General features: G+C 44.5%; 1 protein-coding gene across 1 annotated transcript; it reads right to left on the reverse strand.

The window, feature by feature from the left end:
* Positions 1-1,215: 1,215 nt before the first annotated feature.
* Positions 1,216-57,406, reverse strand: UBAP1 (ubiquitin associated protein 1). The gene is made up of 8 exons (XM_024217086.3): positions 57,303-57,406; positions 27,215-27,255; positions 19,162-19,286; positions 14,121-15,035; positions 8,796-8,831; positions 8,019-8,219; positions 4,465-4,566; positions 1,216-2,460 (listed from the first exon to the last, which is right to left on the reverse strand). Exons 2-8 carry the CDS (start codon positions 27,246-27,248, stop codon positions 2,320-2,322), a joined length of 1,554 nt encoding a protein of 517 aa, XP_024072854.1. The 5' UTR covers positions 27,249-27,255; positions 57,303-57,406; the 3' UTR covers positions 1,216-2,319.
* Between the last annotated feature and the right edge of the window lie 1,780 nt (positions 57,407-59,186).

Here is a 59,186-nt window from a genome sequence, read left to right on the forward strand (position 1 = left end):
TTCCCACTCTCTACCAGCAGGGGGAGACAGCCAGGGCCCTGTGAATTTCTGGGCTGTAGAATCGGTTTCTTGCCTCAGAGTTGTGCTTCAAAGAGGGTTTTTTGTTTTTTAAAGTTACTGTTTCTAGCCCTCACAGTTGGGTTGCTTCCACGCCTCACGTTTTCACTGTTCTCTGCCTCAGACAGTATCTCTGGAGGCTGCAAACTACCCCATTAATTTAAACGGGTTAACTCTGAAATCTAAAGATGTCAATTGAAGTGTGTCACATTGATCATTTTGCTGCTGATTGTTTTAGTGAAAAAAAATCCCCCAGATGTGCTTATCCCAGTCCCAAACTTCCTGAGGTGAGGAATAAGTACTAGCTATTGCACTGACTGTATTAAGTTGTATATATATAAGCCACTAATCTTCCCCCCACCCTTTCCTTAAGGTAAAAATGATGGTGCCAGAGAATTTCCACCCTGTTGCACCAGGTACTACAGAATTCAGAGACCCTGCTCCATAATTTAGGACCAGCTGGCCGGGGAAAACATTGCTTGGGGTCTTCCATGACAATTTTTGTTTAACAACCTGAAGCAGGCTAGCTCTGTATATGCCCACTGGTAAGTGTCTCAATAGCTTCTCTCACAAGCTGGAAAGTGATATTGAAACTGCTGTGCGAGTTAGCATGAAGCAGCTAACAGCTCCAGGGTAAATTGGCGCCACGGCAGGTAGTGTGTGCTTGGATACTCGAACAAGTGCTGACATATTTGCTCTCCAACAAGACTTGTTGTTTTTTTTTAAATGTGCTGACACAGAACGGTGAATCTGTATAAAAGGAGGTTTGGTTAAAGTAGGCTATGCTTCTCTGGCAATGCATTTAATGCCCATTCTGAGGGGGGTTCCTTCCTGGGCAGAGATTTTTCATGGGGAAAAATTCAACTTTCAGAAGTAAGGAGCAAATAACACAGACAAGTGAGAGTCTCTGTAACAGCGACATTTTAAAAACTGTTCTGATAGTTCCTTGTGAGTTGTGTCCAGCTCTGTCCAACAGACACAATACAAGCCTGGAGCATTTGGGTGTGGCAGGAACTGCCTGGGTTTGGAGGACCTACTAGGTGGGACTGATTATGATGACATCCCTCCTCCCAATTGTAACAGGAGTTCACCTCCTCTACTGAAACCAGAGCACAAGAGATAGAAACGGGACACTGGGAATTCCATTTTAGGGTTTTATTAGTAGTTTTCTACAGAATCAAAATATTTAGCAAATTAAAGATTCAATCAAGAAACTGCTTATATTTTATGTATTTAGATCTTTAACAATGTACAACATAATACACTTTGAACTATCAAAACCAAACGAAAAAAACGGATGTCTATTACTAGATGTTATTGAATACGTAAGTAAAGCAGTGTGGAAAAAAATGGAACTAATGCAGTGAGTATATCGTTTGTATTTAAAGAAAGTGCTTGAAAGATAAACCCCCTGCTTCACACTGAATATCATTTAAAACAGACCATCAACTGATTTCCTAGGAGGGCATTTGTTTAAATAACCTATAAACCTGGAGGAGAGAGATTGCAGCGGCCCAGCTCTGACCTCTTCGGTTCAAGCCACTGGCTGTGAGTCCAGCTAGAGTTCAGAGCTTACCTGTTGTGAAAAAAACTCTGTTTACACACCACTCAAGCACTGGACACCTACGCCTGGCAGAAGTGTGTGGCAGAAGGGCCAAAAACAAGAGGGAAAGGAACAGCTTCTCTCTTTATGCATAGTGACAGGTTAGAAACCAGTGTTCCACTAAGTTACAGACTAATTTTCAACCCAATAAAAATAAAGATCCATTGCACTAAACGTCAACTTCGGTGACTCTGAACTGTGATACAGTCCGTGTTTCAGGAGAAGCTGACCCCATGAAAGCAGCTTCGAAGAACCAGAGCATTCTTCTTTCAAAACCAACTTTGCATTCCTCTGTCCAAGTCCAGTGCAATAGTGAGAAAAAAAATACTTCCAGCTTTGTCTATGTACAATTCCAGTCGAGGTCGGGCAGTCTAAACTCTTCGTGGCCAAACCAGAAAAGGGAACCTAGGAAAGGGCACTTTCAAAATTTAATTTAAGAAAGGAAGTTAACTCCTCTCAATGGGAAGAGCGCGCTGGAGTGACGCACGCAGATGGGCTCGGTCAGTCGCATTCTCCAATGTACACGACACGCAGGGCTTCTTCCCAAAGAGAGAGCACATCACACTCTTCGGCTGTGAAGATGGCAGAGGTCTGGTTACACGGGCAGGCTGCCTTCCCCTGGAGGCGCTCTCCATTCTACTCCAAGAACCCCAGCGTCTTCAGCTGGCTCCTGCACGGGCCATTAGATCTTCCAAAGCATTGTCCTGGTCATTGTGATGTAATAATAAGACCTCCTTAATGTCTTTCAGTTCAAAGCCCATTTCTTTAAATTTACTCATGAGCTGGAGAAGTTCTGTTGTCTAGAAGAGAGAGACACATTCAGTGTTTGAGAAGGGGAAGGTTCAGCTTTGATTCAGGGGATGCTGACAGGGGGCTGGGAAGGCAATGCAGGGCTGGTCTCTTGCCACTGGCCAGAATGGGGGCTGCTCAGTTAATGGCCAAAACTCCCAGATGCCCTAGACAAACCAGTTCAACCGCACTGGTTTAAAGGACGCACACTTAGTGGCATGGCGGCCATTCGGCTGTCCTCGTTATCCACCTTCAAAACCCTCCTTTGCCTTTGTAATCCCTACAATGGTTCGATGGCTGGTGTCAGAGACCACTCACTGCCCAGCATGCTGACCTACACTGCCTCATGGTTTCCTTGTACTCCCCCGTCAGTCTCGACTCACACTTAAGACTGCTGGCTCTTTCAGACAGTCCTGTGTTCATACAAGATCTAGCACAAGGGGGGCCTGATCTAGGATGAGGGCTCCCAGGCACTATGGTGATACTATTACTACTAAAGAAACCAGCAGGCAATGAAGCTTGGGCTGCAGTGCGTCTGTTATGCCTCATTAGCTTCTGTTGCGTGAATTAACCATTCTAGGCTAAAGACCATCATTGGGGCCTACATAGTCTCCATCGAGAGTTGGAGATCAGTCCCCAACATGCTCTTCACTGAGGCCACCCAGCAGCCTGCTGGTTTCGTGGGCCTTTCCCAAGGATTGGACAGAACCAGTCTGAACCCTGCATTGGCCACGTAGGCCAAAGCCTGCCCTTTCCGTTTCTGCTGCATCCATTTGAAGTCGTGGCCATGCTCGTTGGAAGCTAAAGGCTCCTGGGGCTGAGTCTGGGACCTGTACAACTGCCCTTGCTATCACATGGCTCTTCAGAGCTTACCGGACATTGGTGGGATCAACCCAGTGTCCAGCAGACAGGTGTCCGCCAACGGCACCACCAGAACTGGGAGCCCCGAGTCTCAGCAGAGACACCCAGGGCTGACAGAAGGAAGAGACACCTGAATCGTGAATTCACAGAAAGCGGTTTCATTTGCAACTCACGTCCCTAACAAGTCCCCTGGCTTCCTCCTCTCCCACCAAACTTACGTAAGCTTTTCCCAAAGTGGGTGTCACCTAAGGACTGGCTATTTCCTGGGTTTGGGTGAGGCTGCTTCTGTTGCCAGGTTTACAGGAGGGGCTGGGTGCAGATTCCTTCCTGCAGCCAAGTCCACGCCACTCCACCTCTGCCATGCCAGGAGCTGCCCCTCGTGCTTGCCTGACCCTCCTTCCCATCCTGAGCCCAGGAAAGAGCAGGGGAGTCGGCATGTACCAGCAGCACAAGCTAAAGAGGGAGCGCGGGCACTGAAGGAGCAGCGACTATGTGGAACAGACGGGTGGGGCGAGGCTGGCTGCCTAGTCTTGCTGTCAAAGCCGTAAGTCAGGAGACGGCTTGTTTTAAAGAGGAAATGGTACAGTAAAGGGGGCACAGGGCACAAGCTGAGGGCACAGCCTCACCCTTGAAGTGCTCAGGACACGAGCCCCAGGACCTCAGTGCAGTGTTTGGAGAGTGAATGCAATGATCCTTAGCGTCCGGGAGATTAAACACCAACCCTTCCTACAGTCAGCTTCCCAGCCTCACAGGAGCCAAGTCTCTGGCATTAAAACAAAATCGGAGTTTAAAATAAATTTACTGCTGCTGAAATCAGTCCTTTGTGACATCGGCTGCAGCAAGCAGTTGGTGCCACAAACGGATGCAGGACTTCAAGCAAGGCAGCTGGAGCAGATGAGATCTCAAGGCAGGTCTCCTGTTTTCATGCAAATGTTGCAGTAGCAAAAATACTGAAAGTGGCTGATATTCGGAAGCGGAGGAAACAATTCTGTAATCGGAGCGGAACCGCTCCCAAATAAGCAGTTTCTCAATGGCCGAACAGGCATTCGCTCGACTTCCACGGCGAGAGATGCTCTCTGAAAGTCCGTGAAATAACCCTGCCGCCGCAACACAGCAAAGCACCTCCCCTTGGCATGTAACCAGCACAGCCTCACCTTCTCCTCTGAACACTGGTACATTTCCAGAGCTGCTTCGACAAGGAGAGGATCGAAGCCCTTCTCACAGAGCCGGCTGTGTGCAAACAGATAATCAAGAACCTGTGGGGGGAAAGTAAGATAGGAGAGTAACTCACCACTGGCCCCACAGCCCATTGACAGGGCTTCACTAACTGCTTAGAGAAAGTCCTTCTTGTCGCGACTAACAGGTTCTCAGCACGGGAACTTGTTCAGAGAAGCTGAACTAAACTCTTTTGGCCTTTCATTCTCTCCCTCCGTGAGCTTTGGTTTTCACTCTTTCAGCCAGAAGCAGTCTATAAATTAAAGGCTGGCCATTCTTTCGCCTTTTAATGCTGATAAAATCTCTGCCATCAAGTCATTTTTTCAGAATGGTGAAATTTTGGAACAGCCTCCCGAGGGAAACGGTGGGGGTGAAAGACCTCTCTGGCTTCAAGATTAGGCTAGATAAGTTTATGGAGGGAATGGTTTGATGGGATTACGTGATTCTAATCAATTAGGCAATAACGGCCATCGCTGGTAAAATGAGGGTCTGGCTAGAGATTCTTGCCTGTATGCTCGGGGTTCGCCATATTTGGGGTCGGGAAGGAATTTTCCTCCAGGGTAGATTGGCAGTGGCCCTGGAGGTTTTTCGCCTTCCTCCGCAGCATAGGGCAGGGGTCGCAAGCTGGAAGATTCTCTGCGACTTGAAGTCTTTAGATCACGATCTCAGGACTTCAACAGCAGAGTTAAGGGAAAGTGGGGGGGTCAGTTTTTGTGGCCTGCATCATGCGGGGGGTCAGACTAGATGACCATATTGGTCCCTTCTGACCTTAAAGTCTATGAGTCTATGAGTAAGTGGCTAGTACTCCTACACAGCAACCATTTTTAACACCCTGCTGAGCGTTCAGTGATCAAGATGAAAAGTCTTTTGAACCCTGGTTTCCCCACAGACTTCAGGGAGCTGATCCAATCTGAAAGCTGTCGCACCTTTTGAGATCAGTTCAGCTTACTGGATGCTCTCCTGAGATAAGAGCCAAATTCACGGTCCATTTTGGTCAATTTCACGGGCAGAGGATTTTAAAAATAGTAAATGTCATGATTTCAGCTATTTAAATCTGAAATGTCAGGGTATTGTAACTGTAGGGGGTCCTGACCTAATAGGGAGCTGTGGGGGAGGTTATTGTAGAGAGGAGGGGGATCATGGTACTGCTACTCTTACTTCTCTGCTGCTGGTGGTGGTGGCGCTGCCTTCCGAGCTGGGCAGCCGGAGGGCGGCGGCTGCTGGCTGTAAGCCCAGCTCTGAAGACAGAACCACTGCCAGCAGCAGCACAGAAGTAAGGATGGCCTGGTCTGGTATCACTTGATAACCTCTCTGTTCATTCCCTTTGGGGCACCTGCCATTGGCCACTGTCAGAGGACAGGATCCTGGGCTTGATGGACCTTTGGTCTGACCCAGTACAGCCGGTCTTATGTTCTTGCCACCCTTACTTCTGTGCTGCTGCCGGCAGAGCTGGGCCCTCAGTCAGCAGCTGCCGCTCTCCAGCCACCCAGCTCTGAAGTTGGACTTTTCATAACTTGGCACCTTAGGCAGAGTCTCCAGAAGTCACACACACCAAGACTGCCAGCTCTATGTTGCTCCTCTAGACTAGTGACTCTCAACATGTCCAGACGACTGTACCCGATTCAGGAGTCTGATCTGTCTCGCGTACCCCCAAGTTTCACCTCACTTAAAAACCACTTGCATACAAAAATCAGACACAAAAATACAAAGTGTCACAGCACATTATTACTGGGAAATTGCTGACTCTCTCATTTTTACCATAGAATTATAAAATAAATCAATTGGAATAGAAATGCTGTACTTATATACTTCAGTAGATAGAGCAGTAGAAACAAGTCATTGTATGAAATGTTAATTGGTACTGACTTCGCTAGTGCTTTTTATGTAGCCTGTTGTAAAACTAGGCAAATATCTGTACGCGTTGCTGGACCCCCTGGAAAATTCGTGCGTGCCCCTGGTTGAGAACCATTGCTCTAGAGTACAAAGAGGCTTTACGTTTGCTATTGGCTGGAAAGAAGATGAATCACTCAAGCAGCCAATAGGAAGTATCCTTTCTACCAACTGCAAGCACTAAAGAGGCACTAAACCCATCCCCCTCTGTGCTCTTGGTGGCCAGGGAGACGCTCTGAAGAGGGCGCAGAGCAACTGTAAGAAGAAGGAAAATCTGGCAGCATTCTTCCCCTATTTGTTTGGGTAGAAACATTTTCTGGGTCTGAAACAGATCCAACAGACTCGTAACTGCCACTTCACTATGCAATAAAGTGAGCTCTGTGACCTGACCTTTCTGAGGCCATCTGCACCACATGCTGCAGTGACTGAAGAATGCCACACTCTCCAACGAGCCAGCTGCTGCATCACTGCTAAAGCCAGCATGTGTCATTTGTACCTCATCAAACCCTTTGGGGCCAAGACTAGGTTCCCTCTAAGCTGCGTGGCCGCCTAACAGCCTATTAAGGGCCATGCAGGTGCTCAGGGCTGCAGCAGGGAGAGATGCCTCTCCCCGTTGGCTCCAGCCCAGACCCGGACCTGCTGCGGCCGGGGGAAAAGGTGCCTATAATGCGGCCCCACCCCAGCCCTGGCCCTGCCGCGCCTACCCCGCGGCCCCACCCCAGCCCCAGCACGGACCTGCCATAGCCGGGGGAGAGGTGCTTATCCCGCGGCCCCAGCCCCAGAGCTCCTGAGGTGGGGAGAGGCACCTATCCCCCACATCCCAGATGCTGCTGTGGGGAGAGAGAGCTGCGGGGGGTGGAGGGAGAGAAGTACTCTCTCCCCACTGTAGCCCCAGGGCAGCCTGCACCCCAAACCCCTCATCCCCAGCCCCACCCCTGAGCCCGCACCCCCCTGCACCCTAACCCTCTGCCCCAGCCCTGCCACATGAATTTTGTTATGTGCCCCAATATGGAGGTGAGGTGTCACACATCACCTCCATATTGGTGCACATAACAAAATTCATTCCGCACATGGGTGGGAAAAATTAGAGGGAACACTGGGCCAACATCTCCCAAATAGTGAGCCTGCAAAAAAGCCTTCAGGCACCTGTAACTGCAGTTGGCCCAGTTGTGTGGCTTTCACCACCGTTGTATCTGAACAAGGCGAAGGTCCATGCTGAAATTCCTCACCTGAAGTCTAGATCTCCAAGCCCAGCCTCTCTCCCCCCAAAAGAGGAAAGGCCACGTGTGGTTGAAGTTCCCCGATTTCAGAACAGTGGGCAGGAAGCATTTCTAGGCTGGTGCTGACCTAAGGAATGTCTCACGTCTGAAGCTGCCACTGGCGGCAGCCAACGGACGCGCTTTCCTTGTAGCCAGTTCACCTGGTACTAGTGACACCCACACTTCACCTCCAAAATTCATTCCTCGTTAATCTGCAAATTATGGAAAACTCCAGACCTCCATTAGGTCTTAAGTGTTTTGGTTTTTGTAAGGCCATGGGGTTCACACTACTGACAGAGATGGCTGCACCTTTGGCGCTCCCACTCCTTTGCAAGAGGTTTTACCTGTTCTATATTCTGTCCTTTCTTCTTCATGGCTGTCATGACGTCTTCGTAAGAGTATCCCATGTTGACGACTGTTTCCACACACTGCCTCTCACTGAGGGACAGGGCCTGCAGCACGTCTGAGTACGTGGGGCCGCTGGACCATTTCGTACAGCTGGTATTACTGGGCACTTTAGACACTGTGAAGTTTTGGTGCGTTACCTAGGAATAGGAAGCCAAGCAGAAATGAGTGGTGATACCTCTCTATCCCAGCACCAGGCCTTCTCCCTCCCTGGCCAGTGTAGGACTACTCCTTACAGGACTCTGAAGGAGTTATCTGATCTCGTTTGAAATTAATGAAGCAGGGCTTCCCACACTTCCTTTGGGAGACCAATCACTGTTGGGATGAAACTGAGCAGTGGTGTACGAAAACATTCCCTCCACTCCCAATGATCTCTTCTAGGTTCACCCTAGGCAGTTCCTCACTTGATATCCCCTTCTACTTCTACGTACTAGAACTACGTTTGCTAATTTAGCCGAGCTCTGTCATCATCAGATGACAGCCAGCTAGAGAGATTAGGTAACAAAAAGAGAGCATTTATGGAATAAGCAGAAGCAACGCCTGGCCCTAAGAAGGTACAGATGACCACACCCAGGTGCTGACCACTTTATTAACTGCCAGTACACTCATAGGAGCCATTCATTGCTTCTTTCACACAAAAGAGCATTACCAATGTATGGGTAATTTAAGAATATACTATGCAACATACTAATTTATGTAGGTATTTGGGGACTTACCATAGGGAACTCTGATTCCTTGTAGTCTGGCTGTACCTGTAAAAACAACAGATTAATGAGAAGCTTGAAGAGATGTCTACTATACTGGCAAGCAAAGTGCTTACTGAGAGGGGGGCCTGGAAGGACAGAGCCAGCAAAGATGGGTAGAGGAGCAACAATTGCCATACTGGGTCGGACCAATGGTCCATCTAGTACACACCTGTCACTGACAACAAAACGTAAGACCTCCTGTAGTGGAGAATTACGGAATAGCCTGCCCGTAAAAGAGGTTTCTTCCCAACCTGTCAGTCAGCAGATGGCCCCAAAGAGGAAAGATTTATAGAACCTTCTCGGAATAATTCTAAAACATTTTAATCTAATGTAATTGTGGATGCTAATTATCCATGTAATTGTCCAATAGATTGCTGAAGCCTACTAAACTCTTGACCCGAGTGATGGCTTGCAGCAGAGTTCCACCAGCTGATTTTGTGCTATGTAAAAGTATTTCCCTTTATCAGTTTAAGGCTGTTGCCGATAGATTTCACTGAATGTCCCTCCGAGTTTGTATTATGAAAGAAAGTAAAAGGACACCCAGCAATTTACCTCCTCTCACCCATTCAGCACTTTGTGTCTCTTTCATCCCCCCCTTACTGGTCTTCTCAGACTAAACTAGCCCATTATTTCTACTCTCTAGGCCTCTAACTACTTCTGTGGCCCATTTTGGTATCCCTTTGGCTATATTCTTTTCTGAGGTGTCTACAACTGGCTGCAGTATTCTAGATGAGAGCATAACATTGATATTTACATGACAAAATTGCAGTATTTTCAACCTATCCCATTCTTGATACAGCCAAACAAGGCCTGCTTTTTTCACTACCCTTTCACCGATCGACACACACTTTGTCTAGAAGCTGGGGGGTGGGAAGGGCTCACTGTTAACCTTTTGCCGTGTTGAAAATTGGCCATTTATTCCTACTCTGTTTTGTCTCTGAGCCAGTTTCTAATCCTCCCATCCCAGGCTCCAGAAAGCAGCTTTGGGTTCTCCCGTGACTGTTTAAAATGCCCAATGGATCTTGGGTTTGCCTGTTATCTAGATTAAAATTCTAAATTCAGGAGCATTCGTGTATCAAATACTGGAACCTGATCAGCTGCGTGTCTCTATCCCAGTGAAAGATTTGCTCCCCTTTCACATGCACAGTAGAAAGGTGTTGCTTACCCACTACTAAATCAGCACAGGCCCCCATCCAGCTAGCTGGAACTCGGGCCAACTCAGATTTATTCCAGGCTGGACCAACTTTGCCCAACCATGGGCCATGTTGGAAACTCGCCAGGAGCCTGAGGGCCCCATCTATTTGAACAGAAAGGTGCAGGCTGCACCTATCCATGGAGAGAAGCCTTCAGACTACACATCCCAGCATGCAATGCTTCATCACAATACAATAGCTCAAAAGTTGGTTGCCAGAACTTTACAGGCCTGAAGTATGAAGTGAGCACGCTCTCAAAACTCACCAGCACCATTTTCAACCTTACAAAAACGTAAGTTGCCTATTTACATGTTTTTCTTGTGGGTGTGGGAGCAGGACATGGATTGTAACTGGAGCTAAGAGGAAGTCACCATTGGAGTTCCCTCTTCAGAAAGCTTTCTCCCCACAGCTTCCTCTGACCACATGGCTAAGAGCCATTTGGAGAAATGTAAGTACAGAGATTTCAAGCAGAGATTTGCTTGGTGAGGGAAAGCGTTGTATACTAGCAGGCTGCATTCTCCATAGCTGAAACCACTGATGATCCTGGCCTGCATCTGGCCCACACGCCAGCCAGATCTGGCTTACATAAAAGCATTTAAATAAGAAAGCCAATGAGCAGCACCCAACTCATGGAGGTAGTTTCATTTCACTTCACTTGTTCCAAATCAGCTATTCCAGCCTCAGAAGCCCCAAGAGAATGTGACTTTACAGTTATTCATAGTTGATATCACTTCAGTGCTGGCAGGACAGTAAGTGGGTTCTCTTCTGGGAGCAGATGCTTGTTAGAGAAGGCTCATGTATTTGGATACTGATTTGTCCCAGAATGTCTGATTTCTGTGGGGCAACAGTAGGTCAAGTTAATTAATGGTACATCCCAGAGCTGCTTAATCTTCGGGCGAGGCAGGAGACATGAGAAGAGGACAGTTGCTCCTCATCATCCCCCTCCCCAAAAATATTCCCAACCAAAGGAGGAAACTAAAACTCCAGAGGAAACTAGTGAGAAAGGAACAAGTGAACTCTTTGCTTTGCAAAGTGAAAACCATTCACCATGCTCACCAACCTGCACTTCTATAAACCACATGCCTGTGTTTAATGTACATACAGGATTGTGGCTCAGCACCTGCCCTGTGCATGCTTTGACAATACCGCACAGTCCAGAAACCACAACAAAGATCAGATAGGAAGTCCACTGAAAGTGTCGAGTAACATCAAAAATTCAGTATATAATTATACCAATAGCCCAACTGTCAATACCCACATCCTAAGCAGCCCCAGCACGCATCACAAAATGAAGCCTGCACTTCATTTGTCAACACTACACCCAGATCCATTTAATTTCAATCCATTTGTCCTCATAAGCAGTTTTTCTATTTGTCTTCTTGCCTACTTTGTGTAAAATGAATTGTGAAGATCACCAATTGTCAGACACTGTATGACATCCAGCAGGGCAGAGGCCAAGAAGTTCAGCATCTAAAGATTTAAACTCAGAAGAGGAAAAGGAAGCCACATTTACAACAAAAGGCAACTTGTGTAGTTTCAGGTAAGTCCCAGTTTAAAATGACTAGTACTCTTATGCAACCACCATAAAAATCTAGTCTCTATCGGCAGTTATTAAACCATTAACAAGTAACTCAAATCCAAACCACTAAAGTCTATCTCGACTACAGGAAAAGAAGTTGTGATGGGACACCAAGACACACGTGGATGATCCTGACGCTTCCCAAATGGGGCAGACAGACAGGAAGAGGCTCTGTGTGGACATTTTACCCCAGATGTCAAGAGCTGCTCTTAATAGACGAAACCTTCAAAATTACCTCAGACGACCCCTGGCTTTCATCCATACAACCATGATCTTCTGATGCTCAGGACCATAAAACTCAACAAGAGCAGATTTCCCAAGTCCTTAGGACCATAACATGGGAATCCAAAAAACCCTCAAGCTTATTGTTAAGACTGCTAGGAATTCGAGACAGGAGAGCCCAGTTACGTCAGCGTACCTATTTCTTAGCTCTAAAACATTGTTCCCAACAGCATTTTTCCCTACAACTTTGTCCAGTCTAGCATTAAGTGTCTCAACTAAGGAGACATCCATCCCCTTCCTTGGGAAACCGATCTCAAGTGTGGGAAGCTTTCCTTGCTATTCAGTCTAATTGTTGAGCAATTTCCTTCATGTCAGTCCACAAGTCCTTATCCTCCCTGAAGCATCCTAAAGAGTGCCTGCCTCCTTGGGGCTTGCAAGGGTTCCTCTAGTGTAGATGGGCCCAGCGACGGTCACATCTCACCAACTCTAGCTGCTCAGCAGAGCTATTATTTAGATTTTCATCTTTCTCTTCTCAAGCTCTTTAGAGCCACAGGATATTCTGCTTGAGACATGTGTGAAGATAAAGCTATCACAGCCACACGATTTGATGAATGATGCGCTCTAATAAGAAACAACATTCAGAGCAATGACTGCTCACTGATGGGTTGGACGTATTTTCTTTTCCTGCTGCTTTCTGGATTAACCGTGTTTGCCTCTGCACAATGCTATTTTTATTGCTAAAGGTAAAACTCATCACTTTTGCTCTGCTCCAACGGGTTTCCGTATTAGCATTATGTGTGCATACACCTGCCAACTTATCGATGGACTTTGGTTTCAAGGCTGTATGTACTGACTGTGGTAGAATGATCACCAAAAGGCAAGTATTCCTCACGGGCTCTCTACCCCTTTGTTTGGGTGTGTGCTAGGTCATTTGCTTTCTGAACTCCAGTGTCATGTAGCAATCTACAATGCCTTTGAGTGGAGAATGTATACCAGTGTTACCACGGCACCATGATGTAATGTTTTATATGGAACACGAGGGGTCTCCCCGCACCCTACCTTCAAACCCTTCCCTGCAATAAGCTAGGGTTGAGATTTTCAGAGCCAACTTTGGGTCTGATGGTCCAATTTCCATTCATTTTAAAGGGAACTGGATGTTCAAATCCCTTTGGTTCTTTGAGAAAGTTCAGCCTATGTTTTGAAGGGAAAAGGAACAGATGGAGTAAGCAAAGTTTGCTTCTTCCCTTCAAGCTGTGCTGGACTGAAATGGTCTCTGATCTCTAGGCCAGAGCCAAATGTTTAGAAGCATTTACTAGTCATGACAAAGTAATTCTAGAACTCAGAGCACAGGAAACATCTAACTTATTCCAAGCACTTTTTCAGACCGTTTTTATTACTGTACAGCAGCCGATTTTACAGTCCTGGTGGTTTGAGACTGATCTGTAGAACTGTCAAAAGGACCTCAGAGCAGCAAGGCACTTTTGGCCCAGGTTCAGGCCTGAGAAAAGCAGGTACCAGGTTTCAGACAAGTGTCATTTTCACTCAAATAAAAGCCCCCTTATGCATTTGGCGGGGATGCTGGAGGGAAGAGAATTAAAAGGAGAGGCTGCCAGTGCACACATTTATTGTACAGGTCAGAACTGAAGCACACAGCTCTACAAGGGAAGTGGGGATACTTGCACTACCACTGTCTGTAGCAAGGCTACGTCAGCCTCTTGAGCTATAAGCCGTATCACTTTTTGCAGCTTGATAAAGTCATCTAAAAGTGTCCTGCGTGGAGATGCCAAGTCTCACTACTGACCGTCCTCGGACGTTCCTAACACAAGCATTTCAACGGAATGTTTGCATAAAGCATTTGATTAAATCCATCATGGTAGTTTAGAAATGAATGTCTCAGTTTGGGGTGAACAGCCAGAATGTATGAAAATATAGCAGTGAAAAAATCTTACCAGAGCCTTAAACCCAACGTGTCCAAGATCTCTTACCACGAATACCTCTAGCAACTTGCCAGGAGCCAGAGAACACCTCATGGCCTAAAGTGAATTAGATTACAGCTGTCTACATCCAAACCAGTGACATGTGATCCTCTGAGACTAACTCCCAGCATCCAATGTTTCATCTTTAGCTGATCAGTTTTCCATTTAGATCAAGATGGAGCAATACATGAGAGGACACGTATTGTCTGCAGCCCACATCCGAGTATTAAATCAAAGGAAGCTACAGGATACATTTTAGAAATATGAGTCACATTCACCTTCCCCTTGAACACCCCAAACCTATTTTAACCTGTTTAATCCTTACCTTCGTTGCTGTGTTTTGAGATGATTGTTCTTCTGTACAAGGTGTTGACATAGATAGGGAAGGCAGCCTGGATGAAGAGGATAATGTTGACGTCTCCATTCCACTGTCCACATTTAAAGCAGAAAGTCCAACAACATGGTGTCCGTTGAGTTCGCTAGCCTTACTCGGAGAGCAGGCCTGTAAAGAGCTGAGGAAAGTGCCGTTGTGGAGACAGGTAGCGCTGTGGAAAGTGCTTGTGAGCTTTGACATTTTTTGATCGCTCTCATCTGAGTCGAGTTTGGGAAAGGAGAGAGATTTGATATTGCTCACTGATGTGATGGGTGAGAGGGACACTTTGGAAGACAGGGACATCTTTTCACAGTTTTCCAACTGTGGTAAAGTGATAAAGCCATTGGGTTTGTGAAGGGGCTTGAAGTCCAAGGTAGCCCTTTCTACGGATGCCAGAGCTTCCTGATCTTGTAACACAGACTTCGGCCCTATTTTGGGCAAGTTATTCTCCAACGGTTGGGTGACAATTGGCCCAGTCGTACCAACATGAATTTCAAGAATATTTTTCAGTTCTTCTTTTTCATCAATAGTTTTTAGCTCCAGATTGTCAAATGGGTCTTCTTCACATTCAAAATCTGCTGGGTTGAAGTCTGCCTTTGGGTAAGGTGGACTAAGGACCTTTTGCTTTATGGCACTGCTGTTGGCTGGGGTGGGAGTAAGAATGTTATTGTGCTGTAGACTAGCGAGAATAGGGTTAATGGGGAGCGGCACAGCCTCTGAGAAGCCCATTTTGCTGTTGTCGTCTGAAGCAGCCCTGGAATTAGCTATTGCTTGCGCAGCCTTTCGCTCGGCTTCTCTCTGAGCTGCTTGGATTTTTTTGATGTCTTCCGCCCACTCAATAGTTCTCTTTTCCAAGGAGAAGTCATACTGTAAGGAGAAAAGAGATTCAAGGGTAAGGAGCATAGTCCACTACTTTATGACGGCAACATCATCCCATACGTAGCAAGGAACGTGGAGTAACAACTTAGGTATATTACCCAAAGGGGGTGGGGATGATTTCTCTTAACTAATATCTCTGTTGTTCACCTACAGATAAGTAGAAGATATTCTTGGTGCCTCTAGAACAGGGGTTCTCAAACTTCACTGCACCATGACTCCTTTCTGACAACAAAAATTCCTACATGACCCCAGGACGGGGGACCAAAGCCTGAGCCCGCCCTGCGAAGGGGGGCCAGAGCCAAAGCCCAGACCCCACCACCCCAGGTCGGGGGCCAAAGCCATAGCCCAAGGGCTTCAGACCCAAGTGGGGAGTCTGTAATCCTGAGCCCAACCACAAGGGCTGAAGTCCTCAGGCTTAGGCTTCGGCCCCGGGCAGTGGGGCTTTGGCCCTGGGGCTCGGGCCCTAGCAAGTCTAACACCAGCCCTGGCAACCCCATTAAAAAGGGGTCTCGATCCACTTTGGGGTCCCAATCCTCAGTTTGAGAACCGTTGCTCTAGAACAGGGGTCGGCAACCTTTCAGAAGTGCTGTGCCGAGTCTTCATTTATTCACTCTAATTTAAGGTTTCGTGCGCCTGTAATACATTTTAACATTTTTAGAAGGTCTCTTTCTATAAGTCTATAATATATAACTAAACTATTGTTGTATGTAAAATAAAGAAGGTTTTTAAAATGTTTAAGAAGCTTCATTTAAAATTAAATTAAAATGCAGAGCCCCCCGGACCAGTGGCCAGGACCCGGGCAGTGTGAGTGCCACTGAAAATCAGCTCACGTGCCGCCTTCGGCACGCGTGCCATAGGTTGCCTACCCCTGCTCTAGAAGCTAACCTTGGCTATATGCCAATGGATCTATTATATTCCTCCTTTCCACATGGTTTTGCTTAAAAAACTGTTACATAGATTAACACAATACCACAGCATCTATCTCCCACAGAAGAGAGCATGCGTAGAGTAGAAATCAAGCACACTACTCAACGGTAGACCTCTACTATGATCTAGCTTCAGGATTTGCTGATAGGCTGCAAATTTCCCTATTGATGAACAAGCCACACAAGAATAGAGTAGATTCTAGATTACTGCATCACTGGAAAGATCATGGAATTTTTTACCTCTCTTCAGAAGAGGTTAAAGTCCAAATCAGAGTTTAGTACCCAACAGAAAGAAGAGGTACTAACCTAAGTACTGCTCGTGCTACCAAGTCAAGAACCCAGCAAAGGAGTCATAAAACTGAGATATTAACCTCTAGCTTAGAAGCAGATCTGTGTCGCTATTACCAGCATGACAGGGCCCCCTGAGCTTTTTCACATTTTAATATGAGCTCTTCCAAGGAAGTGCAAGCACAAGGATCAACTCTTACATAACCCGCTGTGGCCGAATGTCCCTCCCTGTATTCACACACCACATACCACTGTAATAATCTTTCTGCAAGGCATACCTTGTGAGGTATCATCTGAAAAGTAATAAACTTGCTGGTCAATATCATGCTGAAATGTACGTAGTAACATGATCTGCAAAGTTATGAACCCAAGCTGAAATGAGGATGGAGATGTGTTTACCAGGCAAGTCTGGGGAGGGGGCAAACCTGTTTCTCAAAGACAAAAGACAAGCTGACACCTCTAGCCAGGTGTCAAAATTGACTGGCAATCGCCAGTCAAGTGGCCATTCTTTGGCAGTGAAGGGGGGCAGGAACAGATTGAGAATCCATGCCTCCACCCTCATGGCTGGAAGGAACTTTAACTGGGATAACCCTCAGGAAAATGCATTTCAAAGGGTGACTGGACTATAAATTGAGGGACAAAAACACCCCAGACTCTCTCCCCCCCCACCCTATTCCACCCAGGAAGATAAAGGAACCAGCCTTTGGACTTTGTGTGAGATCCTGACTTGAAAGTTCGATCAGTAATATTGCTGGAAACTTGTGGTAAGGATTTTATCTTGAACCAAGCCTAGTTTGTTAAGTTCACTTACTAAAAAGCATTTTTCTCTGCTTCTCGTGTAGCCATTTCTGACTTTAATGCCTTATACTTGTACTCACTTAAAATTGCTCTTTGGAATTAAATAAACTTGTTTTACTCAATCAAAACCAATCCAGTCTTGTGTTTCAAGTGAATTGTTTGGTAACTCCAATTAAAGTAGCAAACTGTTGTACACTGACCCCTTGCAGTGTCAATGGACCGCTAATATCCCAACTGTCCAGGAAAGGGCTGGGTAGTGCAGAACACGCGTTTCTGGGGGAAATCTGGGACTGGGAGTGTCTTGGGGTCACCCTGCAGGTCGTAACCAAGGCTGCTGGAAGCCAGAGTGGGGCTGGTGTGTACCTGACAGGCTGCTGGGGTCAGAGTTGGTGGACCAGGGCCGTGGCTATACGCAGACACTCAGCATGTGACCTGCATGCTGTTTGTGAGAGGCCCAGGTTGGGAGCTACAGCAGCACCCAAGGCTGCAGGATGGGTTGTGACAAAACCCCTCACTGGTCTGGGCTGCACCCCAGAATGTAAGACGTGCCCACAGCCAGTTTGCAGGACAAGAGAATTTACAGTTGCACAAGTGACAGAACAGTCCACAGCCAGAATTACTTAACGTGCTAATGCTTTATAAAAGAGCAAACAGTGGTATGTTCCGAGAATGCAGGCTTAGCCTGTGGATATTCAGTGCAAAGGGCAGACACTTCACAAAGAGGCCTTGGTCCTTACGCCGCGCTACAACGCTTGACATGCTGAAAGCAGACAAGCAAGCTGGACTGTCTTCCGCTGCAGAGAGTCAAAGGAAGCAGTGCGCCACGATACATGAGCAGCACCTTGACTTCACTGCAGCAGTCACGTCAAATGTGTGTGTCACTGGCTTGGAGGGGAAGGAAAAGGAGAGTTAGCGCTACGTCCCAGGCTAGCCATTTAGTGTTAACATAGACCTCGAACACATCAGATCAACTCCTTGGAGAAAGTAAACTATGAAATCAAAAGACTTAACTATGGATTTGATTGGCTCTGTGGTCATGACCCAAAATCCATATTCCAGGGAACTCTGTGGAAACATCACATGGCACAAAGAACACCAAGCCACTTTATTGAGACCTGCCATTCTCTCTGCAGAAGGATTGGCAGTAAACAGGACCCCGGTTCCTAATTTAAACGTCAATTAAATTAGCGCGGTTGGATTCCTAGTACCAATTTTCAAACGAGAAGCATGCAAGGATTTTTTTTAAAAGTTCGTCTGTTTAATCCGTCGATTTCAAACTAATCAAAAAATTAAGGCAACTTAAGACCACGTGCCTAGAAAAGAGTGGAGAGATTTATCTGCCAAGTGACATAACTTGGCCACAGGGCTGGGTAAACAAATTGTCACAGAGAAGTACAAAGGAAAGCAAGGGCTAGAAGTGTAGCGCTCCACCCAATAAAAAGCAGGACAGGGGAAGTCAGAAGCCAGATAACATCATAAATATGCACCAAAGATTTTGTGCTACTTTTTACACAATTATACAAAAAAAATTAAATGTATTTGGCAGGAAAAAAAAAATATCCACTAACTCCAGACAACAAGGATTTTGTTAAAGTGCTATAGCGCCTATATTTGAATTTTCCACTCTTGTTCAAACAAAAAAATCCAGACTTGTAAGTGAAAACTGCCGAAGTGTAGGATAGTCAGGGATAGAAGGAGCAGAGTTAAGGTTGTGGTTGGAATCTGGACTCTGGATTTCCCGACTTTCCCACTAAAAAGTTCCATTTAAGTATATGTTTACAACTTGAACTGTATCAAAGCTCTGCTTCAGAATTTCCTGGGCTTTTATTCCTTTTTGATAAATTATGACAGGTAAAGCATCTGTGATCAGCACTGTAAAACTTGCAATTATAGCAGGAACATAAAAATTGCCATATCTGTCTGTGCAGCCTAGTATCCTGTGTAGGACAGTGACTGGAACCAGAACTTTCAGAACAGGGTGCAGGAAACCCCATAAATGGGCAATTGTAGAACAACCAGGATAAGACCTAAATCTGGATATTTTAAATTTATGACAAAAATTAACAACAAAGGGAATAAACAAACAAAAAACACCCACTTACCTGGACTTCTCTGACAAGCTGGGGAAAGTCAGGCAAGCAGAAACCCATGGGTAAGCCAACCTTGGCTGGTGTTTTGAATTTGTCTCCGATCTTAAATGGAACATCATCAAGGTAACTGAAAGGCCCTAAGATCAAAAGTAAAAGTTACATCAGAGACTCAAATGTATTATGCATTCCTGTTAGCTTTCAAATATGGAAATGTGAATCTATTTTATCTTTGCTAACCTACCTGCACAAAAATGAAAACAGCATTGAGCTGAGGGAATGCTTGAGTTTGCTGCCCCACTTTTATCCAAAATATTTTGTTCAACCTTTTAGCCATTTGAAAATTGTGTAGATTTGGTATCAGATTTCTGGACAGATCATCAAGTAAGTTTCCCTGCACTAGTTGCCTTTAGCTCTTTGTACATGTAGTGGGGTGATCACCTGCTCCTGCCCAGAAGGGCTTAAAACAGCCCTGGGGCAGGGGAAAAACTGGGCTGATTGGCAGAGCAGCGGTAGCTGGGGCCACATGCCCCAAATGGAGCACAGCTGGCCCTTATAAAAGGGCTGTGAGCCAGGGGCTGAAGGAGTCTCTCTCCAGGCTGGGATAGAGTGGGGCCTGGCTGCCTGCAAAAAGGGTACTGGGAGTGGAGCAGGGCTGGGGAGAGCCAGAGGAGCTCCGGACTGGCAACTCCCCGGGCTGCAGGGCCTGGTCCAAGGCCCACAGAGGTACTGGGAGGCAGAGGAAGGCAGCAGGTCTGAACCCCCTTGCTGATGAGTGGCTTTTACACTGCAGTCTGCCCCAGGGAGCAGGGGCTTGGTGATGACTGGCAGTAGCCCAGACTGAGGCAAGGTGGGGATTAGAGGGTTGGGGGTTTCCCAGAGAGGGGAGACCCATAGAGACTGGTGGGGGTATTGCCGGGGGCAGCTCCTGGGTAAAGGGGCACTGGGGTCCGGGAGGAACACAGGGACCAGCTACAAGCAGGACACCGGCCTGCAGAGGGCGCCCAGGCTGGAAAAGAGCTAATTCCCGGAGACGACCAGCAGGAGGCACCGCAGGGGTGAGTCTCGCACGTTTACAGTACACCTAAAAGTTATGTTGACATAGTTGTTATGACACCATAACCAGTGGTATGAAAATCACACTCCTGACCAATACAGCTAGCCAACAAAACCCGTGTAGATACTGCTATGTTGACACAGCTAACGTTTGCGCAAGGGGTGTTCCTACACTAACAGAAAAACTTCTGTTGGTGTTAGTTGTGTCTACACTAGGGGACTGTGCTGGTATAGCCTCTGCAGAGCAGACAAACCTTTAAAGATGTGTCTACACACAGATCCTTATTTCCAGTTGAACATGCGTGATATTTTGATATCCCTCTATAAAATAAAAACCTTCACTGCGAGTCATTATTTCAAGTTATTCAAGAAAGAGATTTAAAAAACAGCCTCAGGGTGAGGGTGGCTGTGGTTAGATAAAACTCAATTTGTGGCTGAAGGAAGGGGTGGGAGCAAATCTTGTCTAAAAACATGTCCAGAGTTAGGTCTGCATAGTGATGCTCTTAAAACAAAAAGTACAATAGCCTAGAAGAACCACACTGAACCTCTTACACACAAGTCACTTCTCCTTAGTGAGAGTCTACAGTGACTCAACTTTGGTACAGAAGCTGGGATCCCTAAACTATTCTAATTTCACTTCCTTGATCAGTCAGCTGGTATACTGTGACCTCTGCTTATCACGCTCATCACACACGTCTCACTGTTACTGTGTCCCCCTTGTCCCCCCACAATCTGTCAGTTTTATCCATCTGTTATCTAGTCTTGTACTTAGATGGTCCCTGCCCCAGACAGTCTAGAATCCAGGTGTTCTACGTTTGTACAGTGCTCAGCGTAGTTGGGCTACCAGAATACAAGTAATAAACACCAACAACCATCCGCAGTTTTATGACCGCACCCCCAGCTGGGAGAATAAAAGGAGTTCCAAAAGCCAATCTGAATGGCACTTTGTTTGAAAGGGATATTAACCCCACTCCTATACCAGTATTCAATGATCAGTTCATCTGTACGTTCACTGTTGGGGTTGGAATATTATAGAAGATGCAGCTACAGAGTACGGCCACCACCTTACAGGAGAGGCTGAGCTGAGTAACTAACCTCTTTTCACAGCTTGAGCAATCCCAAAGATTACCAATATGTCATCTCCCTCTGACCAAATTTCAAACTTAAATGGCCATTCATAAATACCTCCTGTGCTCCTCTATTACTGAATCATCTACAAGAATGCAGCCAGGCGCTTTAATGAAGGACAGGTTTTCAAAAACAGGAAACACCCTATCACCTGGGGGCTGAAGACTTTCAGCGGGCCCAAGCAATGACAGCATTGCAGTATGTAGCATATCAGCCTGCTCTCAGATCCGTGCTAGAGAGATAGTGTCCTTTCAGCTTTGAATCCCTGGGACTGACTATTCTAGAGCCGATCTTGTTTCTCACCATGACCGTGAACTGTAGAAGTCTCTCAGAGAATTTAACAGTATTTTTATGCATTGCGCCTGCAGCAGAGATAGCAACATACTCCGTGACTGCTGAACAGCACTGCAATTTCAGTGTTTGGAGGGGACCACGGCCATTACTGCAACAAGGCATCTAGCTTAAGGATTTGTGTATTTAAACTGGCAAACTAACAACTCCGAAGTGTTACGTTTATGCAGAGATAGTGACTAGATGCCAATCAATAGGAATGGGAATCACAACCCATCTGAACTGGACTAGACTCCCTTTGATTGTATGGGAGAGACAGGGTGGGTGAGGTGATATCTTTTATTGGACCAACTTCTGTTGGTGAGAGAGACAAGCTTTCAAGCTTACACAGAGCTCTTCTTGAGGTCTGGGAAACATAAGCCTGGTCTACATTACAGAGTTAGGTTGAGGTAAGGCAGCTTACAGTGAGTGACCTAACTAAGTGTCTACACTAAAACTCAGCTCCCACTGATGCAAGTTATCCACTACACCGATAATCACTCCACCCCCACGAGAGGCGTAGCGCTTAGGCTGATGTAGTTAGGTCAACGCAGTGTCAGTGTAGTCACTGCGTTGCTGACAGCGACTGCTGCTGCCTTTCAGAAACCATCCCACAATGCCCCACGCTGACAGTGCAATTGGTGCAAGCGCTCCTGGTGAGGACGTGCACCGCCAACACAAGCGTGGACAATTTAATTACTGTGCTGGCTGTATGTTGATGTAACTTAGGTCAACTTAATTTTGTAGTGTAGACTTGCCTGTACTCAGCGTCACAGCTAAATAAAATACAAGGTGGAACAGATTGTTTAGCATAAGTAGTTAACACATATTTCAAGGGACCATTCAAGGTGAAGTGACCTCCAATCACAGGGGGGAAAGGGAAGGGGAGGAGAGGCAGTGGGTGGGGGTGGGAATGGGACGAGGGAGGGAGGTTGTTGTTAGTGGGTTATCGATTGTTCTAATAAGCCATAAATCCGGTATCTCTGTTCAGTCCATGAGTTTTAGTATCTAGCAAAGTTATAAATTTAAGTTCCTAGGGTCATTTTTTGAAAGCGTTGTGCAGGTTTCCTCGACGCTGATGACTGATGGATCACTCTATATCTGATCTCGCTGTAAAAAGTGTTCACCCACAAGCGACAGGGTGTTTTTGTCTTATTTTCTTGTGAGAGTTCATTCGAGAGCGGAGTGATTGTCTGGTTTCACCTGCATAGCTGCAATTGGGGCATTGCATGCGCTGCCTGTGCCATAGGCACCGACTCTGTGGGTGCTCTAGGGCTCGAGCACCCACGGAAAAAAATTAGCAGGTGCTTAGCATCCACTGACAGCCAATTCCCCCCTCCCCCCAGCACCTCATGTCCGTTGGTGGCCCTGCCAATCAACTCCTCCTCCTCCCTCCCAGCGCCTCCTGCCTGCCACGGATCAGCTGTTCCAAAGAGTGCAGGAGCTTCTGGGGGGAGGGGGAAAGAGCAGGGACGGAGTGCGCTTGAGGGAGGGGACGGAGCGGGGACAGGCAGAAGCGGGATGGGGTGGAATGGGGGCGGGGCCTGGGCAGAGTGGGGGCAGGAAGAGATGGGATGAGGTGGGGGCTTGGCGGAAGAGGTGGAGTGGGGGTGGGGCCTGAGCGGGGGTTGAGCACCCCCGGGCAAAGAAAAAAGCCAGCGGCTGTAGCCTGTGCTACACCACACGTTGTGACAGGCATGAGCAGGAGTGTGACTACTGCTCTCTGCCTTGGTCTTATCTGAACACCAGGTAGGCAGAGATTAAAAGTTACATGGCATTAAAAATAATCATGAGCTAAAGACATCACATACAGCACTAAGGCAAAGGGACGGTACAGTCAAAGACTGGCTGTTCTACTCAGGAACTAGCTTGTTGCTACGTGTGATACGTTACAAATATTACTGGGAAATGATTTTTAGTTTCTTCCCAGTATACTGATTTTCTGACTCTGTGACCACCACTGTAACCTGGTATTTCCCGAAGGTCTGCCATAGACATGGGAAATGTATTCTCTCTCTCGGGGTATCCTTTCCAGGACATTTCATGATGGGTTTATAGATTTCCTTTTGTGGAGGAGAAAGGAGAGAAAGGTGTATTTCATTTGTTTTACCTGGGTCAGGGATTTTCCTTTGTATCAGAATATGGTTAGAGTCCTGCCCAGAAGGTGATTTAAGCCAATGGCTTTTTTGCAGAGGGCTGAACATGCCAATTCCCCAGAAATGATTTTAAAAAGCAGACTCTTCAAAGCAGGGAACAAGAAGAAATTGCATTTTGATACGGACGTAGGCACGGCTGTTGCTCAGTGTTCATCCACAGCAGCACGCACACATGAGTGTGTTACAACTCACAGTAAGTAACAGGATGATATTTAATACGTGGCTACTTGGAATTTGGACTCACTTTAAGCCATTATTATAGCAGCCCCAGGAAGTTCAGAAAAACATGCACCCACCGGCTTTATTCAAACCAGCCTTTCTGCCTCGGCCAAGACCAACAAAAGAGCCACTATCCCTGTGTATCGCTGTTTATATAAACATACGACTGACCCCATATGCCTTAGGTGCATCGCCAGGAAACACTGGCCTCCAAGCTGCCAGACTGATTAGTGAACATGTAAAGAGGTCACCACTGATGTGGGGAATTGGTTCAAAACAGTAAGAAGGTAACTTTAGCGGTCACACTGGGTGGAGGGGATAAAATGGGGTCCAGCCAGGGTTACCCCTCGCCCAGCACTCCCTGGAACCAGAACTGTGCAGTGAAGACCCCCATATACACACACACACACACACACACACACACACTCTGGGCACTAGGATCCAGGTGGTGTCTCCTCTCCCCATCATGTAGCCTTGGGGGAAAACGTGCAGAGAACAGCCAGCCAGAGACTCCAGCTGGTAGGAACAGGCAGCCACCGCAGGGACCTAGGGATAGTCCAGTCAAAACTGCAGAATGTTCTCCGACTGTCTCTGGCCGATCGACTGTTTTCTCCAACCCTCCCTCGCTATCACAGTGTCTTCACCTCAGCTTCACTCCTGCCTGTCCCTCCTCGCCCCCTTCCCTTTTCCTTCCATTTAGCTGATCCCCTCCTTGCCGCCATCACATTGTTCATCCTGCTTGCATGTTACACCCTTTCCCCCATCATATGTCGGTCTTGTCTATTTAGATTGTTAGGTCTTCCGAGAAGGGACTGCCTGGTACTCTACACAGCGCCTGGCACGATGGGGCCCCATTCTAAGTTGGCCCTTCGCACTACCCTTATAAACACGAGGAATAATTGGAGTAGTTTTCGGACATCACCTGAGGAAGTGGCAGCAGCAACTTTCCACCTGTGTGGCAACAATTAGCACTGCGTGAGCAAAACATCACACACTGCCCTTGGGAAACTTCACTTCACCCTTTCAACACACCTGCAGAAAGCTACATTTCCAGGCACTGCCATCCACTCGGCTTGCAAGTCTCTAGCGTCTAGCTCTTCAAACACCACAGTGCACTGAGCTGTGTGCTCAGAGAAACGCGCTGGAGCATTCTCTTTCTGAAGGATGAATTCAGAAGGTGGCTTTCTCCAAGCTCCAGTTATAACCCAGGCCCCATTCCCACACACCTTTCGTAATAGCCTCATGTAAATTCCCATGAACAGTGAGCAGGGCGAGTGTGTTCATTTGAAGTGTCAACTCTGTACAGTTCCAGAAGCCTGCTGTACATGCTAAGCTGCAACTGCTTGCTGGGCTAGATGTTTTGTAGTAAGCTGCAATTATAGGGACAGTATCACCTATTGGTTCTTCTGGACACTGGGAGGTGATTGAAAAGAATTTTCCCCACTAATTCCCCAAGAGATGACAAAACAAAAGTTGTGCCCATCCCTCCCCAGCGAGTTTAAGTCAGCACAGCAATAAACTTAGTGTTAGAATTGCCAATATCAGCAGAAACACAGAGGGCCTCACAACAGGGTATTTCAGTTAACTACTGATGTTGCAGAGCCATTTCTTTTGTTCTTGTTATTTTGAATACAAGGGGCGTTCCCCACCAGGTTGTAACAATTAGAGCCCAGGACTGTAAAACCTATGACTCCAAATGCAATATTATTTCTGCATTGCACACATACTTAGATAATTTTTTCACATCTTAGCTCGCAGTCAACAGTAATCAGCAATTAAACAGCACACGGTCCAGCTAACTTTGCTCCTGAACTCTGACAAGACATATTAAAAATTAAATACCATTTCTTACCTATTCACACCTTTGATTAAAGACAATTTTACAGTCTAGTTTCAGTATTTATTATGTTTTCATTTTGCATTTCCTAGGCTAGTCAGTCTGACTTGTTTATAGTCCTTTCCCTGCTAATGTCACTTTCTGGGCATTAATTCATGTCCCTTTATACTAGGACAACGAGAAAGCGTAAAGGTCAAATTAATGGTGCAGATGTTTCCAAGCCTTCATCTCCCCCATGGTGGAGTGCTCTAGTGTCATCTTGCTCACCTGAAACGCTATCTGGAAAGAGAAGGGACTCTGCACTCTATGAAAAGGAAGAAGTCTGCATGGACAATCGCTTTAACTTAGGCTGGTACTGGTAATTTCACATGCAATTCTTGATAACACATAAAATTGCAATATTTGAGTTTCCCACCCTCCCATTCCACAACTTTAGGCCCGACTCCAGCAAACACACGCTTAGCTTTACACAAATGGACTTCAGTGAGATTACTCGTGTGTAAAATTAAGCACATGCTTAAATGTGTGCAGGATCAGGACCTTACAGAAAATGCATTTCTTCTCCTCCTCCACTTACCGGAATGTAAGTTACTTAAATGGATTTAGTTCAAACTTTATTTGAAATAAATTCATCACAGGGCAGACACCAAAAGCATGAGCAGTTTCAGTCATAAGGAGACTTTATGGAAGTTATAAATGAGGAAAAACAATTTAAAATTAAAGTGAAGTTGCAACCTTCACCATACAGAGTTTGCTTCTGCAAACGCTATTCCACTGGCCTACTATTGGTTTAATTTCACACACACGTGCATACACCAAGCTAGGGATTTTCTCGTTTCATGTTTGAAGTGTTCTTAATGCCATGAGTGAAAGATACCAGACTGAAGTCCTCTGTTTAGAGAGAGAACAGGCATAGGCAACAGCAGTGTAAGTTTCCTCATCACGGCCCCACCAATGCCCTGTCCAGGCCTGATATGGAAGGACCAGCTCTAGCAGAGACAAAGCAGACTAATCTCCATTGAGCACTCAAGCCATGGCCTCTGTGCTGACGGCCAGTTAATGCCAACAGTGGAGGTTTCTGAAGTGCACACGTCCACTGAAAACCTAGATTGAGACCAAGCTCATTTCACACAGGTCAATCAACAGCCAACAGAAAATGGCTACTTTGGGTCAGTAGCACGATGGTGAAAGGCTCTAGAGTCTCCTATTAATCCCAAGAGCCACCCAATCCCGTTATATTATTAGATGAAATAAAAATCTATATTAGTGGCAACACGATGTTTTACAGGGAGTTTCCTCACATTAATCTCTTTCCAATACAAAAATACTGCACTTCACTTACCGTGAAAGTCGGATCCCGACTTCTTAGAAGCCATTTAGAATCTGAAAAACAGTTTAGAAGCATTAATAATCTTTCACATATGTTAAACAGTATAATACTATGAGCTTCTGTTTTGCCTCCCACCCAAGGATCTCAGGACGCTTTGCAAACATTTGTTCAAATTTAGCCTAATGCCCCTGAGCCGTGAGTAAGCAAACCCATTTTACAGTCTGCGAAACAGACCCGGATTGTTAAGTATTTATTTAGCGTGTGCATAGTCGTCTAGCCAAGCGATGGCATCTTCAGTGGCGTGATGCAGTTCTTCTAGCCACTGCTGAACCTAGTCATCGACAACGTGTGTCATCATCTGTGTTGTGCTGCAGCTGCACAAAGGGCTGTCACGAAGGCCCCAGCGATACTGGTTGGCTGCAGAGACCTTGCCCGGTCCAGAACCTGTTCAACAGGGACCACTGGCGACGGGGCAGGTCAAAACGAGGCAGGAAAATTGTTAAGTAACGTGCCCAAAGTCACACAATCGGGGCACGGTCAGGAAGAACCTAGGTACCCTGACTCTGTGTTTGAAGCACAAGAGCCTCCTTCCTCTCCAGCTGGTATTAAGATACTAAACATGTTTACCCTACATGGGGGGAAAAACAAAACCAAAGCAGATTTAGCTCATTTGTGTCCAAAACCCTATTTTCACTGATACACTTAGAAAGTACGAGCCCCTTTCAGGAACCCAGTCAGGAGATGCAGAAGCCAGCAGTGAAACTGACCTTTGCCCATGTGTACTTCCCACTACCTAGAAGGCAGAAAACTACATAGTGTAGATTCCATAAACATCATGTATTATTTGGCATCTTAGGACATTTTAACAGACAAACTCTCTTTAGTAAATGTTAAGAAAACCTCTGCAGAAGTTGGGACACAGGTCAAAGTGAATACAATGTGCCTAAGATATGCACAGATCTACTAGCAGTCCCTGGACTATACCACCTGTGGACAAGCACAATAGAGGCTGTAACTCACTAAACAAGCACAACATGCATCTGTTTTCTCTCATTGTTAAGTTTACAGCGTCAAGGTTATTAGACCCAGAGGCCTTTGGCCGTGGTTTCATCAGGAAGGTCTTTATTTTGATGATTGCAGAGGGAAGGAAAGGGAAGGAGTCTGCTCTGGGGACTGGAGGAAGAGGATGGATTCAGAACTCCCAGATTTTATTAGCTTTGCCAATGACTTGTTCTCTGACCAGATTTATATCTTAACGCTGGCGGCCAAGAAAGGCCACTTTCAGCACAGCAGCAGGCAGCTCAGCAACACCCATCCTCATTAAAAGCTTTGTTTCTCAAATGCAGCTGGCAGTTTACCTAGAACACTTCCTGCCCTGATAACTCCGAGCGCTAAAAAGTCTGAACGAGTGCCCAGCTAGCGCTGTCTAGGAAAAGTAGATGGTGGTTTTAAACAAGATAATCGCGCTCATATTTCAATGAATATGATTTCAAACAGCACTTAACATCTAATGTAGACAGGATTTGGATCCTAGAGTTTCATATTATGCATGAATCAAGATCAGCACGCATTCTTCATTAACATAGTCTGGCCCCGCCTACACAAGTAGCAAAGAAATCTCACCCTGATTAGGGCAGACCTATTGTTGACACCTACTTAACACAGGCCATCTTCCTAGAGGAGAATGAGTCTAATCGATTGCATCATTAGGAAGCTCCCCCTAAAATGTTCCTTTTCTTAATTTAATCCTACTATTCCTGGTCAGACCACATTTATGGCACCCAAGGATTCTTCTCCTTCCTTAATGCCGACACCCTTCAAATCTATGCACAGTAACATTCTCCCTCTGCCTCCCCCGCCCCCATCACCCCAAAATGGCATTGATTGACCAAGCTCACTCTTACTCGGTCTTTCTTCAAACCAATCTCCTTGGATTCCCTCCAATACGTCTACCTCCTATCAATGAGAGGACCACATTTGAACAGAGCATTTTAGGTGTAACATCACCTGAACCAGAGAAAGGAAAAGAACCACCTACCCTGATCCACCAGTAACGCACATGAAAACAATGACAGGTTTCTGGTGGGGTTTTGGGGGAGGGGAACAGAAAGCATTGCCTACTAGTCCATTGAGTAAGTCTCCTAGCTTGCACCCCCCCCCCCCAAAAAAAAAGCTACAATTGCGCTGCAGTGTCCCTTGCCATTGAAAGTAACAAGACAGCTGTGCATTGTTTATTGCAAATCCAATGTAGTGAATGTTCTAAGTGTAACTTTAGCACCTCTCTTCCTGCTATTACACTTTCCCTCCAAACTTCACTCCACTTTCTCTTGCCTTTCATTCCTCTACTAAGTCCTGGTGCAGCTCTTCCTGTCTTTCCTTCTCCTCCCCTCCCCTCCCCCCATACCATCCCCTCACACCCAGGCCTTGGAAGTTGTTAATAAATACCCAGGACACAGGACTAAATCTAGTAGCCAAAGTGATGTAATATAGGTACCACTCCCATCCCACTCCTGGCACTGTCCAGGGGACGTACCCAGGTAAGAAACCAATCTACCCCAACCTACTGCCCCGGACCAGGTTCACGATTACCAACTTTCATAGCCACATTCAGCTTAGATGAGTTTGATCGCCCACAAACTCCTCTCTTTGCTGAATGGAAGAAAGAACATGCCAGTCTCTCTGCACCCCAGCCTACAGACACCTCAACTGCCCACAAGCAAGTTAGGAGTTTCTACAACTTTACCTTCCACCGGCTGCTACTCTTCCCCCCGCCCCCCAACCTCCTTTTTGGGTCTTCCTCCTCTGTGAATAGCTCCAGGGGTGTCCTCTGCTACTATTACTAAGAGCTTTGACAGTCAGCAGCTGAACTACAATCTATTTCATTGCAAGCCAGAGGGCTCTGAGCAGCAGTTTTGAGCATGCTCCAGCCTGCCAAGTACTGAGTTTGAGCCATCTGCAGACTCAGGAAGATGGCAGTGCCTCAGTTTACATTCAATTCTCATTTGGAATGTTTCCTTTGCAGTTATAAGGGCTAGAAATGTAATGCACACCCTGGGAAAGTTTCCTACTCACCATGGGCAAAGGATTCTTCAAGATCTATCTTTAATACTGCTCTATAGTCCTGTATCCCCCATTCCTTCGTGATTCCATATGCAAGAGCTTTTGTGAAAGAGCAGTGCCCTTTATGACTCTCTGGGATCTGTCCAAGGGGAAAGGACTGGGGTGATTTTAGCACCCTAGTAGCCTCACCTGCCAGGTCTTGTATGCAGGTCACCAGTATACCATCACTGACAGTGATAAAGGCAGAGAGATCCAGTAGTGACTGCATGAATGTGAGACTTTATTCTGTGCTCTTAAGGTCCCCCATCACCACCCCCAGATCTGTCTGTGCGCCATGTCCCAACATGAAACTGTAGTAGTAGGATTTTATGTTTGTATTTTGTATGATTTAGAATGAAGGATAAAGAATAAGGAGATAATAATGTAGCTTGTATTAAATGTACTGGTGTAGGATTTGACCATATCCTGCCAGCTACCCTTTTGGAATAGCAGAAAGGAATGGCCTAATGGGTCATTTGGTAAAGATCCATCAGCCGGAATCTGTGTCTGGGCTGATTTCAAGGCAGTAACAGACATTTTAAGATCATTACTTTGTTGTAGGTTTAGCATTTTAAAATAAGTAAAAGAATGCCCCGATTGTTTTCTTGTGCATCGCACAATGTTCTGTGTAAGTTTAAATAAATAAATAAATACACACACACCTATCTCATAGAACTGGAAGGGACCCTGAAAGGTCATTGAGTCCAGCCGCCTGCCTTCGCTAGCAGGACCAAGTACTGATTTTGCCCCAGATCCCCAAGTGGCCCCCTCAAGGATTGAACTCACAACCCTGGGTTTAGCAGGCCAATGCTCAAACCACTGAGCTATCCCTCCTCCCATTTTTAATTCTGTTGTGTGTGTGAATGAGGAATGTATGTGTAACGAGATAACTGTGAAGGCCATCGCTGAGCCAGATGTACGAGGGAGGAACTGGAGACAGAGGCAAGGGTGCCAGGAGGCTGCAACACACCCCTATTGAAATGTCAGAGGAGGGCAGATTGATGACTCTAAAGATGAGACAGGCACCTATCAATGGGGACTAGATAGCAGTGGTAAAGAATGAGAAGGACAATGTAAGAAAACAAGCAGTCAAACAACAATTGATTACAGCATGACAGTGCAAAACTCATTGGTCCGAATGAAGGAAAATCACTATATAAACAGGGTGCCTTGCCATGAAACTTTGGGTTCGTCTTGGCCACTAGATTGATCCGGTCTGGTAACGCACGCCGGACAGACTGTGTGTGTCTGTGTGTCTGTGTGTGTGGCGTATTGCCTTTTCCCCTGAAAAAAGGCACATGTGCTTCTTATAAGCATAACAAAACAACTGTCCAGAGTCTAGCAAGCCTTCCCAGAGCACCATGGGCTGATTTTAGGCTGTGAGCAATGACTCATGTGAGGTAACTCGGAATCTATTTTTAACTCAACCATGTGTCATTCTGCTGATGCTTTCTGTAATACACCTCTAGGCTTGTTTATTTCACAATTGCTCTTAATTTCTGTACAATTTCCAAAAAACACTAAACCAAACACTACTGGCTTTGGAGATAGGGGATACCCCTGAAGAGGGAACAAAGAAAGTACTTCAGCTTCTCAAGGGATGCAGATCGCAGGCACTAAGTCTGCAGCCCAAATAATGCAACGAAAGGCGGTCAAGGTCCAAGCAACCTATGGATTACCTGGCCCAGTTGCACTGTTTAACTGCCAGTGTAAATGGGACTTAAAGCAGCCCCAATTCAACAAAGAAAGGAATGAAATAGTAGATCACACACTATATTAAAGAGACTATACCTTTTAGACACTAAGGGCTTGTCTACATTACCGGCCAGATCAACGGGCAGCAATCGATCCAACGGGGGTCGATTTATTGTGTCTAGTATAGACGCGATAAATCGACCGCCGATTGCTCTAGCGTTGACTCCAGTACTCCACCTCAACGAGAAGCGCAAGGGGAATCGACGGGAGAGCGTCTCCCGTCAACACACCGCAGTGAAGACACCGTAAGTAGATCTAAGTACGTCGACTTCAGCTACGTTTTTCATGCAGCTGAAGTTGTGTAACTTAGATTGATCATCCCCTGGAGTGTAGACCGGCCCTCAATCATAGGGCTGGGCAATAACTGAAGATATAATTAACATACAATGACTAAGCAAAGGAAGATTTGGGGAAAGTCAACTTGATATTTATTACAAGAAAAAGCAACATGAGTTCACATGTAGGTAGAGACCCTATTTGATTCCATTGTCCCCACCCTTCATATGTCACTAGCCTTGGATTGTAAGATCTTTGGGACAGGCCCTGCGTGTACCTCTAATTTCAGCACCTAGCCCAACGAGGTCTAACTCAAAACAAGGACCTTTGGACACTACCATGGGTTATTACAAATCCTACATTCCTTACTATGATCATGTCTCTATTTACCGGCTAACGCTGGAGAACGGTCAGAAACAAAGTTTTAAAAGATACCTTAAATGGGAGGAGAGAAAAAACATTTTCAAACTTCAGTGCACAAAGGGGAGGGATTGCTCTGTGACGCCAACAGGAATTATCTAGAGTAAACTCACACCCTACACTACTGGCTGCATATCAGAGTACCAGAAGCAGCTTAATCTTTCCTGCTGCAGCAGAAAGACAGATTGCAAAGGTTTGGCTCTGAAACGGAAGAGATTGTAGATTATTATATCACTATAATCCTTATGAACCCGCTCAGACTGTGCAAAGCCCAGGCTACGCGTAACTGTTATACACAGGAATCAGCACTGGCTAAGCACTGCCAGTGAATAGGACACTGAACTTGGTCCAGGAACACCAAAGGCTAGTTGGATACATCTTACAAAATAAAGATGTGAATGCCCAGCACAAAAAGACTTCTACGGTACTAACAGGTATCAACCAGGAATCGCAGTCATGCCAAAAGACTACAATTTAGGCTGTCTTTACTGCCCCAAAAGGTATGTTTTTCCCATGGGATAATTAATGCACGTTACCCATCTCACTGTAAAATCCTAATAGACACACGGCAGGCTGCAGTGTGCTGCGTGCTGTGAGGGAGCTCAGGGAGGTTAAACTGATAAGAAAGATAGTAGATAATGTTTTCACTACTATGCTCATCTCTTCCCACCCAAGCTCCTCTAGCGATCTCACAGTAAATAATGTTTTCACCCCTCAGCTCATACTACAATGCCTCGCCTCCACTGGGCTTTTACAGCAGTATAGTTACCCTACAGTAAACACACACCTGGTTTGCTTTTGGGGCTTGTCTACACTTGAAAGATCATTCGGATTAAGGTAGGGTGTGAATTTGAATTTGCAAGCCCTTAGCCGGGCATACAGCAAACACTGGAATAGCAGGAAAATGCAGGACAGGGAACTTATTGCACTGGGGGGCTTGGCTGTTTGTGGATTAGCATGCACATTACAGGCTCCTTTTCGAAAGAGGTTTCATTCTGAAAACCTCCCTCTTCCACCATTCTGCAATCGGATTGTGGCAGAGGGCAATTTCCTACAATGTCCTGGACAAACCTTATTGAATTACATTAAACTTTATCCAATTAAATGTAGTATCTTTTGGGTCCATTATATTCAAACTACAATTATGTGTTATCGTAGGATCATATGTAACTTTTCCAGGAAACTGACTAACGTGAACCTTGGAAAAATGTTAGAAACTTCAAAGAACAGTTTGGGACAATAAGTGTTTAGTGGGTTTCCTAGGAGGTACTTGGGAGGCCTTTTGAAGCTAAGCCCTGGGAAGAAAACAAACCTCATTGTCTACTGACTACCTGCTCCTGAAAACTCAAGCTCAAAGACCCCTGCACTATATAAAAGGAGGGACTAAACTTTTCATGAGTGTGCTAGTTCTGAGCCGAGATTGTTGTGAACTTCTGACCATAGAAGAGACCCTTTTGTGGGGTCTGAAGGACTGATCACCAGTCAGAGCCCTTGCTGGAGTTGGGGTGATCTCTGGCAAGTTTGTTAGCATGCATATAGGTTCTTTCACTGTGTTTTAATATGTTTTCTCTGTAATGTTTTTACCCTAAAAATAAATAAGCTCGCCTAGAAACAGCTGTGTGGTAGCTTAACTGTGGGCAGTTACATTGTTAGCCTCTGAACAGAAAGCAAGCAGGTCTGTCTAGGCTAGTGGTTCCTCAACTTTAACAACCCGTGAACCCCTGTCACTAAAATATCAAGTCTCACGAACCCCATCCTAAAAATGAATATTTCCAGGGATTTTCTCCTTTACCGGAGTTTAAATTATAAAAGCGGTGAGCTTGGAAATATAAAATTTGTTTTTATGACATGCTTATTACACACTATTTATTATTAATTACAGTATTTTTATTACATTATGAAAACGGCAACACTCTTCCAAGATCTCACTTTCATAGCTTGTATCACTTTGAATAAGCCGGTTATAAGACAAGGCTCCTATGTTTCATCAAGGAGTATCAGATGTGAAACAGCATGAAGGTATTTAAGAAGCCAACTCAAAGAGTTCCTCCTACACAAGCATTCAGGTCTTGAGCAGTCCGGGCAAACAACGCACGTTACAACAAAGCTTAAACTTGGTCATAATAATTTTAAAAACAATACAAGCTGCCTATTTAATTTTAAAAACAGCAAAAAAATATCCACCTCCCTTTCCATTTCTTACAAGGAGTCTTGAAGTTTAAATCTCCTCACTGTGATAGAGATGCTTGCTTTGATCTGCTAAGCCCTTGGAAGTCCAGGGGCTCCAGGGTACTGGCCCCATTCTGCCCTGGGTCCCTAGGGAGAGCTCTGGCCGCCATTATGGAATTTTTTCCCCCGAGAACCCCCTGTAACATTTCGTGAACCCCCAGGGGTTCTCAAACCCTAGTTTAGAAACCACTGGTCTAGGCAGTCTTGTCTTTTGCTACGGATTACACAGTGAGGGCAGAGAATTGCTCAGCCTGGAGATACCCCGATCAGAAGTGAGGAGATAGAAGTCTAGAATGGGTGCCCTTGCTGGATCACAGAGGGGAAATATGGGTGCGCTTGCCCTGAACTGTGATCCTCTCTGACACTCTGTACACGGACTATGTGTGTGTGTGCTGGTTCTCCTCTACCAGGGTGGGCTTTGGGTGGCTGCAGCTAGTTTGTCACGCCTCATTTTTTAAGATTTGTTTTTTAAGTTAAAGAAGCTCTCTCCATACTCTGCCATCTTTATAGCTGTAGACATTAACACTGTCCCCAACCCTGCAATGAGCTTCACATAGGCAGACCCTGCAACCGCAGGAGCAGTCTAATGAGGGACTAACTTTTATTAGTTATTGAGTGTCCACCTGCCCGGAGCTCACTGCAGGAGCTGAGCCCTTATTAGCTTTTCCTCATTAGGGAAGTACGGTTCCTCTCTATGCCACTTTCAGCTTAGCTATCACTAGTAGCTCATTCACCAAGTTCTCTCTGCAAGCAAGTAAACATGCCAAACCAAAGGCTTTCTGAAATAAGTACTGGGAAGTCTGCTTTCGAGGCGCTTCCTCCAGGATCACGCCAAGGTTGGAAAGGAGAGTGCTGCACAGCCACAGAGGCAAAGACATTAGCAGCCCCTTCTGCTAACTTTAGGCTTCATTAGGTCCACTCCCTCTCAGACAGAGGGTCAGATGGCACAGAAGGGGCCAGGCAGATGGGTGGAAGGTGTGGCCAAGGGACACTGTGGGACATTCTCACCAGTGGGTTAGAAGGGCATTAGACAGACTACTGCTAAAGTTACGGGGGGGAGTTTACTCTTCATTTGCATTGTATTTTGTATTGCACTGTATTTTCCCGAGTTTATGACTGTGTTCCCTGTCCCCAATAAAGGATCCCTTATTTGTACACAGTCTGAGTGTTTGGGAGTGGGGGAGTTCTACCCATTAAGGGCACCAGGGAGGAAGTATTTACTTTTCTCGGGTATCAGAGTGGGCTTTAGCCAGTTTAGTTATATGTCAAGAGGCACCTAGATCTATTTTTGCTGCCATTCACCACCTGGCAGAAGGGTTACAGATGTCTAGACTCCAGACCACAGGAGCCCTTTGAAGCGACTCTCCCGCTAAGATTCAGATGCCTAAGAAAATATTTCTTGCCTCATTTCTTTTGATGCAATCAACAAACTTTCAGGCGTGATTGGCATCCACCACACTCGGTTCAGAGCCAGCTCCTCTGATTTCCAAACAATAAGGAGACTTAGAACAAAGTCCTTGATCCTGCAATTTCCAGTGTGTGTTAGGCCTACTACACACACACGCAGGTCCACTAAAGTCAATAGATTCAGCAGCCTTCCCACACACTGGAAATTGCCAATCAAGGCCTCAATTATATAAAGGGTTAATTGTTTGTCATTTATATTGCATCAATTAACTACTTGGTCCTGCCTCAGCACAGGGGGCTGGATTTGATGACCTATCAAGTCCTGCACTTCTATGATTCTATAAGTGATTTGATTCAAATATGCAATTTCTGATGTAAATGCCACAGAAGGTATTTTAGTAGCAGTAGCAGCCAAAGACCATAATGGGCATCAGAGCTCTGCTGTGCTAGGCTATGAACACACACAAATGTAGGTACAAACCCTGCCTTGAAGATCTTACAACCTACAAATTTTAAATTGAAATCTTACTCCTGGTAAGTGTTAAAGCTTTGTTACAGGATTCAAATATTAATTTGGAAGTCTAAAGCATAGTAAAACCAAGGCTGGCCAGAGAAATAACCAATGTACAAAGCACAGACTCAATTACCAGTCTGTAGTCACTTCTGCTTCCATGCAGGTGACATTTCCCAAAAGTCTGCAGCATGAATCCAGCCTTGTACTTCTAATGTAACTCTGCAGACACCAACTGCATTCACATAACTGCTGTCAGTATTCCCCTTTCATGAAAGGAGATTTCACGGAACTACCCTCCATAATGTTTTTGATATCTAATGTCATTCGAAAACTGGATTTATGTCAAGTTACAACCACATCCCCCCGAGCAGGAGCAGCTGCTTTTTCACCAAGCTTGGCAGAAAGGGAGGTCTGAAGCAGACCCACTCTAATCACTTCAAGTGCCACTGCAAGCTTTGAAATCTGTAAGACAAAAGCCAAGACATTCCCTGTTTCAGGACTGAGAAATATGCACTAGCCCCCATTTCAGTTCAACTAAATGTACAGAGTTTGAAAGTCCCTCTGTGAAATTAAAACAGCATGCCCACTAGCTAAGGATTTAACAAGAAGCCCCACAATGTGATGTGACTCAACTAAGGGAGAACACTGTACTAACAGCACAATCTGATGAAAGCCACACTGCCAGTGCAGAGAGTTTATACTGAAGGATCCACGTAACACATAGCATGTGACTGTCTAAATCACAGGATTTGAAAGAAGTCTGGATGGAGAAACCTTAACCAGTTGCATTAAGGGCAACACAGTTTGCAGACCCAAAATTCATCTCAAATAATTTTTTTTGAGGGGGGGCAGGGATTGAGGGCTAGGGGGGCTGGAACAAAGAGTTGTTAAGAGCTTCCCTAAAATAAAACCAGAGCAGGAAGGAGAGAGAAAATGCAAAATTAAAAAAAACGCAAACCCCAAAACAAAAACAAAAAAACATATTAAGGAAACAGTTCTATGTCTACCAGGGGTTACTGGGTGGTGTGGAAACATGATTTAATGATCTCAATAATATTCACTAAAAGCTCCTCGTGCCAATATTACTGTAGTGCAGTGGCTCTCAAACTTTTTTTTACTGGTGACCCCTTTCACATAGCAAGCCTCCGAGTGCGACCCCCCCTTATAAATTAAAAACACTTTTTTATATATTTAACAGCATTATAAATGCTGGAGGCAAAGTGGGGTTTGGGGTGGGGCTCGCAACCCCCCCATGTAATACCCTCGTGACCCCCTGAGGGGTTCCGACCCCCAATTTGAGAACCCCTGCTGTATAGCATGTCACTAGCAGTGGCAAAGATTCAGCAACTGCACCATTTAGAGAGATCAATTTCTTTTCAACACTCCCCATCTTTTTATTCTAAAGAAAGTGTATGAAGCATGTTATGATATTGCCTCTTTGTGCCTCCTGCTAAACCAACACCATACATCAATGGGAGCTAAACCTGAAAGCAGACCAAAAGAAAGTATAAATACAAAGGCTTGTAAGAATAGTTATTAAAGACACCGGATTTAAGAGCACATCTCATAAGTGGTGGTGGTTCTGGACTTTCAAGACCCTTCTTAGTGGGAAACAGGGCAGCCAAACAACGGTTTTCCTTTATAACCCCAGTACAACCAAGACACTTTTGACCTTGACGTCCCAAATCAAAGTACACTACGTTTCCCATTCAATTAATCTATCTTTATGTAATGGAAAGAAAATAAGGACTGATGAGGTAGTAGGTGAGTAACTGGTTAATGGTTTTTCCATTGTTGAACAATCCATCAACTATATGAGTCAGGGCAGTACTACTCAGACCTCAGTGGCTCACCCAAAAGAGCCACAGCGTGTGAATCAGGGTGGATAAAAACCAAGGATTTAAAAAAAAAGAAAAAAATGGATTTTTTTTTTATTTAAAATCAGATTTTTTTGATAAAATGCTTTTTGAGGAAAAAAGTCTCTAAAAATAATGTATCTTAATTAAAACTATAGCTCAAAGATATCATCATGGAATAGGGATTATAAAGTCTAATTCTATAGTATGAGACAATATATTCATGCAATGTTTAAGAAAAGTTTTGTAAATGACTTCCAATACTTCATGGATTAGGGACCCAATCTTATGGAGTTCCAGGGGCTTCTGTATAGATTATTTTGGTTAATCTTTCTATCTACCCAATGGGACTCAGTCTAGAAAATACCATCAGAGATGCTTAGTTTTGCAGTTCTCAAACTGTGGATTTGTGTCACCAGAGGTAACATGTTTGTTAACAGCAAAAATGTTTTTAAATAAATAAATAATATGTAGAGGTGAGAAACAACAGACCTCAACCCTATTGTCCCTCTGCACATTTGCATACACAGAGTCAATCCCTTACCTCTCTCTAAAACTGCGAAGTTTCAAAAAGTTCAATAAATAGAAGATTGTTGGGGGTGGATAGATCAGGACAAGGAGAAGAAGTCTGGAGATAAATGTGAGAAGCGAGGGACATATGCTTGTTTTGTTAAAATATGATATGTTTGCTGTTGAAGAAAAAAAATCCAGAATACATAACGTTGTTGTTTTAGTTAAATAAAACAATTGAAATGTCTGCCTGGTGATGTTCTCCTCCTAATACAGCATGGCAAGAAAATCCTCCAAATATTAATAATTAACCTGCTGAATTGGAGATATTTAGGAAGTCATTGGGAGGTGAACTATCTGCTTCAATTACCTTTGGTAAATGAAATAACCAAACAATCATTCATTTTTTGATATAGCTGTAAAACTAATCTGAAAAGTTTTCAAAATAAATCACTTTAAAAATGTCTAGTGTGTACCTTCTAAAAATGAAACCTACATCTATCTCTGAGTTGTGAAGAATATGTATTAAGGTTATAACAACCAACAAGAATGCACTTCTATGTAGAAATCCATGATTAAATCGAGGCTTCCTGACAAGTGATTTAAATCATGAATTAAATCAAATCCACCCTGGTGTGAATTTACTGCTTGCACACACACATGTACACTATTCTCATAGCAAGATGACTGACCAAGTATTATTTTATCAACTACAACTGGTTAATAACATGGTAACATATGGGCGAGAGCTGTGGCGGAGGCAGGCCCATGCATACCTTCTCTTCAGCTTGAGGCCATCTTTGGAGACATGACAGTGAAAATTGCATGAAGAACGAGACAGCAAAAACAGTGGGACAGTGAAGCAGCGCACGAGCAGAAAAAGCAGCCTGTTTAAAACAAGGCCATTACAACAAAAAACGGAATTTAATTTAATTAAATATTAATTCCTGGAGACTTCAGGCCAATCCTGGAGGGTTGGCAACCTTAGGTTGGGGAGAGGGTGAGCTGCTAAGTCTCATGAAGACAAGTGGATGGTGACTGTCCTAAGGGTGGAGTATTGCATACACTTCCTGGGAGGGATCTGATTTGATATATGGAAAGGGGAAAATCTTCTGTTCTCTTCTTTATTTTTCCCAACCCCTCCTTTCTTCCTGAAAGGACTGGATTTGCCTCCCCTTGGTGCAGTGCTTCCCATAGGCTTCATGAAACTCTGCCAGCAAGGTGGCTGTCAGGCAAACTTCTCACCAGAAATTGGGGACACAGAGAAACTTGGAGGGAGTGGATTTGCTGATGGCTTCTTCAGTAGCACCAGAGATAACATCCTCACATAAGATATATGGAGTAGTCGAGCCATGCTGGACTTTCAAACCCTCAACAAATCAGAGAGGGCACAGTGCAGCAGTCAGAGCATAGGGCTGAGAGGAGGTGCAAGTTCTATTACCGCTTCTGCCACTGACCCTATATTGCACAGGGCAAGTCATTTACAGTTAATCTAAAAGGGGGGAGGAAAATGGGCTTATGCCTTTTCTGGCTTCTTTAGTGGGCTTTATGGCCACCACAAGAATGTTTCCCTGAATGCGTTTTACATGACAAATGCAAGCCTTATCTACTCTGTTCTTCCCAGAACACTCTATAGACAACCAGGGAGCTAGCCGATTTATAGCATAATATATCAAGCAAGTGAAATCTGATTGAGAAGGGAAGTGATATGTATTCAGGCTGTTTACACTTTATTTGGCATCTATTCAATTCATACATTCTATAAACAGCTGGAAGAGAAGATCCACCATCATTACCTCTTAAATTAAGGGCTGGGAAAAGCTCACAATACATCTCTGGGACCTCTAAGCCCTCTAGCAAAGCCAGGGAAGATAAGACTTGAAATCCCTGATATTTCTGAAGTAAAACAATCATTTCTGAAGAGCTTTCCAGGCCTACCTTGTTCTAGAAAAGGAAAGGGGAAAACATGCACTTTTGTCCCTTTTGCAAGTTATGTTTAACTTCTATTTTGACCATCTGTAAAATGCGGACAATACCAATTCCAAATAGCTCAGAGATCCTCAGATGAAGAGCTCTAAATGTCTATCATCAAATGATTTCATTTATTGGTTTAGCTGTAGTTGGTCTCATGACAGAACCTTACCACTGAGGAAGAGAACCAGGAAGTTTTGAGAGTGTCTTCCTGAATCGGGCCTGGCTCTAGGCAGCATTATTAGCTTCTCCCCTTAACACATTAAAATTTAACCTAAAATTTAATTATTTTTAAAAAGGAAAGCACTATCTAGCTTTCTCTGGTCTATTTAACCATCACATATGGAAGAGCTGCTAACATTAAGATGAAGTGAAACAAATTACAACTTGATTTTATTCTATTCTTCTGGCCAAGTTGATTGAAAAATACTAGGTCATTCTGCACATGTGACAAAGATCTAGACACCAAGTCAGCATGTGATTAGAATTCTGCTCTAGTTGTTGCATATTGGGGGAGACGCCCGATAGGCAAAAAGTTTATACTCCGATATTAGGCACACAGGAGATCCTGCACAGTGTTTTCCCAAAGGCGCCCCAGACCTTATTTCTCTGAATCAGCTTTTGGGACTGCCCCATAATACTAATTTTGTGTCTCTAATCCATAAACTCTAGGTAAAAGTGAGTGAAAAATCCTATGCTAGTTAGGATTTCCTTATGCCTGTTGAGTTGAGGTTATTGGAAGGTTTGGCACAGGAATGATTTGGAATTAGTTAATACCTTTTGTTCTGTTACCTAGAAGCAAATTCTGAGTTTCTGGATAATGAATCCCAGTCCCACTGCTTTTATTAAAGATAAGCTCTGAACTGGTATCTCAAACTATTTCATTTGACATTAAACCTTATGAAAAAAACAAATGTTATGATCTTTGGTTACATGCCGATGATCAGGGATTTAAATGACACTGTTAACTAACATCACAAGTTCAGTGGAGGTTTAACACACCATGATGTTATACAAACTCCCTCCATGCCATGGAAAGAAACCCATCTATAATGACATTCACTAAACTGTAAGCAACAGTTGCATTTTTCTTTTTAATGTCACTTCTTTGGGGTCTTTTGTATTTATAGTAGCCGCTATGGTTTTTAACAAGTGTTTTTGTCGGTCTTATCAATTGTAAACGTTTATTGGATTCTGGTTTTGTTTAGTAAAATTGTCTAAAAAAAGCTAAAAAAAAAATGCAGAAAAATTTGCAGAGAGATGCAGCAGATTTTAGCCTTTATGTTAAGCAGGTCAAATATCAGTCACTGTTTCATAACAGTGTGAAATCAGACTCCGCATACATGGGACATAAAACTGCCCAAGAAAAATAGGGCCAGTGTTTAATTTGAATTATAAATTCATCCATTTGTGTTTATACTAAAGTCACATGCATTCCCCTTTTATCACATGCTTAACCTTTTCCAATAGGGCAGAACTTCTTGTTTCAACCAGTTTCACAGAGATGTCAAATATAGGACAAATATATATAAACTTCACACAGCATGTTGTATTTGACTTTTCCACCTGAAAAAGTCAATTCTCCCTGCCCCATCTGCTTAGCTTTTCAGACACACCTGCTTCCACTCTAGACCACCATGATTTCTCCACCCACCCCGTACAGCTTCTGGCAACACCCTATTTCCCCAAAATGCTACTTTTATCCCAGATTCTAATACACTGAAGCCCCCACCATTTTCCCCCTAGACAGGGTCGGCAACCTTTCAGAAGTGGGGTGCCGAGTCTTCATTTATTCACTCTAATTTAAGATTTCGCGTGCCAGTAATACATTTTAACGTTTTTAGAAGGTCTCTTTCTATAAGTCTATAATATATAACTAAACTATTGTTGTATGTAAAGTAAATAAGGTTTTTAAAATGGTTAAGAAGCTTAATTTAAAATTAAATTAAAATGCAGAGCCCCCCCGGACCAGTGGCCAGGACCCGGGCAGTGTGAGTGCCACTGAAAATCAGCTTGTGTGCCGCCTTCGGCATGCGTGCCATAGGTTGCCTACCCCTGCTCTAAGACAGATCTATCAGCCATGGCAACACAGCCCTGAAGCACTTTAAATATACAGATCAATCAACTGCAAAATTTCCACCAAATCTCAACGCACCTGGGAACTCATAACTGATACTGAAGTCAGTAATAAATCTCCATATTTAGTGTGCCCTTGACATCTCTTGATGACAGCTACATTAACAGGGAAACTTTCCCAGTAGGGACTGGATCCTACATTATTCTCTTCTGAACCATGCCTCATATTAACGTATGAAACGGGAAGGTCCAAAAATGTACTACTACTGTGAAAAGCACATGGGCTGAAGAATCATAGAATTCATTGAATAAAATGTGATTTTTGATTGAGCAACATACACATCTTGAATCTGACACTAAGTTTCCTAAAAAAAAAACTTTATCTTGTATTCTATTAAGCACCCCAATTTGCTAATAAATTTGTTACTCCAGTCAAGTTTGAAGTGGACAAAAAGAAGGCTTAGAATGCAAGCCTCAATTCAATCTTAATACTATGGAGTTGTGACCAGCCCGTCCACAATACCATTTGATTTTAATTTAGTCAACTACCTGTTCCAACAGTCAAAGACAAATGATTTTTCACTCAGTCTGAGTAAGTTTCAATGCTAGTTCACTCTTTTCTATTTAGCGTCAGGCACTGTACCTATCAAGGGTATTCGAGCACCTAAAACACCGAAAATCTGTCCTGGTACAACCCCTGTGGTCAGGCTGAGAAGAGAGAATGGTAAGTCTGGGTCTTAGGAAAGAGTCTATGCAGAAATACGTGCAAGGTGAAGAGATTTTGACTTTCCTGTGGCAGGGCTTCTAGTAAGTGTTCTCTCAATATCAATTCTGCCAAGGATTACAGCCTGGGGAAGTGACCATTGCTATGTCTTAAGGGAAACAATACTCGCTTTAGGTACTGTTTACAAGTCCAACGAGCTGTGGTGTCAGCAGAAACATTTCTTCCCCACATGTAATACTCAGCAAAGAAACTGTACAGCCAAAAGACAAGTTCTAAATTACAACCTAAAAAGACAAGCCAAACGTATACCTATGGTCCTATGTACAACTGGGACTAAAACAGAATCAGGAACCTTGTTTCATCTCTGAACACAGTGCCAGCTAAATCTGTTTCTAAGTTTGTCCAGCCAGTCCAGACTGTGCTGAACAGTGGGTTATTTTAGCATGTTTTGTTTTTTTTAAATTACAATCTACAGAAGAAGAAAGCTAGGTGTGGGTCAGTGCACAGTGGCTGGCCAAACTGTGTTAGACAGGTTTCACAGGAACCCTGTTTTTAAAAATGTAACCAAGGGTCAATGGGTACAAAGCAGCCACGTTCTCATCGGTTACCCTGTTATTACCCTTTAGGGGAAACGAAAGCTGCAACCAGTGGACTGAATCTACAGGATTCTGGTTACTGTGGAACTAGACAAGCATAAGGAAATCTTACCAAACGTAGCCCTTCCCTAAAGGCGCTTCAGTTAAATGTCTGAGGGCCTATCAGCTGCAACAAGGCACCTAATTCTGTTTTAGCCACATCGGAAATGGGTCCTATAAAGAAAATCTATAGAGCAAAGGTGGCCAAACTATGGCTCTTTTAGAGTAAAGTGTGGCTTGCGGATCCTCTCTCCCCCCACCCGCCCCATCCTATGCCTACCAGACGGGGGACAGGGAAGGAAGCTCAGGGCTTCTGCCCTGCTGCAGGGTGGTGGGGCTTGGGGCTTCTGCCAGAGACGACTGGTGCCTGCTGCGAGTGAGAGGGAGTGTCACAATTTAAAAGTTCAGCCCCCACCCCACCCCCAACAACTTGTGCACGACACCGGAAGCAACTCTGGAATGCAGTGTTCAGTTGCCAGGGAGCAACCCTGGGCAGCTCCTCCACTCCTGCCTGGCTGGGGAAGCTTGAACTCCAAAGCGTGCTGCTTGCCTGGAGCTAGAATTCAGGATGTGACAGTGTCTGCCGAGACTCATCAAGCCCTTGGACCGCTACCCCTTCCTACTTCTCCACATGGGCACCAATGATGCTGCCAAGAACGATCGTGAGCAGGTCACTACAGACTACGGGCTCTGGGAAGAAGGGTAAAGGAGTTTGAAGCGCAAGTCATGTTCTTGTCCATCTTCCCTGTTGAAGGAAAAGGCCCAGGTGGGGACCATTGAATTGTGGAGGTAAATGCGTGGTTACACAGGTGGTGTCGGAGAGAGGGCTTTGAATTCTTCAACCATGGGATGTTGTCCCAGGAAAAAGGATTGCTAGGAAGACATGGGATCCACCTAACTAAGACAGGGAAGAGCATCTGCGCAGGCAGGCTTGCTAACCTAGTGAGGAGGGCTTTAAATAGGTCTGCCGGGGGATGGAGACCTAAGCCCGGAGGTAAGTGGGGAAGTAGGATACCAGGAGAAAACACAAGGAGGAGGGTGCAACGGGGAGGCCTCCTGATTCATACTGATAAAGTAGGGCAATCGACTAGTTATCTTAGGTGCCTGCCTGTACACAAACGCAAGAAGCCTGGGAAACAAGCAGGAATAATTGGAAGTCCTGGCACAGTCAAGGAACTATGAAGTGATTGGAATAACAGAGACTTGGTGGGGTAACACACATGACTGGAGCACTGTCATGGATGGGTATAAACTGTTCAAGAAGGATAGGCGGGGGAGAAAAGGTGGAGGAGTTGCACTGTATGTAAGAGAACATTATGATTGCTCAGAGCTCCAGTATGAAACTAGAGAAAAGCCTGTTGAGAGTCTTTGGGTTAAGTTTAGAGGTGAGAGCAAAAAGGGTGATATCGTGGTCGGCATCTGCTATAGACCACCAGACCAGGAGGAGGAGGTAGACGAGGCTTTCTTCGGACAACTAACAGAAGTTTCCAGAACACAGGCCTTGGTTCTAATGGGAGACTTCAATCACCTTGACATCTGCTGGGAGAGCAATACAGCAGTGCATAGACAATCCAGGAAGTTTTTGAAGAGTGTTGGGGAGGTGGAAGTGCTGGAGGAACCAACTAGGGGCTGTGCTCCTCTTGACCTGCTGCTCACAAACAGGGAAGAATTGGTAGTGGAAGGAGAAGTGGGTGGCAACCTGGGCAGCAGTGACCATGAGATGGTTGAGTTCAGGATCCTGACAAAAGGAGGAAAGAAGAGCAGCAGAATACAGACCCTGGACTTCAGAAAAGTAGACTTTGACTCCCCCAGGAGTCCATTTTGAAGCACTTGGAGGAGAGGAAAGTGATCAGGAACAGTCAACATGGATTCACCAAGGGCAAGTCATGCCTGACCAACCTGATTGCCTTCTATGATGAGATAACTGGCTCTGTGGATATGGGGAAAGCGGTGGACGTGATATATCTTGACTTTAGCAAAGCTTTTGATACGGTCTCCCACAGTACACTTGTAAGCAAGTTAAAAAACGATTGGATGACTGGACTACAAGGTGGATAGAAAGCTGGTTAGATCGGCGCGCTCAACGGGTAGTGATCAACGGCTCAATGTCTAGTTGGCAGCCAGTATCAAGCGGAGAGCCCCAGGGGTCTGTCCTGGGGCCAGTTTTGTTCAACATCTTCATTATGATCTGGATGATGGGATGGACTGCACCCTCAGCAAGTTTGCAGATTACACTAACCTAGGGGGAGAGGTAGATACGCTGGAGGGTAGGGATAGGGTCCAGAGTGACCTAGACAAATTGGAGGATTGGGCTAAAAGAAATCTGATGAGGTTCAACAAAGACAAGTGCAGAGTCCTGCACTTGGGACGGAAGAATCCCATGCACCGCTACAGGCTGGGGACCGACTGGCTAAGCAGCAGTTCTGCAGAAAAGGACCTGGGGATTACAGTGGACGAGACGCTGGATAGGAGTCAGCAGTGTGCCCTTGTTGCCAAGAAGGCCAACAGCATATTGGGCTGCATTAGTAGGAGCTTTGCCAGCAGATCGAGGGAAGTGATTATTCCCCTCTATTCGGCACTGGTGAGGCCACATCTGGAGTATTGCGGCCAGTTTTGGGCCCTCCACTACAGAAAGGATGTGGACAAATTGCAGAGCGTCCAGCAGAATACAGAAAGGGATTTATTCTTCAGAATCTCTTTACTTTCACGTTCTGCAGCAGGATGCAGCCCTACCACAGACCACTCTACAAACAGAAGAAATACAGCTCAGATAGCAAGTCCGATGACATCATCTTGAGGATCCAGAAAGAGGAAGATACAGGCAACACCGCCCTGATTCTGCAGTCAAACAATGAGGTTTATGTGAACTGCTGCACTTACACTAGCTAAGAAAAATTCACAAGTGCAATGAAACCCAGAGCTCTTCTGGGCATTAGCAAACCAACTGCCTACTGTTAGGAAGCAGTGTCCCTCCAAGGCAGACAATTGCAAGATTGGCCATTATGGATTGCCTTTCTTTGGTAGTTTGTTTTTTAGACCTCCCCATAACAGACAAGGCCCCACCCTTCTCCTGAAGTACCTGATATTAGCCACTGTCAGAGACTGGATACCTGACTAGATGGATCCTGGTCTTGATCCTGTATGATAACGTCTATGTTCCAACAGTGGTGCTCTGAGTGTAATTATTTCTATTATTTAAAGCACCTACCAAGTTTTCTGTTTGTTCATTCAGAATCACATGAAAGAGAAATGGAAGAGACCTCTTGATGACCAGGTGTAGGATGTACATCAGCACTTCACCAAACTGACTCAGAATGGATCTGATTTAAATTCATGTACAGAAAAAACACATGAAACTATGCGAGACTGAAGGTGACAGACACACACAGAATTACAAGCCTACCGGAGCCCAACCCCGCAATGTATGAATTAGCGTTCCCCGGACAAATGGCAATTTCATACTCATGAGTGGGGGAGCAGTAGAGGGAAGGAAAAGCACATCCAGAAAATAAGCTGCTTCTAAATAAACATTAGAAAAAACCCATCAGCTTCATATCCCATTCCAGAAGAAAGTGGTATTTCACTGTTGCATATACTTCCTTAACCAGCCCAGAGCAGAGAATTATCTTGCCACGGTCCCATAATAAATAAGAATAGCAGCACCTAGTTCTAATACTGCCCTTTTCTTCAATAGGTGTCAAAATGCTTTACAAAGGAAGGAAGAATCATTATCCCCATTTTACAGATGAGGAAGCTGAAGCAGAGGTGCAATGACTTGCCCAAGGTGATCCAACAGGCCAGTGGCAGAGCCGAGAACAGACTCCAGTTCTCCCAAGTTCCAGCCCAGCGTTTACACTGAGCATTTTATGAAAGTCTCCCAGCTTTAATCTCACACTGGTAAAGATCAAGTTTATCTTTCCCTTCCGCCCTTTGCTTCCAACTGAACACACAATTTTCCCCTCTTTTATGTTAAGAAAGCATTCATTGCCAGTTTATTCTCCCAGCCTTTTGATATGAAACTAAATTTTGTTAAAGGAACAGCAATTCATAAATTGGTCCGTTGTCTTCATACAGGCTGGCAATTCTGCACTGATTTTTGCCTACATCACCTTCAGTTGCCCAGCAGTAGACAGCGCATACTAGCATTTCTCTCTGCACATTAACAGTTGCTGCTACAGTTTCAAGAAAGCAACCACCACAGAAATGTTTAGGGCAGGCAATGCTATAACAAACCAAAGCTACTAGCTTTATAAGTAAGAGAAGTCTTAAGAAATAGAGTAGCCTCTTTCTTCTGACCCAATTGCACCAGCTCCAATCCAGTTACAAAATGAAACCAAGACTGGTGTTAAACTGCTGGTTGTGACAGCCACATGACTGTTCAACAGCTGTGCCTGTAGACAGCTCCACTGGGAAACCCAACAGACAGTGACTTCACATGCCTGAGTGCAGTGTGCACAGCTGATTGTCATTACTGCAAGGGAGAAGTGAGGCAAACTAACCCTTGGACTTTCTTCTAGGAGACAGAGAGCTGTGAGGGAGAATATGACAAGTCCCTGAACACTAAATTCCCTCCCCACATCACCTAGGAACCATTCCAGTCTGCCTTCCTTCCCCAGCATGTCTGAGCCAAGCCGGCTTACTTTAGAAAATAAATCCGGTGCTACCTGGTGACAACAAAGTGTCACATTTGTGTGTCAATAGTCTGGGTAAAAGACAGAAGACTATGCACTACAGGGCTCCATGAAGGTATAAGAATGATCAACTGTCTTTGCTCCAAATTCCAAGGGAAACTAGGAGACAGCCAGTTCCCTTCGCAATACTACCCTGAATACTGCCCAGTTCACCACCCTCAGTATTAAAATCACAGGTCTTTTCATTAATGAAATGTTTCTCCAGAGTGCATTTGAAGTCTTCCTTTGGACTGATACCACAATACAGCCAGCACCTCCTGAAAGGAAATAAAATGTTCAGAACCTGTACACTGTGATGCGGAAGCTCAGTGCAAAGAAAGGGAAGTTACAGAGCAAGGGTATGTCTATACTACAAAAAAGAACCGGTGGCACCAAGCCTGAGCCCAGGTCAACTGACTTCGGCTCGTGCTACAGGGCTAAAAACAAACAGTGCAAATGTTTCTGCTAGGGCTGGAAGCTGGGCTCCAGCCCCCTCACCAGGTTCAAACCATGGGCTCCAGCCTCAGTGGGAACAGCTAAGCTGCTATCTTTAGCCCCGTAGCGCAAGTCCAAGTCAGCTCTCCAGACTCGCTGCCAAGGGGTATTTTTTTGGCAGCATAGGGTGTACCCTGAGAGAAGGCAGCTCATCTAAGTGGAGAAGCAGCATCTCCATTGGTTAGAATGTGCAGGAGCATTTCTCCATTCTTTATGCAGCTCTTGTCTCACTGTGACACCATGGGCAACTCACAACTATCTAAATATTTACACCACAATGAGTGTGGTATCTGAGCACTCCCAGCTTTGCAATCTCGAACTACCGCCGTTTACCCTGTCTTTAAAATGGAGATAATACGTCCCAGGGTCACAAGGCTACAGTCAGTACTATTTGTCAAGTTTGGGATCTTCAGATGGAAGATACTACATAAATTGGAAGTCTGTGCCCACACGACACTTCGAGCTACCACTTTGCAATATCACTTAGCTATGACTAAAGCAAAAATTAAGAGCAGTATAGTTATAAATTAATAGAAACCTCTGACCTCTTCTCTTCCGAACATAAAAATCAGTTTAACTGTTCATAATCATCAGTGCCAGAGCACACGATAAATGTTTGCAGTAACAATCAAGAAGGTAATCAACATGATGCAAGTGTCAACCCATTTCCTACACCCAAGGAGGAAGCTTTGGGGTACAGGATAGCTAAGTGAATTGGAGCCTCACCTGTCCTAGGACACCATTCAAATATAGTGATTCAGTTGTTCCCATCTGACAGTTTAGTGACTCTCGTGAGCAGATTGTTTCTGTCAGGTTCTAAGTACTGGAAGACTAGGAGGTGGCAAGCCCCAAAATAAAGAGACTGAATACAGTGAGTTGCTCTTGTCAGCTATTTCCTGGCCCATGACTGTTTTACAAAGACCCATTCCAGACAAAGATAGTTCTGTGTCTACTTCCCTAGTCTCATGATTCCGCAATTAAGGCCTGGTCCACACTAACCCCCCACTTCGGACTAAGGTACGCAAATTCAGCTACGTTAATAACATAGCTGAATTCGAAGTACCTTAGTCCGAACTTACCGCGAGTCGAGACGCGGCAGGAAGGCTCCCCCGTCGATGCCGCGTACTCCTGTCGCCGAGCTGGAGTACCGGCGTCGACGGCGAGCACTTCCGGGATCGATCCCAGAAGATCGATTGCCTACCGCCGAACCAGGAAGTAAGTGTAGACGTACCCTAACTCAGGACAAAAAAACCTTTATAAAAAAAATCTCTTTCCAGACACTCACCTGCAAAGTCAGAATAAAAAGAGCTTCACTCAGAAGAGTATGAGAGTGAGCCACTTAAATACAGCAATGTGATTACTTGTAAAATGACCACAGAACTGTAAATACAAAGAGCTTCCTATCTGTCAATTACGCTGTATCCCTGTCAATAATGTTAATTAGTAACTCAAGTCCAGTCTTGTGAGGAGCTTACATCACAATGATATGCAAAAACCTGAAATATCATGGAGAGAAGCAAAACTTTAAGGACACAGTAACCACTGAGAAAGGAATACAAAAAAAGGGCGGTTCTATCACTCCCCCCCCCCTTTTTTTTTGTTTTTAAACACTTCTTTTACCTGATGTTTCCATGAGGGATATATGGGGGATTTAATTTTTTCTGTTTAATTATACAGTAGAACCTCAGAGTTACGAACACCAGAGTTACTAACTAACCAGTCAACCAGACACCTCATCTGGAAGTGGAAGTACACAATTAGACAGCAGCAGAGTCCAAAATAAACAAACCAACCAACCAGTGCAGTACTGTGTTAAATGTAAACTACTGAAATATAAATAAAGGGAAAGCAGCATTTTTCTTCTGCATAGTAAAGTTTCAAAGCTGTATTAAGTCAATGTTCCGTTGTAAACTTTTGAAAGATCAACCATAATGTTGTGTTCAGAGTTTCGAACATTTCAGAGTTACAAACAACCTCCATTCCCGAGGTGTTTGTAACTGAGGTCCTACTGTATTTTTGTTTAGTAATAATGAATAATAGTAATGTCTATTTCTTATATAGCACTTTTCATCAGTAGATCTCAAAGCACTTCACAGTCTTTAATGTATTTATCCTCCCAACACCCCTGTGAGGTAGGGAAGCATTATTATGCCCATTTTACAGATTGGGAACTGAAGCACAAAGAGGCTAGATAATTTGCCCAGGGCACACAGGAAGTCCACTGCAGAGCACGGAGCAGGATGTGGGAGACCCAGGTTCAAAGTCAGTGCTCTAATGCTTAATTAGAAACTAAGATGCCAGATACTCTTTTCCTAGGTTGCATAAGCACAGCACAATCGGATCCATTTTCCACACAATCAACTCAATGTGTTCCATTAAAGGTAATTTTCTCATTCTCACAAATTCCCATCTCTACTAAATTGTACATATTATACTAAACTATACTTCCATTTCAGCTTGTCTTTGTACAGAACTATAATGTAGTGCATGACAACAAAATTCATGATATCCAGGTAGCACCCAGTTGTTCTGCTAGAGTGAAAGGAAACCTAAATCCCAAGTCATATATAGGATTCTTTTACATGGTGCTTAACAAGAAGTCTAAGATTTTATTAAGATATTTTTATTTTAAGGAGTTTAGTGTCGGTGAAACATGTCAAACTGAAAGCCTAAGAATCCTGTGCTCTGTCCCTAGAACAGGCGTAACATAGGCACTGCCATGCCAATGTGCCTCCACATCTAGAAGCATCACTTCCTGAGCCAGGAATGGATGGAAGAAGGTTAAGGCCATAGCTACACTACAAAAGTCAGTCAATCTAACTTATGTCGGCATACAGTAATTACATCATTTGTGCATGATACACTTAGCTCCGTGTGTCAGTGGTGCGCATCCTCACCACGAGCACTTGTATCGATTGTACTGTCAGGGTGGGTGTAGTGGGGCAACTCCCCCACTCCTGGAGAACAGGGGTTAAAACAGCCAAGCTAGGCTGATTGGAGTAGCAGCCAGAGCTGTGGCCAGCTCAATTAGGGCCCAGCTGGCCCTGATAAAAGGGCTGTGGGCCAGACACTGGAGGAGTCTCTCTCCAGTCTTGGAGGGAGAAGGACCTGGCTGCCTGGGAGCTCAGGGTACATGGAACGGACCAGGGCTGGGGAGCTCCATCCTGGTAAATCCCCAGGCTGTGGGCTTCGCTAAAAGGCCAAAAAAGGTACTGGGATTGCAGAGGCTGCAGCCCGGGCTTAGGCAGTGGCAGCTGGTCCTAACCCCTCACCAATGATGAGCAGCCATTACAGACTGCAGTCTGCCCCAGTGAGCGGGGGCTAGATGATGACTGGCAGTAGCCATTGAGGCAAGGTGGGTTTAGAGGGTTCCCCTGGGAGGGGAGACCCAGAGAGTGGGGGTACTGCTGGGGCAGAATCCTGAGGTAAAGGGCACTGGGATCTGGGAGGGACACAGGGCCGGTGGCAGGCGAGACACCGGCCTGCAGAGGGCACTCCATACGCTGGAGAGCTAATTCCCAAGACGACCAGCAGGAGGCGCCGTGCCAGTGAGTCTTCGCTCACTACAGTGGAGCATTGTGGGATGGCTCCTGAAAGCCAGTAACAGTCAACTTAAGCAACAGAGCATCTACACTGACACTGCATTGACCTAATTACATCGACCTTGACTCTACGTTACTCGTGGAGGTGGGGTTATTAAGTAGGCTAGTGGGGCAGTTACGCTGGCATGAGCAAAATTTAAGCATAGACACTTCCATAATTAGGTTGACGTAAGCTGCCTTGCAACGAACTAACTCTGAAGTGCAGACCAGACCCAAGTCTCCATAGCCATTTCAATCTGTGGCCTCTTGAGATTATCAGTAAGTAGGGCCAACTGTAGAAATGGTGTGTGTGTGTACATCTGTCCATTCAGACTGGACTTAACCAAACTGACTTCACACAGGCTACCAGACAGCCATTGTATGGGAAGGCAAAGTGGGTGAGGTAATAGTTTTTAATGGACCTACTTCTGTTGGTGAGAGAGAGACGTTTTTGAGCTACACAGAGCTCTTCTTCAGAGACTTTTAAATTAAACCGTGCTCCTCCTCTTCAGAGACTTGAAGAAGAGCACGGTTTAACTTAAAAGCTTGTGTCTGTCACCAACCGAAGTTGGTCCAATAAAAGATATTACCTCACCCACCTTGTCTCTCTAATATCCTGGGACCAATATGGCTACAGCACTGCAAACATCGTATGGAATGAATTCAGGTGCCTATAAACATAGGTTGGACTTTAACCAGCAGTTAAAAGCTCCTGATCCCATTACCAACCTCTGAACTATCCAGTACCACCAGCCAAATAGCTTTTTAAGTAAAGTTCATGTTCAGCCTGTTTTCTAACAACAGAAGCAATGATGACTTCAGGGGTGCGAGTCATATCCTCCTAAGCTATTGATCTTCCCAGTTAAACTATTACTCCTATGATGTCAGAGTTGCTGATAGGACAGCTAAAAATGTAAGGCATTAGTCACAAATTTCTGTTCTAACCCTAATCATAAAGCAGCTGATGCAACACAGCATTTCAAGACTCCTGTATTTTATACGTATACCACAAGTTTAAGGATCCTGAATAAAGCCCGCAGCTTCTTCAAGGAAAACAGCAGACTCAACTCAACTTACAGAGTGTAAAGGCAGTCCTTTTAAAACTCACATAGCTCATGGAAAATAGGCTCTCTCAGATAATCTAGCATTGATGGAAATACCCAACAGAAGCAAAGATTTAGAACAACTCAAATCTGATCTCTCCTACTTTAAAGAGGCAAAACACAACCGACACTGGCTTTTCTGAACAGACCCTCTTGTCTCAAGAATGCCAGTCGAAGAACACTTCAACCTCCCTGGTTACCCAATTACAGACCTAAAAGTCGCAATTATTCAACAAAAAACCTTCAAAAACAGACTCCAACGAGAAATTGCAGAACTAGAATTAATTTGCGAACTGGACACCATTAAATTAGACTTGAATAGACTGGGAGTGGATGAGTCATTACACAAACTAAGCGACAAAGAGTCCTATGGAACCTTATAGACTAACAGACGTATTGGAGAATAAGCTTTTGTGGGTGAATACCCACTGCGTCAGACGCATTCACCCACGAAAGCTTATGCTCCAATACGTCCGTTAGTCTATAAGGAGCCATAGGACTCTTTGTCGCTTTTTACAGATCCAGACTAACATGGCTACCCGTCTGATACTTTACACAAACTAAAAACTATTTCCCCATGTTAATTTTCCCCCTACTGTTACTCACACCTTCTTGTCAACTGTTTGAAATGGGCCATCCTGATTATCACTGCAAAAGTTTTTTTTCTCCTGATGAGAATAGCCCACCTTAATCAATTAGTCTCATTATAGTTGGTATGGCAACACTCATTTTTTCATGTTCTCTGTGTGCGTGTGTATATATATATATATATATATATATATATACACATATACACATATACACACACACACACACACACCCCTCTCCCCCTATATAACACGACCCGATATAACACGAATTCGGATATAACGCGGTAAAGTAGCGCTCCAGGGGGGCGGGGCTGCACACTCCGGCGGATCAAAGCAAGTTCGATATAACACGGTTTCACCTATAACGCGGTAAGATTTTTTGGCTCCCGAGGACAGCATTATATCGGGGTAGAGATGTATATATAATCTTCCTACTGTGTTTTCCACTGCATGCATCTGATGAAGTGGGCTTTAGCCCACGAAAGCTTATGCTCAAATACATTTGTTAGTCTCTAATGTGCCACAAGTACTCCTTGTTCTTTTTACTACAGACTCAAACACTGCATACTCAGACCATATCAAAAGGACCTTGGCACTAAGCAATGCAACATACCATAGAGGATTAGCCACCTCGCTGATTAACATGGAGGTAATGTGTGCTCAAGTTTGTATCAATCAACTGCAATCCCAGAGGTAGATTACAGAGCATGCTCCGTAAAACCAATAGTTTTTCCTTTCTAGGGCATCAGGGATAGGTAAATATAAAGCAAAGGGACGAGAAACCAAATGGTTCTGTCATGACGCAGAGAAGCTCTTGTAAAGCAAAACAGCTCTTTTATTGTTCTCAAGTAACCCCCCCTCTTTTCCTACAAATCTCTCCCTAAATACGTTTTTCACAGAGCTTTTCTATTATGATCCCTCCAGAAATTCTCTAACACATCACACATACTGGGTTGAATTGTTCTGTCTGTGTCTTAACAAGACTAAGATCTTTAGGGCAGGGACACTGTCAAACAGTATCAGATGGTCAAGGCCATGGAAACTCATCTGAAGAGGTCATAAGACAGGGACCGTTTACCTAACAAACAATGAAAAAGGGAGGACACGATAAATGTATATAAAATGATGAATGGGCTAGAAAAGGAAATTTGCGAGGCTCTGTTCTCCTTGTCTCATAACTAGGCTTGGCAGAGTTTGATTTTTATTATAATTGACAGATACTGATTCTTATTTTTAAAGCATTCTTTTCTATTTTTATCAATTTAAATGTTCACAGTTGTAGGAAACTATGGGGGAAAACAGAGAATGGAGGGGGTTGCACAAAAACGTAATGACAGTAGATGCTGAGATCCAAAAAGTTAAAACTTTATAACTATTAAAACACTAAGGTCAATATCATATGTCAAAAAATACAAACTCAGTATCCTTAAATCAAACTCTCAAGCACCATTTTTCTTACTTCATCTGTAAATTTTGATGGTCAATAAAAACATTTGTCATTAGTTTATGTGCATACAGACAAATTGATGTTTACCAATAATTACCAGTAAGAATCTAATCCTTCCGAGGCTACTCATAGCACAAAGGAACAATCAACTCAATTAAAAAGATGAGGAATTAAAACCTGATAAGGAAATATTATTTTGCAAAACATGTCTTCCCCCCCACCCCCCGCCCCATGTGTAGTTTAAGTGACTCTGGAACTCACTGCTACAGGAAATTGTTGAGGCCAAGAGCTTAAGATTCGAAAGAAGACTGGATATTATAGGACTATCAAGAGTTATAATTAATGATAAATTTTGTGAAAGATATTAACCTTGCGCTTCAGAATTTAAGTCATTCTCTAACCATTAGAGATCAGAATGAGACCTATTGTGGGGGCAGATTACTCCATCTGCCTACTGTCGGGGTCTTGCACCTGCCTCTAAATTATCTGGTGGACAGGATACTAGACTAGAGGGACTTGGATCTGGTCCAATATGGTAATTCCTATGTTCCCAGCTACAAACTCTACCTCTTGGATTAACAGCAAGCCCTTTCAGCACCATATCTTGGATGAGTATGACTAGAGCTGGGCCAAACACAGTTTTCCCATCCCATGAAGATTTTGAGATTTCAATTTTTTCCTGTTCCTCCTTGGAACAAAACAAATGTTTCTCCACAAAAAACAGAGCAAAACAGAGACCCACCTCAGAACAGCCAACGGCCTGGTGGTTGGGGCACTTCTCTGGGATATGGGAGACCGAGGGTCAAGTCCCCACTCTGCCATTCTTCTATATATCCCAGATGAGTCTCAATCTCCTGTTGAAAATGTCCCACTTTGTATAAATAAATATACATAGGAGTAAGGAGCTTGAACCCAGGTTTCCCACATCCCAGGTAAGTATACTAACCACTGGACTATACTCTATTCTTCATTTTCTCACTCTCGGTTTGACCAGAAATTCCACTGTGGACCTAAAAAACTTTTCCCAACAAAACTTTTGCTGAAACTAGTACATTCCCAGAAAAAGTTCTGGTTTTGATGAACTGGCATTTTTTTTATGGAAAACTATTCCTGACAAGCTCTAATTATGTCTTCTTCCACAAGGTCTTTAAAGGTACAATCACAGTTTCTAAAAATCCAGTAAGATTTTTCTACCCCTCCAGCTACAAGATCATAGTTTTCTTTTAAGGAAAAAAGTTTTGAGTACCTTAACAGTATGCAATTCAATTTTTTTTAATAGTTTTAATTTAAATATCAAATCTAATTTAATCTCCTATTAAAAGGAAAACTGATAGATTATTTTTGGGGGGGGGGGACCTTTTAATTTTCTCCTTTGTTTATTTTTTGTGTTTCACTGAGTTCAGATGTTATTAAGTCTGGACACTTTCACTTTTGTTTCTAGTCACTTTCACTTTAGGACATATGAATCAGCAAAATGCTGATTATAAATATCACAAAGAAATGTTTACATCCAAACAAAAAACAATACCATTAGAACTTTAAAACCCTGCCAAATGTTTATATTAATTAGACATCTTTGAAACAAATCCTCAACTTTGGGATTCCTGACAGGTTTTTTTTACTTTTGGCAATATTCACTTGTTAGCTATGAAATACAGCACAAGAGAAATGCCATTTAAACTTTGGGTGCAATTTTTATACCCAATCCAGGACGGAGAGTCAGGAGAACTAGGTTTTGTTGCTCTGTTTGTCTTAACTTCTGTGTCTGTTTACCCATCTGTACCAAAGGGGCATTACCTATCACGTGGGATGATTTTTGCAAGGTTTAGTTAGCAGACATAAATGGTCTGAGATCCTCACTTAGGAGACCTATAGAATTAAATGTATTTAGTTGTGTGTTTACTTGTCATTTGTGTGAGGTAACAATTTTTCATAAATAAGTGCACCACACGGTACTTTCCAAAGCAATTTCCAGAAATCCTGAAACTTAAGATTTGACATGGAAGACAACATTTAAATACAGATCACCCAACTCTCACCAACACCTCCCATTCAACTCCTTCCAAAAGGGGAAAAATGCCCATCAAAATCCATATAGCTATCACCTTATCCTCCTTCCAATCCCTCCATAAGACTCATCTCTGCTATGATGCCTAGAGACCATTACCATCTGAAAACGGCTAAGCAGTGGACAAGCCAGGTATACTGCCTATTTTGTAATACACGCACCTGTTTTAATGTTGCTTTTCTCTATCACCCAATTTGTCTGTTCCATCCACCTGCTATGTCTTGTTACAAACTTAGATTGTGAGCTCACCAGGGCACAGATTGCCATTTAGGAGCTTGGTCCGGGCCAGCTAACCCAATTGCTCGAATAACCATAAAGATTTTAAAGGTGGCAGTCAGCACCTAGGTATCGTTCATCAATTCACAGCTGAACAACAGAGGGAGACAATACTGTTCTCGGCCTTACAGCGCAGCCTCCTTTAGCTGAAGTGCCTCAAGGACATTAAGAGCCTTCTGCTAGGCAGAGTAAAGAAAAACCTGTGATTAGGGAAGCAACTCACACTGGGTGAAACAACTGTGACTCAGGAAAAGGAAGTTTCACTTGACTACACTCAACTGT

The sequence above is a fragment of the Terrapene carolina genome, unplaced genomic scaffold, assembly GCF_002925995.2.
Source record: "Terrapene carolina triunguis isolate 2854851 unplaced genomic scaffold, T_m_triunguis-2.0 Scaffold998, whole genome shotgun sequence".
Classification (NCBI taxonomy): domain Eukaryota; kingdom Metazoa; phylum Chordata; order Testudines; family Emydidae; genus Terrapene; species Terrapene triunguis.

Bases quoted from the DNA above. Each gene is read 5' to 3' on its own strand.
- UBAP1 (XM_024217086.3), bottom strand. From the start codon at position 27,248: ATGGCTTCTAAGAAGTCGGGATCCGACTTTCACG. The intron at 15,036-19,161 runs GTAAGTGGGTGT...TTCTCCTTACAG, and splicing joins AGCTTGTCAGAGAAGTCCAG to TATGACTTCTCCTTGGAAAA. The intron at 4,567-8,018 runs GTAAAACCTCTT...TTCCCCCCACAG, and splicing joins AAGGACAGAATATAGAACAG to GTTCTTGATTATCTGTTTGC.